At 53.5% G+C, this 61,821-nt stretch overlaps 1 protein-coding gene across 1 annotated transcript; it reads right to left on the minus strand.

The window, feature by feature from the left end:
• Positions 1-34,820: 34,820 nt before the first annotated feature.
• Cpz (carboxypeptidase Z) lies at positions 34,821-57,065 on the minus strand. Its single transcript, XM_059275030.1, has 11 exons — positions 56,925-57,065; positions 53,098-53,130; positions 50,044-50,418; positions 47,632-47,844; positions 45,217-45,413; positions 44,447-44,608; positions 43,710-43,868; positions 41,007-41,142; positions 39,512-39,651; positions 36,363-36,462; positions 34,821-35,313 (listed from the first exon to the last, which is right to left on the minus strand). The coding sequence occupies exons 1-11, from the start codon at positions 57,010-57,012 to the stop codon at positions 34,967-34,969; spliced, it is 1,950 nt and encodes a 649-aa protein (XP_059131013.1). The 5' UTR covers positions 57,013-57,065; the 3' UTR covers positions 34,821-34,966.
• Between the last annotated feature and the right edge of the window lie 4,756 nt (positions 57,066-61,821).

The following is a 61,821-nucleotide window of genomic DNA, read 5'->3' on the forward strand; positions in this document are numbered from 1 at the left end:
TTGCGCACATGAGCATGGGGGGGCACATCTGCACATGTGTCCATGAGCCTGTGTGCACACATATGTGCATGAGGGTTCATGAGTGCCACGTGTCCAGGTATCTGTGTAGTTCATGTGTGTTATGGAGACAGAGTACTCCAGGACATGGGGACTCACTACCCCTGGTCATTGCTCCTTTGTGTTCTGAGTTCTGTGCAGTGTGCCTGCCGGGTGTTAGGTGTACACAGCCTTCCACAGAGGGGAAGCCTTGCATCGGCTCCTCCCACAGCTTCTCACCCTCTCTGGCAAGTTGTATCTCTATTATGCCCCCTCACAGCTTCACTAAGAAGAAAGCCAGGGCCTGAGGAAGGCAGGTGACCCTGGTGTCCTGGGGCACAGGTGAAAGGTGGCTGGTGCCACAAGGCAGCAGATGCTGAGCTGAGCCCCACCCTGTCAATGTGCCCTTGGCCTCAGCCTCCCAACTCCAGCTGGGGGTCAGGCCAGCATCCCATGGGAGGGGCTCCCCAACCATCCTGCCTGCCCCATGCATTCCTGGGCTGGTCCTCCAAGCCTGGCCCCTTTGAAGTTGGCTCTTGAAATCTGAGGCGTCTGACCCACCTCTCCTCCCAGCCTCAGGCCTCTGCCTGCAGGGAAAGGCCCACAGCAGTCCAGTGCTGAGGGCAGAATCCTGGAATCCCAGAATCCCAGCGCTGTCTGCATCCATTCCAGTATGCTCAGGCCTCTGTTCCTTCTGAGTACCTGGCTCCTGGCAGGGCTGGGCTGTGGCTGCTGCTCCTGGTCCTTCCCGCACACCGGCACACACCATCACCACTTCCCTCTCAAATACCTCTACCATCACCTCAGCTGAAACTGCCCTTAGCCAGCACCTCTGCACCACTGGGAGCTCCATCCTGGGACACCCCTCTGGAAAACTTAGGTAGGGACCCCTCCTTCTTTGGAAACACCACCATGACCTGTCCGTTCCTCTCCAGCTGCTCCCGGCTCTTCCTCCTCCCTGCTGTGGTAGGTGGCAGCTCAGTGAGTCCCCTTTCTTCCTCCTCTCTCTGCTCTGCCCTGGCTCCTTGAGTGGCCCATTGGCCTCACGAGCTCAACACAACTAAAAGAGAAAGAGAATGTTGTAAGGGTCGAATGGCGCCAATCTTACAGAAAAGTAAGCATATTGCTGAAAGGTTGTGAAGGAGGGGGTCCTCCCGTGTGCCAGACAACCAAGACTGTCACAAAGGACCACCAAAGCCCCAGACTGCCCACAGGAGCCACCATGGCCCTGTGCAGTGACTCGCATCCAGGCAGGCTGCCTTGGGCCAATGCTCTCTCTTGTTGACCCCAGCCAGGATTATTTTTCTGAACAGCAAAGCACTTTACCTCATTTCTCTCTAGAAGCATCGCTGGTCTCAGCTTCCCAGGTGTGTTCCCCTGGAATGCCCATTCCTATGTCGCTATCCTTTCTCTTCAGGGATTCCACAGCAGCCTTAGTCTCCCGCTCCCTAGCTGGCATATCCAGTCTCATCCTGTCCCCACTCCTTCCCAGAGGTATTCAGACTCTGAGCTGCTTGTCTCTCCCAGACAGGCATTGCAGTTGGGGGCGAGCCCCACTTCAGTCCACTTTTGTGGGGTGTGCTCAAGGGAGGGATGGAGAAAAGAGGCTGCCGAAACCTGAGGGAGTTAGTGTCACTGTCCTGAAGAGACAACCTGAAGCTCAAGACCAGGGGCTCAGGAGACACCCTAGCCCACAGTCGGGGTGCCTGGAGAGATAGAGAACTTGGGTCCCTTGTTGTGTTGGGCCTGTGGCAAGGCAGGAGAATGAGGGAAGGAAAGCCACCTCCCTCATAACTGGGCAGGGAAACCGAGAAGAGACCAGGTTGTCACCCTCCCCACCAACGACCTAAAGACCTCCTTAAAGGTTCCATTACCACGGCAGTGCTGAGGACTGGGAGAAGGGTCTTTGGTGGGGAGCACTCACCAAACTACAGCACTGTTCTCTTTGAGTGCACGTGGAACCTGCCCTACAATTGGCAGTCGGTCCTCCAGCCATCAGGTGTGTGGTTCACAGGAGTGTGATCCCACCCACTCCCCTCCTGCTTAAAGCCTGCCTGCCTTTTTAAATGTGAGATGTGGTTTGAATGTGAAATGTCCCCACAGGCTCCTAACACTTGGTCCCCAGGTGGTGGTGCTGTTTCAGGGAAGGTTGTGGTGCCTTTAAGAGGTGGAGCCTTGGGGAGCAGTGGGGGTGGGTCTTAAGATCTTATAGTCCCACATTACTTCCTGTCCTCTCCGTTCCCTGGCTGCTGGTGCGTGTTCAGCCCACCCACAGTCTTGCTGCCGTGCTGTCCCTGCCCCAATCCTCAGACTGTGCATCAGTTAAACTCTTCTCCTTCTGACTGCTTTTTGCAGGTATTTGATCAGAGCAACGAGAAAAGTAACGAATAATCACAGGTATTCTGAGACACCTGTCACCGTCCAGGACCAGCTCTCCTCCCCTCTCCCTCCTATCCCTGTAATCCCGAACTGGCTCTCCCTGGCCAATCCCCAGGTAGGAACTACTGTGTAGGCTCCACTCTCTGACCATAGCTGCACACATCCAGCTATGTGTCAGGGACACTTGGCATCATCCAACCCAAGAGCCTTTGCTTCAGCGCAATACCTAGTTATTAGCACATGCCCTGACCCCATGCAAGTGGGTTGTAGGCTTCTTGGGAATCCATCTCTAGACCTTCCTCACTCCTGGAGTGAGGTGCTCACCCCAGCAGGGCACAGTTATCTTACCAAGGTGGAAAGCCTGCAAGGTGCACTGGGGACCATGGTCTCCAGGCCGCGGTGGTGTCATCCCCAGAGTGGACTTCCATCCAGAGTTCCTGCTTCTAAGACACTTCAATTTTTCATTCTGTGACTGCGAACATGAATATTGGGCTTATTCTCACCCTTAATGTCTGTCTGTCTGTCTCACTCCATAATCTATCCCAAACACTGACAACTAGCTAGAAACTGGGAATTAAGAGACGATGTCCAACCGGTGCAGATGTGCAGGTGTCCCGGTGAGAGGTTAGGCTGCCATGGACCCTGCAAGCTGAGAGAGAGGGTCATGACTCAGGGAGATCTCAGGAAGAGGAGCGATTACCTCTGCAGTGCCATAGGGAGGGCGTGCTCACAAAGCAGCTGCCGGTGGAGGTGACAAAGCTGGGGGCAGAGGAGAGGATGTCCATGGTTGGACGCTGACTTGGGCGCGGGAAGGGGGGGGATGGTGGCTCATCTCTACCATGGTCCTCTGACACCATGGTCAGCATACTACAGTTTACATCATTCCAGACCCCAGAACTGAAGAGAGATGCCTCATCTCATCTCATAGACAGGGTAACTAAAGCCTAAGGAAACTTTGGTTGAATATATGGTTGCACCGCTGGTCAGGATGGAATGGAACCCTTGAGGGAGGCTCCCCAGGAGATCAGCAGCCTGGTGGCCTCAGACCCAAATGCTTCCACTTCTCCGCATGTCCATAGCTTTGCCTGGCTCGGGGCCTTTGCTTTTATATTTCCCTTCCCTCATCTGTGCTGACTGTCATCTCCAACCCATCTAAGGCTTCCTTAGATGGCTAGGAAGCCTCCTTGGTTCCCTTGGGGGCTTCCTGGGCCACCTTGGACTGCCATCTGGATTCATCTGTCTGTCTCCTGCATGTCACCGTGAGCTCTTTGGAGGTGAGCCTGCCCACCCAGCACATAGTGGGTCTACAGCAAAGGTCTTTGATGAACAAGTCTTTATTGTTGTATTTGGATTGGATTTTTAATCCAGGCTGGTCTCTGACTCACTACATAGCTGAAGATGACCTTGAACTTTTGATCCTCCTGCCTCAGCCTTCAAAGTACTGAGATTACAGAAGCTCAGCACCACAGCCTGCTTGGATGAGCATGCTTTGGTCTTCCTTTGACTGTTCAGATAAGTGAAGGCTCCTCTCCCACCCTTTGCACACATGGGCACACTGTGCAGGCATGCAATCACACACCCCCTCTTGTGAGAAGTACCAGTGTTTCCTTTCTGATGGGACCAGTGGGTTTGAGTTCATCGCCCTTGGGTTCAACTGGGGGCCTGTTACCCTAAATCTGAGGCTGCAACAAAGGCAGCCCTTCCTTGTGGGAATGCCCAGGGAGGGTTTCCAGCCTCTGGCACACCTCTGGGGGGCTCAGACCAGGACAGAGACTTGCCCTGGGCCACAGAGTGTTGGAAATAAGCATCACTGTGCCCTAGACTTCTGCCAGTCCGGTGCCCTGCTGTAAACACTCGCTCATGTGGTGGTAAAGAGAGAGATGAATATTGGAACAGAAACACACACCTGCATCTGTAGTGGGTGATTTTCTATAGTTAATGATATTTTATTAGAGAAATTATGGACTGTTCTAGGAATGAGGCCTGGAGAGTCTATTCAGGGAAGGAAAAACCAGCTTGGATTTTCAGTCATGGCTCCTTCTCTCTGGGGGGGACGTGTGCCCCATGGTGGCCGAGAAGAGAAGTGCAACCCAGAAGTGTGGTGAGACCCCGGAGGGCAGGGGATTAACAGCCACTAAGAAGTCATGTGTGTCTGAGATGGTCTTGGAAATTCAGATATGCGTAGAGCAATTGTCTCCAACAGTTTTCCTCTCTCCCACTGGGTTCCTCCTGTGTTTCCATGAGTCACAGAAACACGTGTAAGCTGTCTATGAGCTGAGGAGAGTAGGGGTAGGGGGTGGAGCTGAGGCAGACTGTGTGGCTTTTCCTCCTCCCCAGCCTGGAGAGCCATTCAGTTTGGTCCCCAGTGTCCTTGGGAGATGACACAGTGAGAAGAGAATGACATTGGATCCCCAAGCCTGGCTTCTACCTCAGCAAGATGGGCAAGTCTCCACCTGTGAGCCTTCCTCAAGGGGCAGGGTGACAGCAGGTGTGGCACCGCGGGATGAGGTTGGGAGGGTTGACCCAGCGAGTGCAGGGATGCCTATAGTGACCACACACTGACCTTCCAGTGCAGAGATGCCCATAGTGACCCCACACTGCAACCTTCCAGTGCAGAGATGCCTATAGTGACCCCACACTGACCTTCCAGTGCAGAGATGCCTATAGTGACCTCACACTGACCTTCCAGTGCAGGGATGCCTATAGTGACCCCACACTGACCTTCCAGTGCAGAGATGCCTATAGTGACCTCATACTGACCTTCCAGTGCAGAGATGCCTATAGTGACCACACACTGACCTTCCAGTGCAGAGATGCCCATAGTGACCTCACACTGCAACCTTCCAGTGCAGAGATGCCTATAGTGACCACACACTGACCTTCCAGTGCAGGGATGCCTATAGTGACCCCACACTGACCTTCCAGTGCAGAGATGCCTATAGTGACCCCATACTGACCTTCCAGTGCAGGGATGCCTATAGTGACCACACACTGACTTTCCAGTGCAGGGATGCCTATAGTGACCACACACTGACCTTCCAGTGCAGAGATGCCCATAGTGACCCCACACTGCAACCTTCCAGTGCAGAGATGCCTATAGTGACCACACACTGACCTTCCAGTGCAGAGATGCCTATAGTGACCTCACACTGACCTTCCAGTGCAGAGATGCCTATAGTGACCACACACTGACCTTCCAGTGCAGAGATGCCTATAGTGACCCCACACTGACCTCACACTGACCTTCCAGTGCAGAGATGCCTATAGTGACCACACACTGACCTTCCAGTGCAGAGATGCCTATAGTGACCCCACACTGACCTTCCAGTGCAGAGATGCCTATAGTGACCACACACTGACCTTCCAGTGCAGGGATGCCTATAGTGACCACACACTGACCTTCCAGTGCAGGGATGCCTATAGTGACCCCACACTGGCCTTCCAGTGCAGAGATGCCTATAGTGACCCCACACTGACCTTCCAGTGCAGAGATGCCTATAGTGACCACACACTGACCTTCCAGTGCAGAGATGCCTATAGTGACCCCACACTGACCTTCCAGTGCAGAGATGCCTATAGTGACCTCACACTGACCTTCCAGTGCAGAGATGCCTATAGTGACCACACACTGACCTTCCAGTGCAGAGATGCCTATAGTGACCACACACTGCAACCTTCGATGGAAAGTCCCCGAATGACACTAAAGCTATTGTCCTGGCTGCTTTCAAAACTGTGGGGTGAAGGTCTAAGTTCTCACAGGTGGGAACTTTCACAGAACTAATTCACATACACTGCTGCCACCCAAACTGGACCACAGGAGCGAGGGGTGCCTGTACCTGCCTTGTTCCCCAACTTCATGAGCTATCCCCATGGGGAGAGAAGGGTGAGGCCTCTCAAATCACTCCCTACCTCTGTGTTATGCCCAGCAGGAGGTCAAAATGAAAATATAAAAAGCTACACGTGTCCAAATTGTAAATACCTGGCTAGTGCACAGCATCTGATTCCACACCCCAGTGCTTCCCCAGTAGACCTGAGTGCCAGGGCACCCACACTGCAAGGTGAACTACCTTATGATGGTGACTCACTTGTCCTCACTGGCATTTGTGGGAGTGTGGACCCTCAGACCCAGCAGACCTTCCATAGCTCTGTGCCTCTGTTTCCCAAGCTGACAGGGAAATCACACGACAGCCTCAAAATCTTCAAAGTGGTGTGGGGTGGGCTCAGCAGCAGGGTGCTTACTAGTATGCATGCAGCTCTGGGTTCCTTAGGGCCTATGGATCTCCCCGACAGAAGGACAGGACCCTCTGTCCGTTAGCAAGTATCCCCTGTCCTTTAATCCCGGCAGGATGCATGCAGCATGCCTGCATTAAACCCAGCAGGATGCATGCAGCATGCCTGCATGACCCCGAGTCTTGCTCTGTCCTTCATGTCTCTTTGGCAGATTCCCACATGCAAACCAAGGTCTTCAGCTCTCATGTCCAGCTGTTCCGCCTCATCTGGGGGTCTCACTTTCTGCATTTCACTCACATACTGTCACCCACAGTCTGTATAAATTAGACGGAAAATCCCAGAAAGAAACAATCGTAAGTTTTTGAGAAGTCACACACACACCCTTGCTCTCTCACTCTCCAATACCATCCTCCCAGACCACACCCAGATGAATGAAGAAGGTCTCCATGACAGGCTGTAAAGGTTTCAGCTAGCTGTGTAACCCAGATCGCTGCTCCTGTTTAGGACTCTGTAGGGATGCAGTTGGTCAGTCCCCAGGGGTCAGCCATGCTTGGCTTATGGCCGAGCTCAGCAAACTGCATCTACCATTCTCTTAGTTTGTAAATAAAGCTTTATCAAAACACAACCATGCCCATTCAATGAATCAGCTGCACTTACTTTCATGCTATAGCCTCATTATTGAGAGTTTGGTTCCCAAAGATGATATAATACTGCCAGAGGGAAGCTGCCCACTCTGGAACTAAGATGGAGCCAATCCATCTGGAAGAACCTGTGACCCAGTTCGAGGTAGTGAGATGGGGTTGAGGGGCTCTGAGAATTGCTTCTTAACCAATCAATGAATCAGGGTCCCTTGCCAACAGCAGCCATCACCCCTGCTTTCTGGATGGTCACTTCAGGTGATGGGGAGAAGGATGGAACAGGGATATCCATTGTGTCATCTACCTGGCCAAGCTAGAGTCCTGTGAAGTAAGAAGGCTTCACTTGTGGTCACTCCCATCATAGGGTGGGAGTGTTGAGACTGACTCCACACAACTTGGGGACCATGCAGCTGCCAGCAAGGCCTGTCCTTAGTGCATCAACGTCTGACAAGCCTTCTAGAAGAGTGGCTGAAGCTATGTCCCAGTGCTTTCTGATTTCTTTGTGAGACACTTGAGCTGGGGCCGACATAAGATATATCACAGATAAAGAGGTCACTGATATCCATTCGTACAGCTGAGGAGGACAGAAACCCGAGGCCAAGGCTTGGTTCCTGGTTTGCACTCCCTCTGGCTTGCAGAAGCTGCCTTCTCACTGTGGCCTGGCCTTAGCTCTTCCTCACAAGAAGTCCCACGCTGGGGGGGGGGGGGGGGGCTCAGCTCAGGACTACATAAAAAACCCAGGCCCTCCCACAGTCCAGCTTCAAAGACATCCCAGGGGGTTTCAGGCTTAAGTACAAGCATTTGGGGATAAAACTCAGTTTCCAAGTAAAGAAGGACCCTAGAAGACCGGGACCATCACCCATGAAGCTAGCATGCTACAGACTTACTCAAGTTCACAAAGTGCTTTGGCCAGGACCCTATCTCTGATCCTTGTTCCTGGTTTCTGTGACACCACATTGTTGCACTACATGACTCTCAGGTTATGACCTTGTTTCTCCCTAGAGAGGCAAGCCTTATCATCAGCCTTGAGAAGATGGGCCATCCTTGATTTAGAGCCAAAGAAGGTAGATTTCATCCATTCAACAACACCCCCTAGGTATCCTCCTAATCACCCTCCCATCCATCCTCTACCCATCCATATACCTACCCATCCATTCACCCATCCATCCATCCATCCATCCATCCATCCATCCATCCATCCAATCATCTATCCATTAACTTATATACCCACATACATATCATCCATCTGCTTATCCATCCACCCACCCATTCACCTATGTACTTATCCATTCACTTACTTGTCTCTCATACACCTATCTATCCATCCATTCACTTGCTCATCCACCTATCAATCTATCTATTCATCTCTCGTCCACTCACTCATCCACCTATCCATCCATTGTCTCACCTATCCATCAATTCTGTTCACCCATCAACCTATTTATCCACCCATCTATCTATCCGTTTGTCCATCCAACCATCTATGGATTTATTTAACACTTGAACAACCACCAAGGTCAAAATCCTTGCCTTCCTTTACCAGGTTCCCATTTTTAGAACTCTCATTTACTGAGAGTCAGGAGACCTCAGAGTTTTGACATTGGGTAACACAGTTTCCATGCAGAGGTGCCTTGGGAACCTCTCACCCTAAAGTACCACTCTCTCCACCCGACAAGATCCCACACCCTCCCAGGCCCTCTGCTTACTCCTGGAGACTGGAGATCCACAGAGAGGATCTTTTGCTTCCTGCCCACAGCTCTGTCTGCTGGGGCCTGAAAACCGATCTTCCATAAAGGACGGCCCAGCCAAACTCAAAATGGAAAACAGACTCTCAGCGGCTAGAGAGCGGCTGGCCCAGACAGCCTGGATCAAAGGCAGGCTGGGCTGTCCGGGGCCTCAGCACGGTGTCTGGTTATCAAATTTGCACTTGGCAGAGTCTCTGAAGCTCATTCTCCTGGAAGGAAGAAAGGTCCAGCCAAGTACAGGTAACCCAGTCCATCATGGAGGGCTGGAGACTTGACCTCACCTAACATGACACCTGCCATCTGTGCTGCTTTCTCTGTGGTAGTGCAGAGAGTCCCGTCTGCCCCACACTATACCTCCAGCTGGAGGTGTCTGCAGAGCACCCTGGCCAGCAGGTACAGGTAATAGTGCACTTCCGCCTAAAGATCCAGTGGACTGGCCTCAGAGCTGGCATGGGGAGAGCTGAACATAGTCCTCAGAGGCTGGCACCCTATTGGGTATTAGGTGCTGCTCTTTGTTGTAGCTTCTGGTGCTATGTGTTGGGAGCAGGCTAGATTCAAGAGACGATATTATTATAATCTGGGGCTCTGGGGATGAAAGGACCAGGACCCAAGTAGGTTTTTTTCCACCACAGAGAAACTGAGAAGGATCTAAAATGGATAGGCGGGCTGTCAGAGAAGTGCGAACAGCTGGCTCTGCATCAGGAAGCTTCTGCTGGCTAGGAGACCCTGTGGCACACAACAGCAATGGTTCATTGCTCACATTGTGTCCGCCTGGGGTTCTGCTGCCTGTGGTTGGCCTTTGTTGGGACAGCTGGGGGCATAGGCTCTGCATCATGTGGTTGTGATCCTCCAGCCAGTCAGCCTGGGCACATGCTCACAGGGAAAGCAGAAGGGGCATGCAAATTAACCCCCCACAACCCACCCACCCCAGCCTGACACCTGCAGAAGCATCTCTGTGTCACTCCTGCCTGAGCTGTTGGGGAACAGTCACAGTACGCACATGGAGAGGCAAGGGGGTGCCACCAGGACTCTGCAGAGGCTGGGGACAGAAGAATGAGCATCAGTCTAAACCTACAGAATTGTCCCATGCTCCAACCCCACTGCCCACTCTCCTGCAGGATCACTTGATGCCGTTCTCTACCTGCACAGGTGTCCTGGCAGTCATTTGCTCCCCGCTGTGGACACTGCCCTTACAGGGTAGGGTGGTCACTTGCCCTTCTGGCTCCTGGTGACTGGCCTTGCAGAGTCATGGGTCGGACCCTGTGGCCTGGTGGCCCAGCCCCCACGGCTGGCGGAGGCTCGGCGAGTATCTGCCGAACCAACTCAGTGACAGCTGCATCAGCAAGAGCGATGGCGGCGCCGGGGCTTTGCCCTCCCAGGGCTGGCCTCGTCCATTATCGGCTTCGGGCTCTTGTCATCACACGCCAGGCGCAAATCGGAATCAAATGTGGCGCCTGCGTGGCAAAGCCCTCCTCTTCGCCCTTGCACAAAAGCTGGGGGCTGGGGGCAAAGTCCTGCCAGGTCAACTTGAAAGGGAAGGAAAAGCGGCAAGGGAGGAGTGGGGCCTGATGCTTCTAGAAACTTTGGTTTTCATTTTCCCTCCCGGCTCCTTGGGTTCCAGGGGCGGACAGGGCCGAATCCCACAAGAAAGCTAGCTCCGGTCAGGCCTAAGCGAAGCCACGTGTCTTTGTAGCCCTTCAGACATTTTGAAATGGTTTCTAAGCATCCGTGGGCCCCCAAAATTCTTGAATATGTCAGTGGAGGGCTCCCCCCACTGGGTCCAGCAGTGTCAGTCTACACCCCAGCAGCTTCCTCATGCCTCTGATGAGGCCCATGCTCATTTGGACATCATAGGAATTGATGTTGCCTAGCAACCACCCACTTCTCCTTTCAGCCCCTTAAATACTATTGGTCACTAAGAGGACTGGAGGCTACTGTTCTGAAGAGGTGGCTAGGAGGCTTGACTCAGGGTCCTCCATGGCCTGGGCCCCACGGCAGGGCACTTGTGTTCATGCCCGGCTTCCAGTCAGGTTTCCTAACCCCATAACCTCTCTAGTCCTACTTGAACCTTGGGATAGGCTGCCTTTGGCTTACAGGACCCCATTCCGGGCATACAAAGATGAGCCGTCCTTCTTACCCACAGACCTAGGATCCCCCACTCCTCCAGGACTTATGTGGTCCAGGACAGCTTGAATCCCTAAGCTCTTCCTCCATGCCTTCTGCCTAAAGGAGATCTGTGTGAGCTGCATGGCTGGATGATGCCTGAGGCCTGCACCTTCCAGTCGGGGTTGGTCTATAGAGAGAGCCCCAGCGAAGGTGGGAGGAAGGGAGGAGCTAGGTCAGCATCCCCAGTGGTAGTCTTTCTCTTATTTCTCCATCTCTCATCGCGTCAAAACCAGATGGGCCAGGGCTACTAACCCATCCCTGGCCCACCCTGCTATACTCTCCACCACCCCATCTACTCTTTACTCCTCCATCATCTTGAGTGAGCATTTGGCCCTGTGGGTGGCTTGAGACACAGATGCCTGTTGCTGGTGGTATCTTCCATGGATCTTCACAGAATCAACAGTAGGAACCAAAGACCCCTGCTAAAGCTATCCTCTGGGATCTGGGGTGAGAAAATGCTGGGAACTGAGGCAGCTGGACCCTGCCTGTTACATAAGCAGAAAAAGAAGACCCCAGGAGGCAGGGTTCTGGTATCATTAGTCAGGGCCCAGCAGGCTGAGGAAAGAGGCACTCATATGAGGAAGCCAAGGCCACTAAACCTATCCAGGGCACCAAGGCAGGATCTGGGTAGGGACAGTGTCTCTGACTCACCAGAGAAGTGAGGGCTGGTCTTTGAATCTGGAATGTTCCCCAACATCCTGCATATGAAAGGTGTGGTCCCCAGCTGGATACTACTAGAAAGTGGCAATTCTTTCCCGTTTTCTTTTTCATGTATTCATTTTATTATATGTGTGAATGTTTTGTCTGCATGTATGTATGTGCACAATGTGCACAGCACCCTGAGCAGAGGGGGCAGAGAGAGCAGCTGTTGGAGCCAGGACTTGAATAGAACAGGCCTAGACTATGTTTTCCCCTGGATCTGGAGGGAGCCAATGGGTACTTAGCAATGGGGACATGGGACATCATCTGGCTTGAGTTATAGGAGAATTCCTTTGCCACTCCACAGAGTGGATGTGGAGGGTGAGGACAAGGGTAGGGAGGCATGGTGGAAGTATGTGGCAGTGGTCCCAGGAAGATCTCCACCAGGCAGAGGAGGAAGTAGGCTCACAGAGACTGGGCAGTGCCATCTGTAGTCGCCATGGAACCTCTGTTGGACAAATACTGTCTTCCCAGGGTCAAATCTAAGTTGACTGGAGATGTGACTGTCTGGGAGTCATTGCTAGGACCAGATCGAACTCCCAAGGAGGGGTGAGGAGCCTTACAGACAGCATGTGTGCTCACTACGATTTGTGGGGATCCAAAGGCACCCTGCTTTTCTGTGGTCCTTCCACACACAGACATGGCTGCTTCTCAGGATCAGCTACAGTTGGTGGTGGGGAAAGGCCTGTGGCCTGAGAGTGGCCAGACCCTAGAGTCACATTTTACGAAGTAGCCAGGGGCCAAGGAGAAGACTCAGTAGGTAAAGTGCTTGCTGTCTAAGCATAGGGACCAGAATTCGGATCCCCAGAACCCACATAAAAACCAGGCAGATGTGGTGGCTCCCTGTAATTCCAGTACTCTGGAGATAGATAGAGAACCCAGAGGACAAGCTGGCTAGCTAGATTGTGAAAGCTCTGGGTTTAGCAAGAGACTCTGTCTCAATAAATAAGAGTGGAAAACAACTGAGGAAGACATCTGACATTAACCTCAGGCCTCTACATACACACACATACACACACACACACACACACACACACACACACACCTGCATGTACATGTGCACCCACACACATTGGAATAAACATACACATGAGTGCAACACACACACACACACACACACACACACACAGCTGCATGTACATGTGCACCCACACACATTGGAATACACATACACATGAGTGCAACACACACACACACACACACACACACAGCTGCATGTACATGTGCACCCACACACATTGGAATACTCATACACATGAGTGCAACACACACACACACACACACACACACACACACCTGAATGTACATGTGCACCCACACACATTGGAATACTCATACACATGAGTGCAACACACACACACACATACACACACCACTAACAAAACAAAAGACAATAGTAGCCAGTCATGGTGGCACAAACCTGAAATCTCAGCACTTGGGAAGTTGAGGCAGGAGGATATTGCAAGTTCATGGTCAGCCTACCCACACATACCCACCCCCAAACAAATCCAGGTGTTGGCCAGTAAACCTTGCTCTCTAGTGGCCCAGTGGAAGGAGCTGCCCAAGACACAGTAGTTCACGGAAAGAGGATGAAGGGGGTAGAGTCAGGAGACCTTCACACCTGAGCTCTGAACTCTGCCCTAGTGGTGCCTGGTGACAGGAGTTCCTGAAAGGTGGGACAAAACTCATTAATTTCTACTCTTTATGCTCCCCATGGGCCACAGCAGTGGCTGCTATGCCAACAAGTGGGGGTGGCATCTGCAGCAGAGGGTGGAGCTGGCAGAGGCTTCACAAGAGCAAGGACCAGCAGAACAGGCAGGATAGGGCCTTGTGGAAGGAGGGACAGGTCTGGCTCAGCACCCAGGACAGCTCCCGTCCCTCCGCGGGAGACCATGGAGGCCCAAACTATGTACAATAGGAACTCTAGCTGAGACGTGCACAGGGACCCAGAGGTGACTCAGGGCCTGTGTGGGGGTGGGGGGTGGGGGGGAACCAGACCATGGTTTCTTCTCCTGGAGACCCAACTCCAGGAAGTCACACCATGTCTCCATGCAACCCTGGCTCGCTGCAGCAGTGGCCCGCCCAGTCACTTCTGCCTTCTTCCCCTGGCCAGCCACCTCCAGAAGCAGATGAGGACACCAGGATGGGGATGACAGGTTCTTCCTCTCTGAGCCAGGCTTACTCAGCCACAAACCCGGCCGGGTCACACTCAAGTCACCCTGACCCCATAAGGAGGCCTCAAGCTACTCTCTTCCCCTAAGTTCCTCTTGGCAGAAAAGGGACACCTACCTCCATCCTCCTTATGCACCCTAGCATGGGCCTCAGTATTTGTCCCCAAGGGTCTGGCCATGTGTCCTCAAGGAGTCTTGGCCTGAATCCTGTGCTCTTCACAGCCCCCTAACTGTCATGCTCTGTTCTTTTCCCAGAATAGCCTCTAGGTTTAAGCGATGCCTTTTCTCACTGACAGGCCAGGGACTGCCAGTAAGAGACATTCAGTGCAGGCGGTGAGCGCTCAGGTAGTAGCCAAGTGTGGTTGCTCGAGCCCCAAAGTCAATTGATCGCTAGCAAATCGTTCCTGGAATGGGAGGGCGGGTGTTCTTTTAAACTAGCTCCTTGTCTGTCCCGGCCCACAACCCATACAGTTAACTCCCTTTCTCACAAAGAGACCGAGTCCAAATCTCCCTCACAGTCCACCACCATCATGCAGGAACTATGGAGTCTGAAGCCTGTTTCTAGCCTGGCCACCCAGCTCCCAAGATGCCCCTTGCTTGCAAGGATAGCTTTTGTCTATGGGGCTTATGTCACATGACATTTTTATCACAACAAAGCCCTGGAAAGACACACTGTTGCTGCTGATACCACTGAGGCTCAAAGGGTGGAGTAAGGTCCCCTGGGCCACCGCTGCTGCGTCTGGCAGAGCCAGGCTCACCCAGGCCTGCTGAGTCCCAAGGCTGGAGCTTTTCTGCAGCACCGCTTGCTCTGTCTTTAGCAGGCATGGGCTGGGTCAGAGGCCTGTAGCACTCTCGGGGCTGCAGGGAGCAGTCAGAAGGGCCCACACAGGAGAGGCATGGATCCTGATAAGTAAATGAGCCTGTGCCTCTCCTTTTGCAACCACCATACTGCACGTTTCTTCGTGTCTTACCAAAGTGGTCAGTGTCTCTGGCTCAAGGTGAACGAGGTTGTGATGGCAGGCATCTGTCCTGACCTCATTTCAAAGGGATTTCATTGACAGTTCCTCGTTCTATGTGATGATTGCAAGCAGAACGTCTGCTCTGATTTGGTTTTATAAATGGTCCTCACTAGGTTATAAACATTTCATTTTAACCCTCATCGCCAATATGGTGGAATAAGGCTTAACTTTCACTGTCAACTTGACACCTGGCTAGAGTCTCAGTGGGGGATGGTCTACATTGGGTTGTCCTGTGGGTATATCTGTGTGTGGGGAGGGGCTGTCTCAATTAAGTTAATTCTATGGGAAGACCCAGACCACAGTGGGTGGTAGCATTTCCTAATCAAGGGGGCCCTCTACTGTATACGAGTGAAGCAATTGAGCTGAGCACAAGCAAGCGAGGGAACACACATGCATGCATGCATCTCCCCCGTCCCTTGGCTGTGGGTGTGTTGTGACCATCATCTCTCTCAAGCTCCTACCACCTTGCCTTTCCCGCAGTGATGGATTCTAACCTGGAATTGTGAGGCGAAATGAATCCTTTCTACCCCCACGTTGTTTGTTGTGGGGAAACTTCATCACAGCAATGGAGACAAAACTAGGTCACCCTGTCGTCACTTCCACTCCGCTGTCCCTGGGCGAGCTGCCCCGTTTGGCTGGTTTTCATATTTAAGACGGTCTGGATCAAGTCCCTGTTTTACTTGCCTCTCAAAACACTTTCAAAATATTGGAGTTGCTTGTTCTTCGAGTGTTTGGCTGGCCTTACCTTCAGGCACTGGCTCCTATTTCTGGAAGGAGCATACGTCATGATTCTGCACTGCCCATAGGACCATCGAGATTCCCACTGCATCCTCAACAGAGTGGCATTTGACAGTTCTCTAGAAACCCACACAGATTGCCCCTCCTTCCCAGTTTTGGGCCGCGTCACCCTCATCTGCACGACGCACTTCTTAGAGTTTGTTGTCCCCTTCTTTCCAGCTTCCTGCATGCTGCTCTCACGTGAAGTCTTTCTCCATCATTCTTTTCTGAGATTTTCTAAGTTTCCTAATACCTTGCCTGACTTCGGAGCTAATTATCAGCGCACGTCTGATGTTTTATTGATGTTAATTTACTTGCACTGTGGCTAGAGAGTGTGTGGTCTTGCTGATAGCCGCTCTTGACATTTGTTGAAGCTCATGTTATTTATGGCCTGGTATGACTTTTAATACAGGCTCCGTGGGTGTTTGAAAACCACGCGAGCCCTCTAGCTGTTGAGGGTAGCTCTCTCTGTTTGCTTCTTAGGCAAAGCTTGTTAATTGTATCGGGAATGTTCTCTGTGCCAGCAGGATAATTTTTTTTTGTCTCTGTCCTCCATCAGTCTCTACAAAATGTGTTTTTAAACATCGCTGCAGGAGAGGAGGTGCCCAGACTCCTTTGTGGTTCTCTTTGCAGCCTGAGAAAGTTTGCTTTATGGACTTTGAAATTGTTATTGGGTGTGAACAGTACAGCAGATGCTTCTGTTCCAATTTCTCGGCTCTTGGTCTATGGTCAAGCTTTCCCTCGAACTCCATTGGTCAAGGTCATCCCAGCAATGGAGTGTTGTTGGTTCTTTTGGTTTGGTTTTAGGCCAGTGTTTCCCAGGGTGTCCTTAGCATTCTCTCAAGACCTGTCCTCTCTGTCTTTGTTACAAACCTCTTTCAAAGACAATAGACATTGTGTTTAATCCAGTCTCTTCTTCATTCTTCAATCTGGGATCTTACACTGGCCCAGTCATTTCTGTCACACACCCCTCACAGCAGGCATGTCCCCCCTCCGCTTGCCCTGACTCCTCCCCCGCTGTGTTCTGGGTCACTGCTCTTGCTTGTGGCTCCTGTGAGACTTCTTCATGAAGTCTCCTCGTGAGACTTCCCACTTTTCACTGATTCTCTCTCTAGCGGCCTTCACTCTGCTGGCAAGTGCCTACTTTTGGATTCCACATTTTTCACATCTAGAATTTTGTTCTGGTTCTCAGATCACGTGGTCAATATTGATCGCTCCTTCTTGAGATTCCTGCGTCATCGTTTAATTCTCTAAGGCTGTAAGGTACATTCACTCATCACCAGGTGATTCCGCCACTGCCATCTTTGGAGTCTAATCCCAAGGCTGACTAGCGCTGGTGTAGTGACAGTTATGAGTTGCTGTGTGAGACGCTTTAAGGCCACTTTTTGCTATTGACTCAGTCTAACACTGTGACAAACACCATAACTAGAATCACCTTGGGGGTAAAGGGTTTATTTCATCTTACAGCTTATAGTCCATCATCCAGGGAAGTCAGGGCAGGAAGGAACTTGAGGCAGGAATCTAGAGGCAAGAACTGAATCAGGGGCCAGAGAGGAACACTGCCTACTGGCTTGCTGTCCATAGCTTGCTCAGCCTGCTTTCCTAAATACCCCAGGACCACCAATGAGCTGAGCTCTCCTACATCATCAGTCAAAATACTGTCCTACAGAATTGTCTACAGGCCAGTCCTCTGGAGGCATTTTCTTGATTTTGATCCCCCCTTCCCAGATGACCCTAGCTTGTGTCCAGTTGACATAAAAACTACCCAGCACACCTATGACCTCCAGCTGGACACACTTCCTCATAGGGCCATTTTGAGCCTAGCTGAGGTGCCTCTGCCCACTGGAGAACAAGCAAAGTCACCTTCTCTATGAGCTGCAGAGGCTGCCACATGCATATCAGTCTAAGGCTAAGGGAGCCAGGAAACCCACACCACCTCAGCCCCACTTCCGGTAGTCAAAGCCACCGGCTGCCATGAGGCCCTTGGCAGGGCTCCTGGGGGACTGTCTGCCTTAATCTTTGCAAGTGAAGCAAGGCCCCATGGCAGATTTATCCATCTGTCCTGAGAATGTGTGTGTTGCTGACTTTGAGGCCTTGAGTGGGAAGGTGTCTGTCTTCCCCAAAAGGGGAAAAGGACCATGGCTCTATGGTCCCTGAAAACTGAGTTGTTCACCAATTCCAGCCTTCTACTTAAAGTGATTTATGGCTCCTTGTTAAGAGTAGCTGTAAGTGGATAGGGCTAAAGTCATGGCCAACAGTTAAAAAGCCACCTCTGACCCCATTGAGCAGCAGGTGGGCAGTTTAGGCACTTGGGACTCATGGGACCTTACCCCTGCTTTTCTGGCAACAGTCTGGGACCAATACCGCAGGACCGATGCTCAGCCTGGAACGTCATTTGGACATGGAAGCATACAAGTGAGCAGAAAACAGGTTGCTGCTTCAGGGATTTGGGTACCAACCCAGTGCCAGCCTTGAGCAACCACTTGGAGTTGACCTTGAGCATGGGCTCCTGTCCTTGCTGCAGAAATGAGATCTCTGCTAGGGCTGGCTGGGGAGGCCGTGTGAGGTAATGTGTGTGCCCCAACCGCAGAGACCACCTGTATACATCCTGCTTATTGTTAGACTGATAGATAATGGTGGGCAAGTGCCCGGGAACCCAGAGCTGGCTGTGGTAAGGCTGCTACATCAGAGGCCTGGTGGTTACCGGCCACGATTAGTAGGACTGAGGCGGAAAGAGTCAAAGAACTGGGGCCTCCCTGCCTCCCACCAGCAGCTGCTGCAGGAGGGAGAGAAAGCCGATGGCCCCGTGGGCCGCCGGGGCCGGCTCCAGCTTAGTTAAACTGTTTTTATCTCCCATAAATCCTCATGAGCGGCTCTGAGGCTCGGCAGAACCCTGGATTGCCAGTTAAGTGTTTTCTCTGCACTGGCTGCCTCTGTTAAATTGCCTGGCGTTTATGTGTCTAGACTCCGCAGTTTGGGTATCGATTTGGACAGCGCCCGAGAAGCAAGGCCGCTGTCCTGGGCAACAACGGGCGTCTCTGTAACACAGGCTGCTGTCTTGTTTTCCAGTGTTGGGTCCCAGCGAAAAGTCACCTGGGGACCAGAGAGACTGCACCCCATCTTTCCCTTGTTTGCAGCCTACTAAGCTGGCCAGGTCCTTTCAAGCCTCTACAGTTTGTCAACGCTAACTCCCTGTTCCACGTTGTCCTCTTGCCTCTCTCTTTTTTTTTTTTTTTTTTTTGTTTTGTTTTTGGAGACAGGGTTTCTCTGTGTAGCTTTGGAGCCTGTCCTGGAACTCACACTGTAGCCCAGGCTGGCCTCGAACTCACAGAGATCTGCCTGCCTCTGCCTCCCAAGTGCTGGGATTAAAGGCGTGCGCCACAACCGCACAGCTCTTGCCTCTCTCTTACAACCTCCTACTCATCCCTCCAGACCCCAAGCAAACATTTCTTATGTCTTCCTCAGCCTTCCAATCATGATAGGAAGATGAAGACACCTGGGTGCTCTCAGAACCATTCTGAGAGGCAGCCCGACTGCACCTAGTCAGGATGTAGCCAAAAAGGGTCATGTGACCTACTCACGATCATCAGCGAGCATGAATTCTCATTGAGTGTATGAGGAGGATGTAGAGTTCCCAGGCCAACCTTTTCCCTCCTAGGTCCTCTACACCCTGGCTTACACCGCGGTGGTGGCAATTCAATGATTCCTGTTCCTGCTGTGGACACTGTCCCCACCACCTTCACCACCCCCACCCTAGGAGCTTGTGTCCAGAAACCTCTGATCCATACCAGAGACACTGAAGAGCCATAGCTGACAACCTGGTGAATCCTGGTCTGGGAGGGTGAGGGAAGCAGTGCCCCACCTTCCCCTTTGACTTTTGATCTCATCTGTACTGCCCCTTCCCCTCCTGTGAAAAAACACAAAAAAACAACAAAAAATTTCTAGGCATGAAAAAAGCACAGAGAAAAAAACAATGCACCCAGGGCGCTGGTTCCTGGAGTTCACACAATCATGTTTAGGAATGTTTCTGATGAAGGCAGCATGGTCACAGGCTCTACTGTTCTCCCGTTTGCCCCCTGAAGCCACACCTACCCCACAGGTGAGCCCCACAGTAGTCCCTCTCCCCGTCCACACACACTGTATTGTAAAGAACCCGTCATCCCACGATGTGTGTCTAAAATCTTGTGCAAAATGAAGTCACACCTCACTGGTGTGCTGGTGTCGCACTCTGTGAGAGTCCTCCCTTGACTCCGCCCGATAGACATATAGGTTGTTTCTGATTTCTGTCACACTCGGCACAGCTGCACCAGTCACGGTCTCTCAGCATGAGACTGTGTTGTCACCCCCGTGGGTGAGCAGGCAGCTGCTGGTTGTGGCTGAGGCCAGTGGAGGACCCACAGAGCAAGTGAAGTCTCCCTGCTCTCCCTGCTCCTTTAGTCTGCCCTTTCCCATTTCTGTGCCCCCTCTGCCCTTCCCAGTTAAGTCCTGCTTCTGTGCATCATACCTCCTCCATCCGGTCTCCTTCAGCTGCTTGTCTGGCCCTGAGCATCCTTCCCACAGTTTAAAGTGATGAATGGACTTCTGGTGATGCCTTCAGCAATTACTCCAAGTGTCTCAGCTCAATGTTTCAGAACTGGCTTTGGATTTTGTCTTCTTACGGATTCATTCTCTTCATGCAGAGCTTTGCTCTGTCTAGAAGTTTTCTAAAGCCCAAAACAGCTGCACACTCTTAGGCAAATCTTGGTTTCCCACAGTGGATGTTTTTGATCAGCTGCTAATTATTAACATGCTAATTATTCACCTAAGAGTTTATGTCTGTGCCAGGGATGGTAGGGCGCACCTGTAACCACAGCATCCACGAGGCAGAGGCAGGAGGCCCTGAGTTTAAGGCCAGTGTGGGCTACACGGTGAGACCCTGGCTAGAAACCAAAGCTTTGCATAGTGTCCATGCTGTCTCTCCCCACCCCCTGCTGCTGCACAGGTTTCCAGGGGGCACCTGAGAGCTCACGCCCTGCCTGCTCCCGGAAGGGGCTCCTCAGCCCCTCTTTCCTCTAGAGTAATGGCTCCGCTGACTGCGCACTGACCGTTCATACATGCGTCACCTTTCCCAGCTTTTCTACTCCTTCCTGACAAGAAGGGCTGAGGCAGAGCTCAGGAGTGGAGCACGTCTTAGCATATGCCAGGCCCTGGATTCAATGACCCAGTGCAGAAATATGTAATCAGTCGGGTGACACGTTTTTCCTAAAAATAAGCCAAACTTTGCCTCCGAATTTTCCAACAGTCACAGCATGGAGCTGTGGGTGGTTTCTTCCCCTTCCCGGGTGCTGTGGCATCCAGTGGCTTTCTATTTCCGGTGTCGTTCATCCTTACCTTTTCTCTCCTCTCAAGCAGTCTGCGTGGAGTTTGACTATTTTCAAAGAATTGGATCTGGATTTCTTTTGCTTTATTCTCATTGTGTTGTGACAGGGCAGACAGCAATGGCTGCTCCTTCCTGGCTTACAATGGCTGGGCTTAGGAGTTTAATTTTTACAACACACAAAAGTGACAGGGTATTCAGTAGAAACTGCACTCAGAGTCTGGAATCCTGACGTCTTCCCAGGCAGGAACACAAGGTAAGATACTTCCTTTCTTTCTTTTTGAAAAAGATGTATTTATTCTTGATTTATGTGTGTATTTTGCCTGCATGCATGCACATGTACCACATGTGTGTGCCTGATGCTTGTGGAGACTAGAAGAAGACATCAGATCCCTTGGAACTGGAGTTACAGACATGTGTGAGCCTCCATGTGGGTACTGGGAACTGAACCTGGGTCCTTTGCAAGAGCAGCCAGTGCTGTTAACTGCTGAGCCCTCTCTCCGGTCCAGTGTAATCTTATCTTTTGCTGCTGAGCACTAGGAAGAGGGTACCGAACAATGGGCTCCCTATGGTGGGATGGTCACCTTCCAGGGGGACTCCAAGGCACCTGCAACTGGTAACAGGTTTGTCAGGACCTAAGGGAACCTATAGTTAAAAACTGCTCTAGTGTGCGGCCTTTGGCAGACAACTTGACCTCTTTGTCCTAGTGAGAACATTCCCATTTCACAGATGACATCAATGTAGGCAGAGTTGCTGGCACTCCAAGCATTTAAACCAATGAGCCTAGGAGAGCATTTCTTTAGCCAACTACAAGAGTCCCCCAACCCTGGGCAAGCAGCATGCTAGAAGGTGACCTGTCTAAAGAAGTTTGCTTTTTGGCTCCAGGCACAGGCCAGAGTCCCTCCTCCTCAATCCTCCCAGATGAGCTTGGCAGGACCCAGTTGGCTCAGCATGAGAAAGGGAGGCTGTGAAGACCCAGAGAGAGACTTCAAGTTGCCCTTGTACCAAACTACAGAGCCATGTTGAGACAAGTGAGAGGTGAACGGATTACAACACTCCACCAGCAGATTCTCAAAAGCAGATCAGGGCAGGTGAGATGGCTGAGCAGGTAAAGGTGCTTGCTGCCAAGCCTAAGGACCTAGGTTCAATCCTCAGGACCCACATGGTGGATGACAAGAACCAACTCCCACGAGTTGTCATCTGACCTCCACACAAGGCTGAGATACATGCATTCTCCCTCCCAACATACATAGCAAATAAATAAATGTAATTTTAAAAAATAAAGACAAGCAGATTAAGCTTCGCAGACTGTAAATGTAATAGGCACATTGGCAACAGCAAAGTCAAAACATTCAGACATGAAACTCAAGATAGTCCCCATGGGAAAGGCCTGGGGAGCATAGCAGGCCCCAGGGACCCCAATAATCCTGGAAGGCAAGACTCCTGAGCGTAAAGATGTCTGTCCTCCTCAAATTGATGGATGGCTCCCTACATGTGCACCACACAATGCCTCCCTCCAGCTCTGTAACTTAATAAGACGATGAGGGGGCTGGGGATGTGGCTCAGGGATGAAGCCTACCACCAGACCCTCAGCCCAGCCCACCAGACCCTCAGCTCAACTGCCAGGATTGGAAAAAATAAAATTTAATGATGATTGTAAAATGTCAGAGAGGAGCAGACCCATGAGGGGCCCAGACACCCTTGAAGGTGCATTGGGATGGGACAGGGAGTGCTCCAGGCTGGCCTCACAGTGCAGAGGGTACCACGGAGGCTCTGAGATGGGGTGCTTTCTCTCAGTGGCAGCCTCTTGATGCCCTGTGCCTCAGTTTCTCAGCTTACCCAGCCCCTACTGTTGCCTAGGACATATGAGTGTGTCCCTGCAGGCAAGGACTTTTTCTATCAACCATACCCAGCCCTCCCCTGGCAGCCAGGGTCCCAAGCCCCTGCTGTGATCTCCATGGGGTGGGAATGGTGGAATGGAGTGACCCTGTGGGTGAAATTGACCCTGGACTTGTTCACCCTGATTTGGAAAAGGAGCCAGCACTGTCTGGTAGCACATGGAGCCTGCAGATTGACTCACCCAAGGTGTACTGCTGAGTGGTGTCCCTCATAGAAGAATCAGCTTCTGGAACCCTAAGGACCTCAAACTCAACCTCATGTGGCAGCAGATGGCCCTGCATGACGTGCTCACATCACACCAGCTGGAAGGCCTGGAGCTTGGGCAGCTGGGGACACCTCCTCCAGTCCTGCAGACTCCAGCTCATCCCTCCCCAACCCTCCCTAAGGTGCTCAGGATGTTTTCCCAGGACATAGTCTACCCAGCAGACTCCGACCCTGCTGGTCTGGGCCTCAGCAATAAATCTTTCCCACACCCATAAATCTCTCCCTGTAAATGCTTATTACGAGAGTGCAGGGAGACTCCGCTGGGTGGATCTCGTGTCTTCAGTCCATCGATCTCTTTGGCTAGAGTTGGTTGTGTATGTATTAAGCAGAAGGCCTGACTGGAGTGAGAGGTGAGAAGGTGTGTTAGGGTGAAAGTTGCCGGTGTGTGCAAGCGCAAACGGAAGGAAGGGCGAGCTGCTTGCTCCCAAATGCCGTGGCCACAGTGGAGAAGTGAACATCAATCCACACAGAAAGCTGGTGGATCTTGGCTAGAAATGTTTGTCGATGGGGCACTGAAAGATGTATAGAAGTTCATTAAATTACTGGTTTAGGAAGAAAGAAATGAACAGACAGGAGATGGCGTGGCTTCTCGTACAAGTTCCCATGGCCGCTGCCACAAACAGGCTCAAATAACGCAGATGCAGTGCAGTCTCTACAGTTCTGATCAGAGACCTGAAACGACTCTCATGGAGCGGAAATCGAAGAATCAGAAGAGCTGGCTCTTGATGGAGACTCTAGAGGCATCCATTCCTGCTCTTTCAGCTTCTCGGGGCTGCTGATTTCCATTGGCTTGTGGCTGCATCACTTAGCTCCCACCCTCTCCAGTTGCCCTAGAGGCCTTGTACAGTCAGAGGAAGGCACAACTAACTGTTGGAGAATATTATTTTAAGGTGTGTTACTTTTGCTAATGTTGTTACATTTGTTTAACTCTGTGAAGCTGTGTTACTGTGCCTGTCTAAAACACTTCATGGTCTTATAAAGAGCCGAACAGCCAATAGTGAGGCAGGAGAAAGGATAGGCGGGGCTGGCAGGCTAAAGAATTAATAGAAGGAGAAACCTGGGAGAGGAGAGGTCTGGGAGCAAGAGAAGGAGCAGGACATCAGGGGCCAGCCACCCAGCTATGCAACCAGCAACAGAGTAATTAAAAAAAAAAAGGTAAACAAAAATAGAGAAAGGTAAAAGCCCAGAGGAAAAAGACAAGTGGGCTAATTTAAAATCTAAAAAAAAAGCTGCAAGAAACAAGCCAAGCTAAGGCCAGGTATTCATAATAAAGAATAATCCTCCATTTGTGATTTATTTGGGAGCTGGGTGGCAGGTCTCCCAAAAGAGCAAAAACAAACAACTCACAAAGGTCATTGCCAGCCATGCTCCACATCCCACAGGGGCCCAAGAATCTGAAGGGTTTTTTTCTTGGGACTTTGGAGCCTGTACCTCACCATGCTGAGTATAATCAAGAGGGAGACAGAAGGAGGCTGACTGCAGAAGGGGAAAGCTCGTTCCTTCCCACCCCCAGCCTCTGTCCGGACAGCCTCCCTCCCCCAGATGCCTTTGTAGGAAAGGAACCAGACACTTCTCTGCCCCTGTCTCCGGGGGAGCAGCCTCTTTCTCCAACTTCTTGGGTTGGAGTCCCTGGTCTGGGAATGTGGAATCTGCTTCCCATTGGGCCTTATGAGAAGGGTCAGAAGCAAAGGGCCATTCTGGTCAGTGGGCAGGAGGTATTTGCTCAGCCCTACAGGCAGGTGCTTTGATGTGTCAGGGTAGGCATGAGGGCAGGCTCCAGCAGGGCAGGGACCCCAGGCCAGGATTCCAAGCATGGTCCTTAGAATGGACATCCAGCTGTGAAGCTTGCCTCCTGCCCTCACCAGCCTCGCCAGACTCCATGACTATGTTAGACAGACAGAGCCTGGCCTGTCTCCTGGGCCCACTACCTCACACTGGCCCTACTCCTAGATCCTCACACACCTTTTTCCCTGGGGAGCCTAGCTGGAGAAGCTGGGAGAGGCCAGTGCCTAGGACCCCCACAGGGCAGAGTCCAGCCCTTGGCCGGGATAGGCTGATATGGACACTGGTCTCTGATCTTGCTTTAGTCTCTCTGTGGGGAGGAGCATGGGGGCTGGATAATGAGGAACAAGGCATATGCCTGCTGTGCCTCTGAGGTGGATGACCAGCCTGAGCAGACACAAGAGGTGCAGCTTCTTGGGTTCCCTCGGGGAGGGGCTGGGCCAGGGGCTAGCTTTCTTCCTTCTCAGTGCCTCTCCAGTAACAATGTGCACCAGAAATGAACAAGATGACTAAGGGGCCATGTGTCCCAGGAACACACTTCCCCGACCTCCTCCCTTCCCTCCTGCCCTGGGTTCCTGCAGACCAGGGAAGGCTGACATTGCACACCCCTGTGCCAGCCTCACCAATGTGCCCCTGCCTCTTTCCCACTGCTTCCCAGGAAGAACTTGGGCAGAGCAGCAGCCACACAGCAAAGCTGACCCAGGAAGATGGGGACCAGTGCCCCGTGTTCCTACGAGGAAGGCTGGGAGCAGCCCTGGGGCTCCAGCTATAGCCCAGGCCCAATAGCAAAGTCAGGCCTTCCCCCAGCTCCAGCCTGCCTGCCCTGCCCTTCTTCATTGGCTTCCTGGCTGAGAAACAGGACCCCAAGACCTGGTCACATCGCTGGCCATAGAATGAGGATAGAGACCCAACCTGGGCCCAGCTCCTGTCCTGAATTGACAATACTCTAGTAAGAACTAAACCCCATCAAGCCATAATAGCTCATATATAGCTGAGGACCCCCAAAGTACCCTGGGAAGGGCACCTGTTCAAGATTGTGGCCCTGGGAACCCCAGTTCTCCTGCCCTACCATTCAACCCCTTACACTCTCCAGTGCCCCTGTCCCCTCCCCCAGGCCACAGCAGGTTGGGGGCTGGAGCTGCAGGGCCAGGGCAGGAGGAGGGGTATGCTGATGTTGATGGACTCAGGCAGCCGAGAGTGGCAGCTGATTTCCTGGCCTTTCCGAGTAATCAGTCTACCCCGGCTGCTCCCTGCCCCCACACAGCCAGGGACCTGCTGGGAGAGGCTCAGCCAGGCCTCTGTAGGCCAGTGTGGGCTGCAGACAACTGACCTTATCCATCTGAACCTTTTCTCACACCTCAGGAGTAGACCTCTGACCTGCCAGAGACTGTGATGCAGCCTGGGGGGCTCTGTTTATCTTGCACATTAATTCTGCAGCATGGGCTTGACCCTGAGACCCTGGCCTGGCTAGGGCATCTGCAATCGAAGGCTTTATGTACACAAAGGCTAAGTTTTGGGCTCGGAACTCTCTTTTCTCTGTCTACACCATCTTCTTGGGCTTAGCCTAATATCACACTTGTACTTGTCGACTGTAGGCAAGGTTAGGGATTCCCAGCTGGAGGAACCGGTGTCAGGCTTAGGACAGTGGATGAACATGAGCAACATGTGGACACAGAGTCTACCCACAGCTACACTTGCCCATCCACAGCCCACGTCCCCTATCCATAACCCACATCCCCTTATCCATAGCCTACATAATCCATCCATAGCCCACATCCCCTGTCCATAGCTTATACGATCCATCCATAGCCCATGTTTCCCCATCCATAGCCCACATCCCTTGCCTATAGCCTACATGTTCCATCCATAGCCCATGTTTCCCCATCCATAGCCCACATCCCTTGCCTATAGCCTACATGTTCCATCCATAGCCCATGTTTCCCCATCCATAGCCCACATCCCTTGCCTATAGCCTACATGTTCCATCCATAGCCTATGTCCACCATTCCCAGCCCATCTACAGCCTATTACCAGGCCCTGGTACACATCCTGAGGCAAATACAGTGCATTAGTGGGCACACACTATTTGCCAGGTACAGTGGTGAGGCGCCACTTGCCGCCTCCGCCTCTTCCCTGCCCAGGATAAGGGCATTGCCTTCCTGAGTGAGCAAGGCTCACCTCCTTCAGGCAGCAACTGTGCTACATCTACCACCCCTCGGTCTGAAGCTCAGCCCTCTCTCAAGCCTACATGGGGTTCTGACTGGTGATTTTGTGTGTTTTCCTCATCCTGACTTTATCTTGTTTTTTCTGTTCATATTTTCCCTTTGCCTAAATCCTCTCATTGATTAATTCTATCTGGCCTTGTCATGGTGTCCCTGTAAGCTGGCTCAAATTGTTGGGAATGTGGGCTCAGACATTCCTAAAAGCTCTTGAGTCCCTAGATCCCACTGATGGTAAACCTGGGGTAAGTGATAAAGAGATATGAAGCCAAAGCTGTGGAAGGGTGCCCTTTGCTGCCAGTGGGTGACACCAAAACCCACCTGGCATGGTCAAGGATGCTTCTGGGGTCCCACAAGTGAGCAGCCAACAGTAGTTGCCAGGTTTGAGGACCTATGCTATGCCAGGCATTCAAGTCATTTCTTCCAAATATTGGTTCCCGGGCTCATCTAAGGGCCAGAGGGCTAGATGTCACTTCTGCAGGGGATAAGAAAAGGAGAATGGGTCTAGGAGCCTCAGAACCTGGGAGCACCCCCACCCCGAGTCTGTTCCGGGCAAGCTGGCAGCTTGGTGGGTAGGAGGAGGGCAGAGCGTCCTTCCAGCCTCAGAGGCCAAGTGCCGGCGGCTCAATGGTGTGAGCATAATCTGTTTGCTTTGCAATTCTCTCCACTCAGTGGAGACAAATTGACTTAACTGTGGAAATGGGCTGCTGCTGAGAAGCGGCTGGCTCCTTAGAAGCAGCTTTGGGGGGGTTGGGGGGTTCACAACAGTGGTCCTAGCAGGCAGCACAGGCCACAGCCAGGCGGCTAAGACCCACCCCTGGGATCCTCTCCTGCAGAGGTGGTACAGCTTTTGGAGGTCTCCCTGAGCACTCCCCATTATGTACCTGGTGATGCTGCCTTGGGGAGGAGAAAGATGGGCCAGCAGCCTTGAGCAGTGGCCTCCTGTGCTCCCATGACGACACAGGGACACAGGAGCACACATCAGTCACCAAACAACAAGATATGGTAAAACAAACGAACAAACAAACCCTCTCGGTTTGGACCGCAAGGATGACACAGAACATGTGAACACGTAGCTCTTATCTAAGCCTCTGTCGCCGCTGCCTCCTCCCTGGGCTGTGAAGGTGGACATTATGTTTAGAGGATAATTTTTGTGGTGACAAGTGAGTCCTGGAATATAGAAGTTGTCACCATTAAAAAGAGATTGGCCAGGTGTGGTGGTGCACACCTTTAATCCCAGAATTTAGAACTTGGGAGGCAGAGGCAGGAGGATCTCTGTGAGTTTGAGGCCAGCCTCTACACAGTGAGTTCCAGGACAGTCAGGACTATGTAGAGAGACCCCAATCTCAACACCCACACACACACACCAAAAAAAAAAAAAAAAGTTGAATGATGGGCACCTGGTCACTCACCTTCCGGCTCAGCCCCAGGAAGGCCTGAGGCAGGAGATCCCAGCTCAGTTCTGCAGGTAAGGTCACATTCCAGAGTCCAGGGGCTAGAGAGTCAATCTAGTTTTCTAAGGACAGATCCCACCCTAGCAAAATCCATGGACCAGTGCAGTCTGCAGGGGAGTCTCTCAGGAGTCCTGCTCAAGTCACAGTGTGGGGTTCCGTGACCCTCACCTCCTCCACAGGAGTGAAGTGGCCGACCCGACCCCACAGTTCCTGCAGAAGGCCTGCCCAGAGCAGGAGAAAAGCATCCTGTGCCCATTTGCCGGTCTCAGGTTTTCTCCTCAGCTGCAGCCCAGGAGGACAAAGGAAACATGTCAGACACCCACAGAAGCAAAGGGCAGAGCGGCCTCTGGGCAGAACGAAATGGAAGCAGAGGCAGGGCAAGAGGGCCAGCCTTTCTTGGGCCTTACAGCACCTTCAGATTGTGGAGCTCAAAACTGAAGCTACAGCATCACAGAGTTCCGAAGAGGCTTCCTTTCTCGGGTCGGCTGTGGTCTCCAATGCCTAGAGTCTCTGTAGGCTGGAGGCTGTAGTCCAGGTCTGGGCAGACAGGGCACTTTCTAAGGCACATCTGAGGAACTAGGACCTACACAGTCCTGCCACCAGCTGATCACAGTCTCTGGGGGTCACAGAGCTGAGCTCAGGCAACTGTGGGGATAGGGTGTTACAAAGAGGCCTCCTTCTGCAAAGCCCGTGTGGAGGCAGCCGTAGGTTCTGGGATTTACCATGTGGCCACTCTAGGTTCTCTGGGGACACCTGCTAGTGTACTGTAGATGTCCCAGCCTGCCCTGCCCTCATGGGACAGGGGTTCTGCAGAGAAGGCCAGCACTAGATACTGCTCAGAGAGCCCTCAGCTCTCAGGATTCCAGGAGCCTCAGTCAATGGGCCACAGTCCCTGAGGGCTGCAGTCACTGAGGGCTATGGGTGGCAGCTGGAAAAAAGGACACCTGTGCCTCCTAGCACTGCTGGCTACACAAGGCCACAAGGCTGACAGGTTCTGTTCCCAACCAGACTTCATGATCTTCATCCTCAGGTGGTGGGGACAGAAAGGGCAGGTCCTCCAGTATATCATTTTATAAAACCCTAATCCCCTTGTGAAGGCCCCTATGACCTCATCTGGCCCCAGTCACCCCCCCCCCCCAAAAGCTCCATTTCTAAGTATCACAAGGTTAGGGTGTAGAAAAATGTGGAAGCTCTGCTGAGGCATGGTCACTCAGGCCCTGCAACACACCCACACCCATCCCTGCCTCCATCCAGTGAATGATTTAACAACCACCACCCATTTTTCATCTGCATGCTGGAGCCGTCACCTCCGTGAATTCGATGAGGGGCCTTGGTGAAATGGTTGTCTAGAAAAGGGCTTTTCTGAGTCTTTGCCTGCATGGAGGCACTGGAGCCAGCTTCCTGCAGGCTGGCTTCACAGAAAGGATGGATGGTGGACGAGAGCCCCCAGGTCTGATGGTGCATCAGCTGCAGAGTATCTCTCCTGCTCCAGGAAGGAAGAGAAGCCTCCAGTCCCCATCATGCCTTCCACCCCCACAATGCTTTTGTCAAACCAGGTACCTCACCTAGGGGGATCACAGTGCCCAGCCACCACAGCAGCCAGCCACCACAATGCCCGATCACCACACTGCCCAGCCACCACAACGCCCAGTCACCACACTGCTCAGCTGCCATAGCACCCAGCCACCATGGCACCCAGTCACCATGCTGCAGTTTGCAGGCAGGTCAGCAGAGAGAGGGATCCAGCCCAGGGGGCAGTAGCCTGTCCCTGCCCTGTGCAGAGAGGCCTTGCTAGAAATAAGTGAGTTGCTGCCATCTTGGAGAAACATCCTGGGTTTGCCTGAGCCAAGAGAGATGCAGACTGGACAAAGCCAGCTCTGATTCTCATTATTAAATTGGACGATATTGTATTTATGGAACTCAACTTTCTGATGACAAAAAAATTATCTGTACAACCAAATAAAGACAAACGGAGCTCAGAGCCAGCTCGGGAGGCAATTTCGGCCACTAATCCCCCTCACGGGCAGCTTATCGCACCCTGGGATGGTGTCATCGGTAGGGCTGGGACATAAAGTGCCCTTTTGGGTTTTTCTTAAGCTAACATTAGCAAATTGTATATAAATTCAATCTCAGCTAAAAAGCCAAGACAGTCCACAGCCAAGGGCAAGGCCACCCTCTGGGGGCAATTGCTGTGCTTTATGTCCAATCAGACACAGGCTAAGAGGGGAAATGTGGTTCTCTTGACTAATCAATTACATTTGAGTAATTGATCGTATATTATTATTGATGAAAGCCTGTAATATTGTGAGTTAGAATGAGTTAGAAGGGAGTGGGTTCTCGAAAGATTAGATTTGTATACGAAAATGGAAGGGGAAAAAATGACCTTCATAAAGTCTTTGGAGAGTGGTTTATGATCTCGTGCCCGGGTGGAGTAAGGTCTTGTGGCTGCTGTCCTCTGTCTGTACATCGTCTGTCTGAGGAACAGGGGACACGGACCTTTGCAGAGCACTGTGAGGTCACAGGATCAGCCCGGGATGGCAGGCTAGCCAGAGGGAGGGGAGAGGGCCAGCCAGGCCACCTTAGAGGAGGGCGCTCCACAGGTCTAAAGGAGCGAAGAAGCCTTGAAGGAAGTGTTTCTCACATGGAAAAGCACCCTACAACCAGTACATCACGGGAATAGCAAGAAACATGTGTAGCTTACAGCTGTGCAGAGTCTCTTCTGACACCCATTGCAGGGTAATCCACTTTGGCTTGCATGGGGAAACATCCCAGCATGCCTAGAACTCTTCATGTCAAATGTGAGGCATTATATTCCCTAAAAAGTCAGTAAAACATCATAAAACCAGAGGCTTGGGGCAGGAATAGAGCATGCCAGACAACAACAAAAGCTTCCCTGCAGGGGCATGACCTCCATTCCCATCCTTAGGTCATAAGCAGAGTTGGACCCGCTATCAGTGGGTAGGAGGGAAGACCGCAGTTAGAGGTGTCTATAAGTGACCTTCTAGGTGCTTCCAGAATCAATAGCCCAGGGTTCTCTCTAGCCCCCAAGTCAGCACTAAGGGCAGCCAGATGGGTAGTAAATAACAATGGGCAGCACCCATTACCACGGCAATGCCCATCATCCCAAACCCTCTTGCTATTGATGCGGCTCAGTCCCCACCCATTCCCAGGAGACACTGAAGGCCCGAAGGCCCCTCCTCCACTCCAGCAAAGGCTGCTTCTGCTCCACAAGCAAACTGACTGAGCGGCCATTAGGGGTTCATCCCACATCCCCTACCCTTCCTCCCATCTCTGGGGCTCTGCAGCATCCAGGGGACCTCCCTCCTCAAGCCTCTGCAGAGCAGACCCCTCCCTACAGTACTCTCATGATCCCACTTCCCCTTGGAATGCACTTGACTTCAGGTCACTCTGCAGCTGAGGATAATCTTGAAGTCCTGGCCCTCTGGGGTGCTGGGGTGTCACCCCAAGTGCTGATGTGACAGGCATGGCCCCACACTAGGCTTCACTTTTTCTTTCAAATGCTTCCTTACCATAGTCACGAATCCCTTGGTCTTCATGTCCATCATGTATTTGAGGCTTCCCGATTAAGATCCAGCTGTTGCTCAGACCACAAAACCTGCAGAAGCCTTTTCCTCTCCTAGGTACCGACAGGTGCCTTGTCTGTGAGTTCCTAGCTAACAGATCCCCAGGTTCCAGGACCTGTCACCTAGGAAGTGAGTTTACATCAAAGAAGGTATTGGTGGCCAACACCCCACCCCCTTTCCCTGCCTGCTGCCTGGGAATCAGCAAGCCTGGCTACAGGCATGTGTGTGAAACCGTTCTCAGAATGGACCCGAGGAACAGGCCCCACTTCTGCTGCATGGGCCCCGATTCCCTCTCTTCAGAGTCCTCCCCATGTTTCTGTCTCTGGGCCTAGGACCTGAACTCTCCCCAAAGCCCCACCACGCTGTTGCCTGTCTCTGTCCAACTACAGCATTAATAACTTCTAATAACTGCCTGCTCCCCAGTGACCCATCTCAGCGTCCTTGAACGCCCAGCAGGGACCTCTCAGGACTTTTCAGGCTAGCCTCTGAATTCAGTTCCTTTGAACCCTGTCCCACAAGGTCTGACTTTCCCTGAATCTCTTCCTCTTGTGTATTTGAAGTCCCAGGTTTTATTAGACCACCTCAGGCATTTTGTAGCTCACACAGAAGCTTTTTGCTTCTTCACCTGGGGGAATTCAATATGGATACACCCATGTATCATTCTTCAGTGTCCCTTCGGGAACTTCATGTCCTTTGGATCTGCAGCCTCTATACTCCAATGGCCCCCAGGTGCTTCCCTATAACCTGCCTGGCAACAAGGCCCAGGGTGGGGAGCAGCTTGGAAGCAAGGAGCCTACACACACGTAGTACTCATAAGACAGGGTACCAGAGGATAACAAGATGTCACTAAGGGTGGCCAGGATTCCATCAGTAGAACCAGGGGCTATGGAAGGGTATGGTAGAGTGATATGAACATCGATAAAGAAAGGGGGTTGGTCTAGGTGTTGCAGCCTCATCACCTCCGACTGGGCCACTGCCCAACCCTGCACAGCCTTGCTAAGGTTCCCTGATCATCTTCCATCGGGCCTCTCCTTGGGGATCCAACACTTGGACTCAGCCGTGACTGGGGCTGCCGATAATCTCAGCTCCACACTCCAAATGCATTGAGCTCTGCTCTTCCAGGCAGTGCGAACAGGACAGGAGAGTTGCAGGGGAGCTCCCTATACATACCCTGCCAGAAGGACCTGGCTGCCACCAACACATACCACAATCCTGGCAGTCTGGGCCAGCTCCCTCTGCTGCACCCACATGGTCTTCCATTGGGTCCCTGCTCCAGGGCGTACAGTGACATCAGCATGGTGTTCTGTATACAGTGAGGTCAAATAAAGGCTGACCTGTTGACCATCAGACACCTGGAGATGCAGGGCACAAGGACCCCAAACTTGACAAGATTCTCAACGAACACTCCAGATCATTCTTGGAGGCTCACATACCTCGCTCAGCAGCTGTGAATGTAGTGCTGGTGTGATGTTTTAATGGCTTTAGGCCCCACCACATATCAGTAGCCAGGGCAGGAAGCATGTAGACTGTGGCCTTGAAAACAAACAAAACCAAAACAAAAGCCAGGCAGTGGTGGCGCAGGCCTTTAATCCCAGCACTTGGGAGGTGGAGGCAGGTGATCTCTGTGAATTCGAGGACAGCCAGGGCTACACAGGGAAACCCTGTCTCCAAAAAACAAAAAGGAAAAGAGAGGAAGAAAACTTGGGTCAGGGTCTAGGCTGCCAAGAGGCCATGGAACAAATTAGTGCTGGTGACAGTCGTGTTGTCATGACCCCGTATGACACAGGGAGAAGAGAGAGACCTGCAAAGCAAGTGGAGAGAAGCCAGCCCTTCCAGGACCAGGCTGTGATAAACTTCTGTTGTTAAAAACCTCAATTTGACTTCGTTATACAGTGCGAGCTGGCTAGCACTTCTTTGTGAGCACTCTCTTAGGAAGCTACAGAACTCCCGGTTTGGTAAACCCGGAAAGGGCAAATCCCCCTATAGTATGAGAGATGGTCAAGAGGGCACCTATGGGGAGTGTGGGCCCGTGGAAGGTCCCTGGACCTGAGCCGGTGACAACATAAGGATAAAGGGAGGGCCAAGGAAGACTGGGCCCCAGAATCAGAACCCCATGGAGCCTGTGAGCCCCCAAAGGGAGATTTCAGCCAAGCTACAGGGATTCCAGTGCTAACCAACTCTTCTGCCTTTGAGGCCTTGAGCCTGCCTTGGAGTCACCTCTGTGTATCCCCAACTCTTCCCATCCAAGTGACTCCCTGCCATCCAACCTGCAGCAGCAGGATCCAGAGCTCAGCCTTCAAGGCCTCAGGGTCCTGCTACTGCGGACAGGGAGAGCACCACCCAGGGTCTTTTTGCCAGGACCGGTCCGAGCTGCCCTCAATAACAAGGACCCCATTGCTCCCTTCTCTGCACGGAGCCTTTCATCACAGTGGGTGAACATCTTTAATAAGCTGCAGAGGCCATGTGTGATGTCTGTGGCTGGGAGACTCCAGAACCAGAAGTCCAGAGGCCATGGAGGTGGACATCAAGGCAGGGCCCGAGAGGGGTGCTAGTACTTGAGCAGCCAGCGTGGCTTGTACGGGCTCAGCGATGTGAAGTAAGACCACCACCAGGGCTTGCCCCCACTGGCTGGCTGCCTACGCGCCCTAGGGGGCTCAAAATCCAGCTGTGTGGTCTCTCCCTGTGGATCTTGGGACCGGGGTAAAGCTCTTGCGGGTCCAGGAAGGAAGTTCTTAGGTCCTGTCCCCAGAGGCTGGAGGATGAAGTCCACACGGCCGGCCCTCCTCATGCGCAAGGGTATGGTGACTCTCTTCATCACCTTGGAGTAACCAGGGGCCTGAGCAATGACGATATGGGAACCCGGGGGAAGGAGTCTCCAGTAGTCACCATCAGGGGCTTCAAAGAGAATAGAAACGACCCTCAGAGGGCTTCAGCCCCAGGCTGAGGCAGAAGTGTGATAGTTGGGGGGAGGAGGCTTCGTGATAGATGGGGATACAAGGGCCTTCGCACAGTAGGATGGGCGTTTGCCTCCACCTAGAATGTCCTCTCCTGTCAGATCCCTATTCATCCCTCAAAGCCCTACTTAGGTGCTTCCTCGTCCTGGCAGGATTCACCCTGTCCCTAGCAACTTAATCAGCAAGTCTACCTTCCTCTGGACAGTGATGCTGTCAGGTCCCATGTTATAGGTATCTATTCTTTTACTGTTTTGTATGTGGATGAATCTTCTGCCTGCACGAATGTATTTGCACCACATGCAGGCATAGTGCCCACAGAGGTCAGAAGAGGACATCGAATCCTCTAGAACTGGAGTTACGGGTGACTATGAACCACCCACCATATATGCTGGAAACTGAACCTGGGTCCTCAGCAAGAGCCACAGACGGTCTTCCTGAGGCACCTCTCCAGCACCAGGACTATGATTTTTAACCAGCTGGGAAAGGCCTGAGGACAGCCAGAGCCAGTGTGAGACAAAACCAACTTTTCAGAGTGTTGTGGGTTCCATGCAGAGTGTCCCCCGTGTGCTCCTGTGTGTCCCGGGTTAGTGGTGGCATTTTGGAAGGTTGTGGAACCTTTAGGAGGTAGAGCCTGCTGCCAAATAAACCCTCTCTTCCTGAGGTTGCTTCTTGCCAGGCACTTCATCGTCGCAGCCACAAGCTACATAACTAAGTACCCTACACTCGGTGTCCCAGGGTGAACTTTGGGGCCCATATGCATAGGATCCTGGAGGGAGGTGGCTTCAGGCTGCCATCTCTGAGAAGGAACACAGCAGCCATAGCGGGACCACCTCTTCCCAGGCAAACAGCAGGAGACACAGCGCAGGGCAGACAGGGTCCCCACATGCCGCCACCCTCCCTAACCAAGCTGGCAGAGAATGGATGGAGCGCCTGGTGAAGTGGGAACCCTGCGCTGGCCTCACCCACAGAGGGGTGAGGGCTGTTGCTCACCTGTGGTGATGTCGTGGCGGATGCCCTTCACCAGAATTCGTGCGTTTTTGACTGGCTTTCCGTACTTGTCCGTCACCACACCCTTGATGCCCCGGTGCACCTGGAGGCACCCGAGAGAAGGTACAGAGGTGACACCTGCCTCCGAGGGTCACTTTCTCCAGTGCCCCACCCCCCAGGTTCCTCTGAGTCGGGGTTCTGCTTGTGTCATTGAGTAAGTCACTCTCTGGGCCTTATTTCCTATTTGGGGTATCTCTGGCAACCTGTTCTAGAACATTCTGTGTTTTTTGACTGACACTGCCTCTTTGCCTAGGGGTCCTGTTCACTTTCCTTCCTGACCTCAGACGTTGAAGACAACCTTCACTGTCTACCCTTAGGTGCTTCTGAGCTCCAATACCTTCCCAGCCTCCACAGGCATTCATGGTTCCCTCTGAGCAGAGGTTCTAGAAGGAAGCCTGGCGAAGACACAGACAGGGGCCTTGGGCCCGAACCCACCACTGACTCTTGCATGTATGTGTCTATGCACCAGACACTCTGCCCATATCTTCAGAGTAAAAACCCAGGAGTGGGTCTGGACCCACTCAGGCCAACTGTGAACAAGCCCTGTGGCTTCCCAGCCGCACCCTGAGCCTTCTGCACACAAAGAAAGGCTCCTGCCTCAGGGCCTCCTGATCCCAGCAAACCATTTGCTCCTTCACACCTAGCTTCCTCAGCTACAGAGTGGGTCTAAGCGGAGCCAAAGCTGCCAACAACACCCAGGGCTCACAGTATCTCTGAGATCAGCAAAGGCAGGAGCTTAATGATCCCTAGAGTCCCCTCTGCTCAAAGCCAAAGGCTCCCGGCAGCTGCCACCCTCTCTCCTGACCCTCAGTGGCATCAAGGGAGACATAACAATCAAGTCACTTCTCTCCTACATTTTAGTGAGAAACAGGGTTGAATGTTTGGGAAAGGAGGGCATGTAGAATGTGGGGCGAGCACAGGATAGGAGCTCGACTCTCCCGACATGAAAAAAGGACCTGGATGGGCCACCACCGCCTGGATGCTCCTAGGCATGGGTTGCTGTTCTGTGGAGCTGAACCCAAAAACAATATCCCGTGGAGCAAGAGGAGGGATTTCAAATGCAAAGCTTCCCCCACCGGGAGGTGTTGGGGGAAATGATGATGATGGTGCAGATGCCTCCATGTCCCCCAGCTCCTCCTTTGCTCCTCCTCACCCACAGAACGGCCTGAATCCTACGTGTGGCACCAGCTCAGCTGAGCTGGCTAAAGCTGGCCCTTGAGTCAGTGGTCACTGCTCAGTTCCGGCTCCCACCCATGTGTACCTCTGCCCTTCACCTTCACCCTCTTAGAAGGTTCTGGCCATCAGCCCCCACTGGCTCCTCCCACTTCCCCGACAGGCTCACTCCTCAGCCTCCAGGACGTCATTCCTGTTGGACCCCCTAGCCCCACCTTCTCTCTCCCTGCTGGGCCTTACTGAGTTGGCTCTTGTGTCTCCTCTGCTGCTCAAGGGAACAGGGCCTGTCCATGGGAGCTAGTCTCCAATCTGCACTTCAACTGGGGTCCTCTCCTGCCACCCCGGGGCCTGGAGCTGTGTGGCAGGAAGCAGAACTGGTTCTGTATCTCACCCCCACCCCGGGGCCTGCTTAGGATCACTGGGAAAGTGGCCTCAATTGGCCATGACAGACCTGATCCTTATCAGGACCCGCGCCTGCTTTCCTGGGGGTCATCCGTCTCGGAGAGGGCCAAGTGCTGTCCGCCTGGCCTCCACTTTGCTTGCCATTAAATCTTCATACACCGATACTTCATGAACAATATCCATGGAGCGATCCCAGCCCCATCAAAGGCTCCTTCTAACTCACTTTCCCCAGACAACTACAGATTGGCCTGTGCCCCAAGCTCTGTCCCGAGTCCTGTCCTATGGAGGAGACACACCCTGGCTGACAGACGAGCCAGCTACCACAGAAGAGACACCTGGCCACACGGCCACATTCTGTGCTACCTGGGGTTGGGTTCCTCCCATGGCTGCCGCTCTAACAAGACTCAGCTTGCTCTTACCTAGGGAAGGTTCCTGACCTCTCTAGAAAGGACAAGGCTCAAGGACAGAGCCTTGGGGACACCAAGTCTAGACCTAAACTCCAGGCAGCTGCCAGGCCATACTGCCCGGTCACTCCTTTTCCTCTGTTTCCTCCTCTGTCATAGTCATGTGCCCCTGTGGCCACAGTGGTCCTTCTCTCAAACCCCATCAGCTAAGGGTGGGGCTGCCCAGGGAAGGGCAAACCAGGGATGGGATCCACTGAGGGGTGGGATCCACTGAGGGGTGGGACCGACTGTGAAGCACTTTCATAGCCACCATGCACCTGAACGGGCTTGATTTCCTCAGGAGGTGTTATCTCCCTACAACCCGCCAAGCCGCATCATAGTTTTATAGCACTCGCGTGAGCCGTGCTGGGTGAATCACTGGGCTCAGGAGCCCATTTGCCCTTACTCAGCAGACCCTAGCTTAAGGATCCTGTGGGGGTTTCTGAGGGTGTATCTCCAGCCATCCCTCTCACGGCCTGACCACCTGTGTCCAGATGAACGCAATGCAGATAGGCAGTTACTCGCAGGAAGTCTTCAGTCTCGGGCCTGATATGTGAATAGACTATATCCAGAGCCATCATCTCTGAGACCCTCCCGCACATAATGCCCCCTTCGCTCCTACAACCACACCTCACTCCAGTCACAGGGAGGGACCCTGTAGGTCTCAAGTGCCTCATTGAGTCCCCCTCTTCTCAGAGAGTACCCTCTTCCTGTCTGGTTTCTCTTCTCTCAAGACTCAGCTTGATTCACCTGCCGCCTCCTGGTAATCCCCACAGCTTGGAGGCTGGCCAGCCACCTTGCCCCCCGGGTGCTAGCCCCTAAGCTCCCTTTGGCAATCATGCTTTGTCAGGTATGAGCTACTTACCCAAAGGGCATCTACCTGGCGTTCCCCACAGGGTATGTGGGAGAAGTGTTGGGAAGTGGGCCCTGATCCCGCCCATTCTGAATGGATGGTCAGAGAAGGCATAAACAGACACTTCCACAGAGCCCCAGACAGAGCCTGAGACAAGGAAGACTAAGGGCGGAGTTGGACCCCACCCCCACCATGGGAAGCTTCCAGTGGGCAGGGCTCACCATCTCCAGGAAGTTCAATAGCGGCTCCTTGTTATGTTGCCACAGACCATAGAGCGCCTCCTCTGGTGGGAACTTGACACAGCCCAGCTCCACTGTGATCTCAAAGCAGTTGGTGTGTAGGTAGTTGAAGTCAGACATACCTGTGAGATGGGCAGCTGAGTGTCAAGGGCAGAGACCCCCGGTCCAGCATTGCTTTGCACATAGGGATGACTTACCCTGGCACTGTGTTTCCATTCACATCCCTGAGGACATGAGTAAGAGGCCTTGGCAAGGCCACAGAGGCAAACTTGGATTCCAGACAAGTTGGTAGCAGAGTACATGGGATTAGAATCTTGCTCTCCCAGAGAAGCCAGTCAGGGTACCACAAGAGCCTCTGTGTCCCAGCTATCGGGCTGCAGCCCCAGGAAGTCTGACAATGGCCACAGCATCCAGAGTTTGCCCAGAGTTCCACCAGCAGCCCAGGGAAAGCTGATCATTTCCGTTTCCCAGGAGACTGAGCAGGAGGACTACAGTGGCTTCTCCCTGCTCTCTGCTCTAAGCACTTTTGAGTTTCTCAGCCCTGCTGTTGCAGCTATCACTGCCCACAGGCCTCCTGGCTGCCACTGTCCGTCTGTGGGCCCATCTGCCCCGTGGCCCTGCCAGCTGCAGGAAGGAAGCCTTCTGGCCTCTCCAGTCCGGCTCTTATAGGACATCGGCAAGCCTCAATAGTAATACCTTGTCTGGTATCTGGGGAACCAATGTACCTGAAGCCTTGGAGCAAGAGAAGCTGTCATGCCCCAAAAGGTGCCATGTGTCAGTCACTGGCAGCACGGAAGGGCCAGATAATAGCTTTGGAACACGTGAGAAGGGTAGCTTTCTGCCACCTGGGTAGGAATGGTGGGAGACAGAGTTGCAAGGTGAGCCCCAGCCTTGCTGACAAAGGCCTCGTGAGTCTGTCTCTTGCCCTCATCTGCAGAATGGCCCGTGTGGGAAGTGTGCTGGGTACAGCAGGAATCAGGTAAAGGGTGGTTGTAAAGGATGCATGTGGGCCCTTCAGTGGATGCCCCGGGATATGCATAGCATTTGTGCCCCACAGTGCACCTGTGATGCCTTCCCTCAGAACACAGCAGCCAGTGTACTCAGATACCCAGTGAATGCTGAGCTTGGGACAGCCCAGAAGCCTTAGCGTACAAGTGTCCCATGATCTTACATAGTAAATAATCCCAACCATCAGGACCTGTTACACAAGTCCTTCATTGTCCCTGAAATGTCAGCTCCTCTGGGGGCTCTGCCACTGTAAGTACCAGCCCTATTTGACCCTTACCAAGCAGCAAGGGCTTGGTCATGAGTGGAATCACCACACGGGTGATTATGAAATCAACTTCACAGTCGCTGCCAGTCACGGGACCAGCTCCTCCCAGTCCCGCCTCTCCTGGAAGGTGGTGACGAAAACTCAAGCCAGACCCTGGCTCTGTGGAGGAAGGCCCCACCCACCCACCCACCCGTGCAGGCGCACCTCCAGTGAAGCTGTACCAGTCCGCCCCGTTGATGATGCTCCCCTGCTTCAGAAAGTTGCCCCCACACCTATTCTCCGACCTGTCCATCATCATGGGGTGGACATCAGCGTAGGCTCTGGCCAGCAGCTTGAACATCTGGAGATGGAGATTGGGAAGGAAGGTGACATCTACCTAAACACACCTGGACTGTCTGACCCTCCTGCTCTTCTTCCCCATCCTCGCCTTGGGGCCGCCAACCTATGTTCCTCTCCTCTTGTCCGGTGGGGGGAGACCTGGAAGGAGGCTAAATCCTGGGCACAGGAACCTCAGGTCGAGCTTACAATAAGGATGGGGTGCAGTGGAGTGGCCTGTCTGCAGGCCATGTGGGGAGGTGGGACACAGACATGAGGACCACACATGAAACAAGGCAGCTAGAACCGGGCATGGTGGCGCACGCCTTGAATCCCAGCAGTCAGGAAGCAGAGACAGGCAGATCTCTGAGTTCGAGGGCAGCCTGGTCTACAGAGCAATTCAGGGCAGCTAGGGCCACATGGAGAAGCTGTGTTTGGAAAAAACAAAAAAGAAAGAAAGAAGCAAGGCAGCATGCTGGACAGAGTAGCCACACGCTGGGCAGGGTAGCCACAGAGACCCAGGAATGCAGGTCACTGGGCACAGCAACCTGCCCTCTCAACAGCTGCCTGAGCGAGTGCCATGGTGAGCTGCAGCTGTGCCAACTCCTAGGCCTGTGGCAAGTAGGAAGGGCTAAGGGCATGATCACGGCTCCCAGGGATGGCTCTCCCTGGCAGGACGGAACGCTGGCAAAGGTGTACCTAGGGACACCCAGCTGGCTCCTTTCCTCACCCCCCCAACCTCTCCTGAGACTGTGGTTTCCACAGAGCCTGCTGCCGGCTGCAGGCTGCATAGTTATTGATTGAGGATTGATGGCTGGGGAGCAGACTCATTTCTTCTGACTCTAGTGGGACCCATTGAGGTGAACCTCCCCCCTACGGACATCCCCAGATGCTGAGGCTGGGAGGCTGGCCTGACATGAAGGGGCTCCTGCTGCTCAGAGCACAGCGGCCCACCCAGGGGATACACTTGCTCTATGAAGGGACAAGATCTGAGACCCCACACTGAATGAGTATGCAAATGCGTGTGTGAGTGAGTGTAAATGAGTGAGTGAATGGATGAATGAGTGAAGGAGTGAGTGAGTGAGTGAAAGAGTGAGTGAGTGAATGAGTGAGTGGGTGAAGGAGTGAATGAATGAGTGAGTGAATGAATGATTGAATGAGTAAGTGAGCAAGTGAATGAATGAATGATTGAGCGAATGAATGAGCTGAGCTGATGGGCGGAAGTGGGACCCAGACGCCAGAGGACACAGGTTGCTGGCACAGCCCTTGCTGCCCACGAGCACGAGCTCATGGAGCATGGTCTGGCTGCACTGAGGTCTCTGACAGCCTGTGCCTGAAGCATCCTTCCACACTTGGGCATCTCCACCTCACCCCTGCTCTAGTGTTCCACCAGGAGAAGCCCCAACCTCAGGGAAGCCCTCTCTAAGTCTGGGCCAGGCTGGGGCTCCTCCCCACACCCATGTGAACACAAGCATGCACACATGCTCCCAAAGGCATGCAGACACAGACATGAATGCACCTGTGTTCACACATGTCTACAAACACTACGCCCACCTCCGGGACCCTTCATGGAGGCTGGGCTGTCCTGTCCTTGCTTGCTTGTTGTGGTTGTTTGTTGTTGTTTGGTTTGGGTTTTTGTTTTGTTTTGTTTTGTTTTTTGATTCCTCCATAGACAGAGGAATCTCTGTCTCCTCTGCCACTGTGGCCCAGGAACAGGGAAGAGACTGGGTAAGACCAGTTTGATGTATAAGTGTCCAGCAGGGGTAGGGGCAGCTGTTCCCCGGCCAGATGGCTCAGCGATCAGAGAGCCTGGTGTCTGGCCCTTGTCTGTCCTGCATGGTCCCTACCTGTAGATCCCTTCCCCTAAGTTTGCCATGGAAACTGCCCTGGAGGGTAGGCCAGGCTCCCTGCACCCATCTGACCCCCCAGGAGGCCTGACTAGAGACCAAGCTCAGACCTGCACAGGCCCTGCCTGAGGCAGGACCCTCCAGCCTCCAGTGACACAGGAGGGAATGGAGGGCTAGCCCCAGACCTGGGGACACCAGGAACAGACTCGCCCTCCCCTGCATTCTTTCTCATCCACACAAGGCAGGGGTTAGCTACCTGTCCCCTTGCAAGCACAGGGCTGGGTAGCGTAGCAAAGTGGCTTTACGGGGGAGAGTGCCCGGAAGGGTCCCAAAGTCACTTAGCCTCACCCACAGTGAGGAAAACAGGCCTCAGGAATCAGGGTCTTTACCCAAGGACCCCTGTGAGCAACAGCAGGGGGAGCCCCACCCCTAACCGCTGCACTCAGTTTAGAGCCCACTGGGCACCATGCATGTGGTAGCACTGCCCCCTGCTGGTATGGTCTGGAACCTCATGAGACACACCAACTCAGGGACTGGCCACAGCTTCTCCCTGAGGTTGGGGACATTGAGAAGGAAGAGCTGTCCTCTGCTCGACCGACTGGGCACTTCCTGGAGGTGGGGGCAGCAAGCAAAGAGGCTGCTGAGGTAAGGGTTCAACAACACCGACGTCTCCCTGAGCTAGAACAGAAGAGACTGTGCTGGCAGAGGACACCTGCTCAGGCTCATCACCGGGTCCATCTCTCACCTTCTCATCAGGCGTGGGGGAAAACATCTTTTCCTCATGCGGGTGCTTGGAGAAGTCGAAAGGGTAGGACACCACCAAGTCGCCCCCGTGCAGGCTGGCTGAGAGGACGAAGGGAATGGTCTGTATCCACTTCATGATGGCCTTGGTCTCGGGGGCCACCTGCCGGGGATGGAGGACTGCTTTCAGGATTATGCCGGCTCCACTGGCCACCCAACATCCATGCCTTTCCCACCCACCCCAGACCCAACAGGACTCCTGCCCAGCCACTGCGGTTCCCTCCAGACACCACGGAGTTCATGCTGAAGAGCTCCAGCCTGGAGCTCAGTTCGCTCCTCCTGGTCAGGTCACCTCTCTAGGCAACCGAGGAGCATCCCGCCTCTTCAGGTCCTGACTGCCCCATTCCTGCATTAAGTAGGCCCCACTAGCTTCAGAAGTTGCTCTTACATTAAGCAGATTCTACTGACTACAGAGGAGAAAACCCCTGTCAAGCTCGGCTCACACTTGAGGGGGAACTCAGGGACTCTGGGAAAGTGTCTGGGCCATGAGTGCTTCAGCAGGATGCAGACCTGTGTCAGCCCTGCCGGAGACCGGGGGCTTTCAATACATTGTTCCCTGGTCCATCAAGGCATGAGCCTACCTCACAGGCCAAGTACTGAGGCTCAGAGGGGTCAGTACCCTCGGGAGGGACACCTGGAGTCCCTAGCTCAGAGAGGGGGCCCTGGCCACACAGCTCCTACCTTACCCCACCAGTAGTACTGTGAGATGGGGATATGGTCTGTGCGCACACCACGAGTGGCGGCCAGCCGGTAGTACTCCGATGTCAGGTCAGGGAAATTGCGGTTTAGATCCAGGTTCTGTGCGTTCTGCCTCCCGCTGGTCCAGCCGTTGTAGCCGGCACCCTGAACACATGGGCCCAGCCAAGGATCAGCAACTCCCTCCCCACCTCTTCCAGCCCAGGCTTCAGCTGGACTGAGGGTCGAGCAGGACTGTGGCTTCTGTGGCTTCATGCGATGAGCTCAGGATGAATCACCCTTTGCCCTCTCGCCCTCCCTCCCGCCCTCCTTCCCCTCCACCCAGCCTTTCCCCCACCCCTCAGCATCATGGCCCTACACTATTCTCCCATGCCTGGATTCCCCTCAGCAGCCCATGCCACCAGCCCCTTACCTCCCTTGGCTCTCACCCATGTCCTTCTGTCCCTCCTTGTGAGCTTTCCTATCCCCCAGCAGCACACTTTCTTGTTGTGACCCTTTTCCTTATCTTGCATGTTTAGCAAGAACTCTACCCCTGAGCTACATCTTCAGCCCTGTCCTGAAACAATACACCACAGCTCTGCTCTGTCAGTACCCACCCTGCCCACCCATCAAGCAGAATGTCACAGAACTTTGACTGGCTCAGTCCTGGTCACCTGGAGAGGTGGCTGCAAAGAGACCCTTCGCAATGATGAAGCAAGTCAAAGGTTAAGAGTATTGGAGGAAGCAGCCCATCTCCAGGCAGCAGGAGCTCCCACCTCTGCAGCTGCCACCTCGTAGCCATCAGGGTTCATGGATGGCAGCAGGTGGATGCGGGTGGTGTTCACCAGGCGCTGGATGCGGGGGTTGCCCAGCAGGTACTCAGAGCACAGATACTGAGCCAGGTAGATGAGCATCTCCCGTCCCGCCACCTCGTTGCCATGGATGTTGCCAATGAGCTTCACTTCGGGCTCCACTGCAGGGAAAAACTGTGACGTGGGGTGCTGTCTCACAGACTGGGTTCAGCAAGGGTAGCCAGGTGTACCGAGGCTGACTCCTGTTTGTTTTGACTCAAGAGTCTCTGGGCATAATGAGGTATCTAGGCACTCATTTCTTGAGCTCATTTCTTATGTTTAACCACAATTATTAGCATAAGTAAAGGATGCTATAATCATATACGGTGCCATTGATTTGCGTGACTTTTATTGACATCCTTTGTCCATATTTGTGCAACAAGTCAAACACATCAGTGCTTAATAGATAAAACAGCTGGCCCTGGGAGGGAAGGATGAATAGATGCATGGATGAGCAGATGAGTGGCTAGACAAGTGGATGAGTGGATGGATGGATGGATGGATGGATGGATGGATGGATGATGGATGATGGATAATGGACAGATGGATAGTTGGATGGATGGATAAATGGATGGATGATGGATGGATGAATATATGGGTTGATGGTTAAATAGACAGATGGAAGAACAAATGAATAAACAGATAGATGAATGGGTGGTTGGATAAATGGACTGGTAGATGGGTTGGTGGATGGACGGAAAAATGGATGAGTGGGTGGATAGATGGATAGATGAACGAATAAATAATGAATGGTGGATAGAGGGATGAGGAGGTATGGGTGGGTGTGTAGATGTATGGACTGACAAATGTGTGAAAGAGAAGATGATAGCTGTATTGTAGAAACAGTAGACTAAGCCTGGCAGCCTTCTTCAGTGTGGCTGTGGGAAAGTCACCCCTCTTTGCTGAATCTAACGTTATTCATGTGGAAAATAGAATCTCCCACTCCACCTGTTTGGCCCAGGATCAGCTGTAGGTATAAATGCCCATGCCCAGGGTATAAATGACAGGGAACTTTCCATGTCTGTAGAAGTGGGGGTTAGGTTTGGTCTTGGAGGCCAAATGTGACTTGATGACCTCCAGCCCCTAAGACAGGGCTTTTGAGCTTATGATGTCCACACTGCTCAGTCCAACAAGACTAAAACTGGGTAGAGGTGGACAGCTCCACAGAGTCCTAAGTCCACAGACTCAAAGACTGCTGGGACTGGAAGAAAGGATGGTCCCTATTACATCATGATGGCTACAGGACAGCTAGGCTGGCGATGGAACCAAGGGAGGACTTAATGATGCTCTCAGTTCTGTGAGTAACTACTTTTAGGGTAACCATGGCCTATTCACACAGGAGATGGAGGCCCAAGCCAAATCTTCGTTAGAACATTCTAGAGCCCCAGATATAGTCAGCTTGGTGTCTCTTCTCCAGCTCAGAGCCACTAGTAGTTACTGTAACAAAGTCTGATTTCCTAATTTGCACCACAGAAAGGAAGCTTCAAAGGGCCTGAGTCATCTAGCATTTTCCACAACTCAGAACAGGCCTCCCCACCTGGTGTCACTGAACCTTGGTTTGGAAATGGAAAACCCACTGTGTTCACACCAACAGGTTAGCAAAACTGTGCTTCAGACACGCATAGCAGAGGGAAAGTGACCAGGACCCAGACCTGCACAGACCCAGGACTCTCAAGACTGCAGGGCAGCAGTGGTGGTGACAGAGACACTCTACATTAAGGCTCTAGAACCAAAGCTCTGGCAGCCATTGCTCACTGACCCTGCCTGACCCATTGTCCCCTCCAGGACCTGCCCTGGTCCCTGCAGTCGTCAACCTCTCAGAAAACTTTTCACCCACTTTCCCTGGAGACAAAGTATCAATACCGTCAATTGTGTGTGATTTATTATCTTGCTATTACTCAGTCTCCTCAGACCAGTGTCTCTGTTGGGATGAGACCAACTCATTTCCATTCCCATGTTCCCAAACTCACAAATGATATAGGTTTTCTGTAGAAATTATATATATTCTCTATGTAGTTCTGGCTGTCCTGGAACTCACTATGTAGACCAGGCTAGCCTCCAACTCACGGAGATCCTCCTGCCTTTGCTTCCCAAGTACTGGGATTAAAGGTGTGCACGACCGTGCCCAGCTTGGAGAAATCCTTTTTAATACTGTCCTTGTGGGCTGTGGTCACACACCAATCACAGCCCCCAAAGCATCACCATATCCAGGTGATCACGAGTGGGTAAGCGGATATAGACACCATATGGCCACTCCCAGCTTGTGCACCCCAAGGCTAAGTGGGTCTGCATTCTGTTCCCAGGGACAGAATCACACCCACGCCTCACATGGTCACTCACTCAGCTCGTGCTGGCCTGGGCGGCTTGAGAACTCGATGACTAGCAGGTCCTTGCCTTCAAAGCTGCGCCCAATGCTGTAGGTCTTGGCCACCTGGGAACAGCGGGCTGCTGTCCTCTTCAGGACCCGGGCCATCTGAGCATAGGAGTGGTGGGCAAAGCGAATGAAGGTGGGTGGCAGTCCCGAGGGCAGGGCCTCCTCGGCTTCCAGCTCTCCTGGGGAAGGAAGTGGAACCCGGGCTGGAGTGCACACTGCACATTTGCTCATGGCTCAGAGGGCTCGCTAGCTTCTCCCAGCTCCCTCATCCCCAACCCCATTATGCTGCTATTCAAGTGGGATGTGGAGATGACACGTAGGTGTCCTGGATGGCACCGCCACCAGACAGCCAGTGATGGTGCCCAGGAGATGCATATGGAACATGTCTCTAGTCCCAGTGTATAAACAACAGCAAGATGTGGGTGCTTGCCTAGGAGCTTTCAAATGTGAAAAGGAGATCTCAAGAGAGGGTGCCTTTGGTTACCTTCAACCCACAGAAATCACTGAGAGGCTGTCATCTGCCTCTAAGCCGTGGTTGTCTGTCATAACCCTGCTGCCGTGGGGGCCCTGACACAGCTCTGCATCCCGCTGTTCTGGCACCCTGGCCTACACGGTGTTAACACTGGCATGTGCCAGGCAGCGTGGCTCAGAGTGGCTCCCCACAGTCTGCAGTCTGCTGACATCGCTCCCAAATGCTTCCTCAGCAGGGAGAACTCCCACCGGGAAGAAGCTCCCACCAGAAAGAAGACAGGGCTGGGACAGTGACAGGTCACAGTGTGACCCCCACCATACCCGCCCCTCCCCATTTTCCTGTTCCTCTCCAGAGCGAAAGCCCAGCAGCTAGCAGCCCTGGGGACTCTCCTCAGCCCCGTTGGCTGCAGAAACTTGAGACAGGTCCCTGCAGACCACCCGGGCCACCAAGAGTTAATGTCAATCCCTTAGTGTCCCACTTGAGGTTTTCTTCCTGCTCAAAGTAATTGCTGAGGAGAAAGAACAGAGGAAACCAGCAATTTGGTGGTAGACATGCCCAAAATAATCCCTCTCCAGGAGGCAATGCCTGGGCTCTCTCGGGGCAAAAGGCTCAGCCAGAGTGGGTTGGCTTCCTTTCTGCTCACCAACCTTGCTTGCCACACTTCCACCTCTGAACCCTGCCTGCCAGCATAGCACTTTCCACCACCCGCTGCACCTGCCCTTGAACCCAGTCAGTCCTCCCCAGAGGAGTACCAGACTCCAAGAGCAGGCTCAGCGTGGTGCACCTCCTACCAGCTGCTCACACATCCTCCCCAAAGCCTCTGTGTCCACAGTAGGCACTCAATAGATGAGGATGGACAAACCAGCCCATCTACCAATGGTTGGCCAGGGTGACTCCAGTGGAAGTCCTTGTACTGTCTGCTTCCCTGGGCCTCTGTTCCCCAACTGCAGCAGAAGACTATGGGCTTGCAAACCAAGGCCACAGGATGCCAGGGCCCAAGCAGTCCAGCTGCTGCCCTTCACCAGCCCACACACAGGCCACGTGGGGCTGTTAAACTCATGACAGTGAAATAAGATTAAATTCACAGCTAGTGACTCCTGCCTTGGACAGTACGGAAGGACTTGTGTCTGTCTCACAGAAAGCTCCCTGGGCCAGTGTTGCGTGGTGGGTGCTGATCCCCGTGAGCCCTCTTTCTAACCACTGTGTACAGAGCAGACCCAGCTGGAAAGGTGCATATAGGGACAGGCATGGCTGTACTCACTAAAGCATTGTGCCAAGCAGACCTCTGGGACCTCCACACACATCATTCAGTATGGCCCATTCCTCTGCTACAGGCTGGCCCTGGAGACAACTACGCCCTTCTCTCTGCAGCCTTCATCATACCTCCCGCCATCCCACAGAGTCTGCCTGAGGAGACTGACATAGCCTGTGTCATCCTTCAGGCTCAGCTTTGGCCAGCAGGTCTGGTGAGAAGTTCCCTGCCCAAGCCAGCCCAGTGGCATGGCCAATGCAATGCAGTTTTCTGAAGGAAGCCAGAGCTGAGCACTCTGTCTGCCATGTCCATGTCCCATCTGTTTGCTGGGCAAAGGCTTCTCTGTGGGGAGCCTCCTTCCCAGCCCTGCCTGGGACACTTCCCTCTCTGGATAAGCGGCCCTTCACCCCCTCAATCTGAGTCCATAGATGCAGGAGCCTTTGGGAAATGGTTCCTTAGCAACGAGATAACCCTTCATATGACCCTACTGGTCCCCTTCTACAGAGGGCAAAGACAGCACCAGGATGTGGCTCCTCTCTCTTGTCTGTGCCATCCTTTGTCTCCTGGCCCTAGAGGACCCCTGACACCTGCCTGCCCACACAGTAACCCCTAGAGCTAATGTGAAGCCTGGAGCACCCCAAAGCCTTGGCTTACCCCGGAGCTGTTCCAGAGGATCATAGCAACCTTCCTCCTCTGATGCGAAGTATTGGGCACAGTCTAGGAAGTAGGGCCAGGCCATGTCGATGGCATCAAAGGCCGGCTGGCAGGCCTCCCGAAGGCTCTCACAGACACGCCGGCAGGGCCTTTGGGTGTGGCCTCCCTCACATCGGGGGACCAGCACAGAACACCCCAGCAGCCGCAGGTCAGGGTTGCACTGGCCCTCAAGGAGAAAGTGCAGAACACCCAGAAGCATGTATTCAGGGCTGGACTCCACCGCCTCCCATGACCGGTGCTCCAGGGGTGTGGGGAACGATGTCTGGTTGTAGGATGCATCGGTGCAGGTCCTGAGATGCAGGTCCACACAGGTGGCTGGAGAGAGTCAGCAGGTCACATGATGACCCATGCCCAAGTAGATACTACCTAAGACCAGGGCCTGCAATGATGGAGCACTCAGTCTGTGGGGAGAGGTAAGGATAGGGCTACTATAGAAAAAATAGGGTCTATGGGAGAGCACTGGGGGGTGGGGCTCCTGAACTGAATGCAACCAGCCACCTACTAGCAAATGGGCCAGGATGGCAAGGACACCAACAGAATGGGAGCAGGCAGCCTGCCCCGCCTGGGGATGCATGATGAGGCCAGTGGATCGGTAGAAGCATGAATGAGCCTCAAGACAGCCCCCAAGGAGAGATGTCCATGAGAACACATCACACATGGGATGTCCTGTCCTCTAGGGACAAGGTTAAGTCCCATCAGAAATGCACCCAGCAGACCTGGTTCTGTTATCCTCTTATTGTAAGTGCTGACCGAAGGATGCTAGTTCCTCCGATATTGGACACTGTGCTGGACCAGCACGGATAGCTCCAACTGTACCTCCTCCTGCACCCACCACTTGCCAGGCAGGACCTCCTAAACTTCTCCAGGAGCCCAGGAAGTGGCTGGGCACAAGGTTGTACCCTCATTCCAGTCTCTCCCTCTGCCACCTGTCACCTGTTCCTCCACCCCCGTCAGAGATATCATGTGGTACAGACCTAAGATCTTGCCACTTCACCAAGTCACGGTGTGCAAAGGGCACAGGTGTTCGAACTCAGCTTCTTTCTGCTCAAAGCATTTTAGATATGTTGATTTTTGTCTTATTTTCTGGCTTTAGGATTTTTTTTTTAAATTCATTTATTTATAGGTGGTTCATGCCACAGCAGGAGTGTAGAAGTCATAGGACAACTTGTAGAAGCCAGTTCTTTCTTTCTACCCCAGGGTAGGACCCCGGGGATTGAACTTAGGTGGTCAGTCTTGGCAGCAAGCACCTCTACCTACTGAGCCATATTGTCAGGCCAGTTTCTTGGGGTTTTTTTGAGACCCTTGACACCTGCCTGCCCACCAGGCTGACCTAGAACTTTTATGTAGCCCAAGTTGGCTCTAAATTCATGGTCATCCCCCTTCCTTTGCCTCCTAAATGCTGAGATGACAGGCATGAGCCACCAAGCTCAGCTGTGACACTGGATGTTCTGGGGGGAAATGTTCCATGGTTTTGCAAATCTTCTCCACATAGAATACACCAGATGCACACATCTAACATCAGAGAGGTTTGCCTCTTCCAAAAAAACAGCTGTGTCCTCAGGCCTGTCATGAGCATTTTAAATGCATAGTTTCATCGAGATGCTCTACTCCTCATCATCTCAGGAAGGATGAAACCAAACCTGGGGGTCGTGGGAAAAGACAAATCCAAGTTCACAAGCCCAGCTGGACCTGCAGAGCCAGAAGCCAAGGACGGCTTCTCTGTGCTGGGGTGTGGATCAGAACAGCCTGTGCTTTAACGTGCAGGAGGCTGTGGGCTCCATCCTGAGTAACACCCCTCCCCAAGAAGAGGAAAAGAATCTTATAGCGAGAGACAACAGCAGGGCTGGCCTTGGAGGGACCCCTAGCATGCCCCGTGGCAGAGCTGGGCAGGCAGGGTGGGCAGGGCAGGGCAGGGCAGGGTAGGCAGGGCAGGGCAGGCAGAGCAGGGCAAGAAGGGCAGGCAGGGCAGGGTGGGGCAGACAGGGCAGGGTGGGCAGGGCAGGGCAGGCAGGGCAGGGTGGGGCAGGGCAGGGTGGGCAAGGCAGGGCAGGGCGGGCAGGGCAGGGTGGGGCAGGGCAGGGTGGGCAAGGCAGGGCAGGGCGGGCAGGGCAGGGCAGGCAGGGCAGGGCAGGCAGGGCAGGGTGGGGCAGGGCAGGGTGGGCAGGCAGGGCAGGACAGGGCAGGGTGGGCAGGGCAGGGCAGGCAGAGCAGGGCAGGAAGGGCAGGCAGGGCAGGGCGGGGCAGACAGGGCAGGACAGGGCAGGGTGGGCAGGGCAGGACAGGGCAGGGCAGGGCGGGGCAGACAGGGCAGGACAGGGCAGGGTGGGCAGGGCAGGGCAGGCAGGGCAGGGTGGGGCAGGGCAGGGCAGGGTGGGCAGGGCAGGACAGGGCAGGGCAGGCAGGGCAGGGAGGGGCAGGGCAGGGCAGGGTGGGCAGGGCAGGGCAGGCAGGGCAGGGCAGAGCAGGGCAGGCAGGGCAGGGAGGGCAGAGCAGGGCAGGGTGGGCAGGGCAGGGCAGGGCGGGCAGGGCAGGGCAGGGCGGGCAGGGCGGGCAGGGCAGGGCAGGGCGGGCAGGGCAGGGCAGGGCGGGCAGGGCAGGGCAGGGCGGGCAGGGCAGGGCAGGGCAGGCAGGACGGTCAGGCAGGGAGGCAGGCAGGGCGGGCAGGGCAGGGCAGGGCGGGCAGGGCAGGGCAGGGCGGGCAGGGCAGGGCAGGGCAGGCAGGACGGTCAGGCAGGGAGGCAGGCAGGGCGGGCAGGGCAGGGCAGGGCGGGCAGGGCAGGGCAGGGCGGGCAGGGCAGGGCAGGGCAGGCAGGACGGTCAGGCAGGGAGGCAGGCAGGGCGGGCAGGCTACCCTTTTGTTTGGTCTAACTTTGCTGGATCTGCCGGGCCTGCTCTGCTACCCACACCGGAATCCAGCATCTCTGCTTTGACGGCATGGAGGTCAGGGGACTGTGGAGTTCCTACAAAGCAAAGCAGGGGTGGGGTGGTACCTACCACTGTGTGTGGAGGCCAGCCTCTGACATCTACCTGGGAAGAGAGACAACCCTGAGTTAGCAACAGACACACCATCTCTCCCTCCACAGCCTCTGCAGAGGACTCACTGGGCATTACTTCCATTCTCTGTCACCTTCGCCCCGCTGGTCTGCACTGTTGACATCTAACCTCGAAGCAGCAGGGGCACCTGTCTCCCAGGTTAGGAGCCCGAGTCTGACGAACTATAAGACTTGCCTGACAAAGCGGGTGCATTGGCATTGTTCTGACCCAGCCTGGAACCAACCTAGAGGGCCCTGCGGCCACATCCCCACGCCAGCCATGCATCGGCTCCCACAGTGACCTGAGCCATCAGTCCCAGACTGTGCCCATGGCTCCCACCACCACCGCACTCAGACGGAAAATCATTCAAAGAGCCATCCAAACAGACTTCCCAGTCCCAACGACACTGAAAGAGTGTGAGGTCTCAGAGCTGTGTGAGTTGAGGACCCCCTTTCTAGGAAAAAAAAAAATCGACACACAAAACTACCTTTGCAACTGTGGGGTCTCAAGGGCCTCCTAAGAGCCAGGCCTCGTGAACTCTGCAGTAAGAACCAGGAAGGGCCCTAAAACCCATTGGAACAGCCATGTTCGGCCAAGGGCTGGTTGGGCACCCTGTGCACAAGGAGAAGGTGCCAAGGAGGAAACTCTGCATCCTGTTTAAACTGGACTGGCCCTGAGGTAGGGCCAGGAAGGGCTTTGATGGCTTGTGTTGGGAAAGGCCAGAAGGGTGGTAGGTTGACCATGGCCAAAAGAGGAATCTGTCGGGAGCAGGTGTGCATGCGTGGGAGAAGAGAGGGACTCTGTGAGCATAGGAACTGTGGCAAATGCCTGGACTCTGTCCTGTTCAGGTGGAACCTGCCGTGACCAGGAGCCTGGCACAGCACCTTTAGGGTTCTCACAAGACCTAGAGTCATGCAGCAGGTGAACGCAGGAGTGAGTCCCCTGTGCCTGCTACCTACAGAGGAGGCCGCAAGGGGCTCACCCCCACTCCGGTTACCAGAACCACTGTGCTCGGTGTAGTGGGTAGCCATTCCAGCTTTGATCTGGAAGTTCCAGCCCCCATTGAGGCTTCGGTAACTGCCATGCCTACAAGGCAGGGCCAAGAGAGGACCCTGGAGACCCAAGATCTGGATGCGCCGGCTCTCTTGGTTCCTGGACCCTGGACACTAGAGGTAGACCGAGCAGAGTTCTCTAGAGAACACCGCCGGACTGTGCTATACCTTTTCCAGACCCTGTAAACTATCCACTTGTAAGTTACCCCACAAAATAAACCTCCCTTTTAACTATGTGGAGTTGCCTTAATAATTTCACCAATAGCTCAGTGTACCTACTGTGAGTCAGGCTGCCTCAATACTGATCCCACTCCCGGGCTGTTACAAGACAGGCAGCCTTTGAGACGCCATACCTCTGCCTGGCACTCAAGGGTAGCTGTGAGTTTGGGGATTGTTCTTGATAGTTTGGGACAGGGTCTCGTGTAGCCCAGATGGCCTTGTACTCTCCATCTGGCTACAGGTGGTCTCGAACCCGTCTCGAACCCCTGCCTCCCTCACACATGCTGGGATTACAGGAGTGCACACCATGCCCAATTTCTACTCTCTTAATCAACAGGGAGAACTCACAGGCTCTTTTATAGTGTGGATCTGGGAGGGTACCCAAGCCATAAGAAGGCCCTGGCACTCCAGGACAATACTCTCCTCCTCACACTAATCATACTGTAAAAACCCTGTACATGAACCAATGCAATGGAGAACAGAGAAAGGGTCCAGCCCCTGGCCTGGACGGCTCTGGGTTCATCTGCCCACGCAGTGGGAGCCTGGACAAGTCTCCCTTTACCGTTGGGCAGGTGGGCCTAGGATGTATAAGATCAAGCTGAGCAAGCCATGAGAGCAAGCCAGTGAGCAGCTCTCCTCGGTGGGCTCTGCATCAGCTCCTGCCGCCGGGTTCCAGGCCGCCTTGAGTTTGTGTCCTGACTTCCCTCAGGAGGTGTAAGCCAAAGAAACCCCAAGTTGCTTTTGGTCATGGCATTTGTCACAGCAATAGGAAGCAAACTAGAACATACTCCACTCATATTTTTATGCCAATGAAGGAATATTGAAGTCGCATTCCTGATTAATGAATTAAATTTTGTACTATTTAAAATCAGTCTCACCCGTTTCTTCCCATCTTTGCAGTCCACATGGCTGACCTACATCAACCACGAGGTGGCAGCATTTCTTCAAGTCCCACCTTCCCTCTTCAACTGCCCATCAGGCTCTTGGCTAGAGTCCCTCTAACAGAGCCCTCAGAATGCCCTGGGGTAGATCAGGGCAGCTGCCCGCACTCACACAGCCAAGGAAAGGAGTCAGAGTAGGAACCCAAACTTAGGCTCCGTGAAGAGCCAGAGTCCTCTGTCAATGAAAAGACCTCGCAGAGAGGTGTATGTCAGGCTTGCTCCAAGCCCCTGGGACATGGGGACGGGGTGGGTGGGGGGTGGAGTTGTGGCCATCCTTAGGTGTGAAACCTGGGCTGAAACCGTCAGGCAGACCCAGAAGCTTCCACGATCTGAAAGCCTACTAAACTTCCATGCCTGTCCCCAGGGAGGGAGACTGGACCTGAAGAAGTTACTCCCTCCTGAAATACTCCTAGACCTGTTGTGATGATGCTCAGCCCAGCCAGGGACAGAGTTCACCTGCGTGCCCTGCCCCAGTGAGGAAGCAGGTGTCTGTAAAGCAGCCTTGGTCTGGGGTCTGGGGGGTAGTGCTCCTGGCATGGGGCAGGCCAAGAAAGGCTTCCTGTAGCAGTGGTTCCAAACAAGCTTTTAACTCTATGCATTTTCTGAGACACCAGGAGTTCAGAGAAGGGCCCTCCTATGCAAGTTTTAGCGGTGTGAGGCAGGCACGGGCTGCACACTGGTCCACACAGACTTGCACACGTACACACTTGCCCAATCGGCCTGCACTGTCCATTCTGCAGCGGGATGGATCGAGGGCCAGGGGAGACCGGGGGGGGGGGGGGGAACCCCAGGCTGCGGGCAAAGAAAAGGGACATTGTGTTCCCAACATCCACCTGGCTAGAGCAAGCAGGCTCTCAGGTGACTATAAAAATCCTGGCTCTTAAAATCCTACATCTGATATCATGGACTCTTAAGACCCTGGGGGCTCCAGCTAGACTCAGGGGGTCGCTGTTGAAAGACCCCGAGAATGTGAACTAGATGCACCCCCAAGTAAGAGGGAAACTGAAGCCCAATTTCTGGAGGGGCAGTGGCACCGGAAAGGAGTCCAGGACTCCAGACCCATCCTCAGGGTCCTCAGTTGAGATCCCTGGGTGTTCCTGGTCCCTCCCTTATCCCTGCCCTATCCCTGCAGAAACATTCCACCCTTCTCTGGGCCACTTCCAAAGACAAGTTATCCACAGTGCAGCCAGGAGTTTCGAAGGAAGGGTCAGGAATCCACTGTAGCCAGCACCTCCCTATTCCTGGAAGGACAGGGGACTCAGACCGCCTTGTACTGAAGTCCTGGCACCTGCTCACGCTGATCTATTCGCAGATCCCACCAGTCCAGGTGCCTGCTCTGCACTGGCCGGTACTGTGTCCCTCCGAGCTCTGCTGTCTCCCTAGGGTCTCTGGCTCGTCTGCGGAGAAAACCTGGTGCCCCAGCAAAGTTCTCTTTACTGCCTAAGGGTCACACAAGGTGGCACCCTTTGGACATTATACCCAGATGGTAGTTTTGAGACCCACAGGGAGAGAAAAGATCCCAGGTGGGCTGAGGGGGGTTGTCTGCATCTACCCAGAGGGGCAGCTGGGACCTTACCGGAGGGATCGCGTTCAGGTGAGCAGCTGGGGTTCGCTGCAGCGGCCAGCGTGGCCAGGGCAGCCAGGAGCAGCGGCGGTGTAGGCATGGTGGGCGCGCAGATGCGCTGGAGGGTGCAGTGATGTGGCACTCACGGGTGGCGCTGCTGGGCCAGGCGGCTTGGGGGTGGGAGGGGGCGAGGAGCCGGAGCTGGAGTCGGGTTACAACCGGCAGCGCCAGACACTGGAGAAGGGATGCTGGGGAGGAGGAGGAAAGACAGATAAAAGCCAACCTGCCCCCTACCCCTCCGGGAGCCCCGCCTCCTCCAGAAAGGGACTTGCTTTCCTGTGGGAGGCTCTGGGGAGCTGATCATCAAATCCCTGCTTATTTGGCCTGAAAACCTTGATTTGTGAGTGGGTGGAGACTACACCAGAAGTGGAGATGGGTCCTGGCCCAGAGTTGACCCCAGCTGGAAGTGAGCCAGGCCCTTGGTCAAGAGCCAGTGAAATGAGGTCGGTCAGGCCTCTGGTGCCAATGCCCTGTGTAGATTCTCTCCCAGGGAAGCTGTTTGTGGAGCAAAGGTGGTGGTACCATGGCACCCCTGCCTGGGCGCTGGCACCGCTCCGATCCTCTGTGTGGGGCTGTGGTCCAGACAAGTTGCCCGGACTTTGAGTCCTGCCCTTGCAGGGCCCAGCAAGGACCTAACTCAAGGACCCTCCTGAAGGATTGTTTATCTACCTCCCCCCCCCCCCCGAAGGTAACCTGAAGGCAATGTCATGAGACAGGGAGGCAGCCCACTGGTGACCAAACTCCAGGTTATTATCTGGGGGAATGGTAGCATCCTTCCTATACACCTGGTCCCCTGGCCCTTGCCTTCCCTACCTGTAGCTTCCTGGGTAGATCCCCAGGGCTGCCAGCACACAAGTAAAAAAAAAAAAAAAAAAAAAAAGATGGCCTAGAGTTCCATAAGCTCTCCTTCTGGGCCTCACCATTTGGTTCAGGACAGACCCAGCTTTATCTATATACACATCTACCTGCCAGCCACTTATCACTGCCCCACTGCTGTGGTCCAGTCAGTGTGCACATGTCACAAGCTTGGGGACAGCACCTGTGAGACACCAAGGTAACATTTAGCTCTGCCCCCAGCTGAAGTATTTGGCCCAGATGACTTTTAGGGGCCATATGCCTTCATGGACATCCTCTACCAACCGTCCTGGACAGCTGGAGGCTTGGACGAGCCACTTAGCCTTGGATGAGAGGTTATAGTCCCTCTATGGAGCAGACCCACCCCCAGGGAGCATGGACCACTTCCACAGCTGGTCAAGTCGGAGCCCTGCAAGGCAGCCTGAGTGTCCATCTGGGCTCAGCCTTGCCTTCCAAGGGCACTCAGGTCTGCCCACCAGCCTCCTGAAAACCCACCTTTGGCCTTCCCTTTGGAGGCTCCTGGCTCAGCCTCTTGTCTCTGAGTCCAGCTGGCAGCGTGCAGGCTAAATGCCACGGGAACTGTGGGTCTGCTTCTGTCCTGTTCTGCCGGTGGGTTTGAATCTCATGCACACAAAGCATGCAGCTATGGGACCTGGCTGTGCAGCCCTCAGTGGGGGCTTATTCTTTATCCTCAGTCATTCATAGGAACCCACGCAGCTTAGAGTCCACAGCCATTCAGACTTGATGAAATAAGTTCCATTGGGCTACCACTACTCTTCCGACCCCAGTTGTCCTGGGGCCAGACTCTCCCCTCTAATCCAACCTTGGCTCATCAGCAGGAGACAGCCCAGTCCTCCACTAGGTGATTCTTCCTGGGGAAGTCACAGACAGGGCTGCACCTTTCCAATGGGGAAGAAGCTGCCTCCTCTCCATCTGCCAGAAGTCCTGGACCAGACCAGGCAGCCACAACAGAGGCCTCAAGGCACAAAGCTGCATCACCAGGATTGAGCTGAGTAGCCAGATGCTACACAAGACTCAAAGCCTGGAGCAGGGAGTTAGATCCCACAGAGAACATTGCCACTGATCTCCCAGCTTAGTCATACCCCAGTGAAGGGACCCGCAGTCTTGCGTGGCCAGCCTGGGCACTGTCCACTGACAGTGGCATCTGTGGCCTTCTCTGACTTAAAGTGACAGGCACAGGAGCTAGTAGGAGCACATAGGTGGGGTGTGTCACTTCCTGGCCCCCAATGATGTGGATGTGTGGCCTCCAGAGTGCTCATACCAGGGCCGGTACCAAACAAAGCCCTGGGGGGCAGAAAGCCCTTAGACAACAGCCACTAGGTGGCAAGGGAGGTTGTTTGGGTATAGGTGCCCATGAGAATTGCCTGATACCTAGGTTGGGGGCTCTGAGCATGGCCAGCTGGGAAGGCGCTTGGTACACACAGGAAGGAGGTGGCTCCTTCCAAGAAGGCCAGAGTCAGAGCCCCTGGAGAGGACCGAAAACCCTAAGCACAAAAGCTTTAGAGAAGGACCAGGTGAACAGGAATGGGGGGGGGGGGGAAACTGTCCATACACAACGCAGCTCTCTCCCCAAAAGCAACAAGTGCGGGACTACACTTGAGCCACACTTGAGTGATCATAACCCAGACAGCACATCTGACTAGAAACAGTCCATGATGTTTTTGAAATTACAGAAAGTCACTAATCAAGGTACTTGCCGCATGCCTTGACAGTAAGTGGGGAAGTCTCTGCTGTGGGTCTCAGATGCTGTCTGATGACATTATTAACCCTATTAGTCTGTGGGCTGGAGGAAGCTAGTGGTCTGTTAATACATTCTAGAAGGTTTCACTGGTAGTCAGTCACAAAGTTGCTGGGTCAGACACAATCGGGCTACCAATAGCCAATAAAGGAGCTAAAAATAGTCCAAGACAATTGGGCTCGGCACCTGCAATAGTCCAACTCTCCAAAATCAGTAAATTTTAATCAGTAAATCATCCTCTAACCTTTAACACAGGTGTGGCTTTTCCCCCTGGGAACTTTAGTTCGCTGGATGGAGAGGAAGGGCTGGGCGATAGAGTGGGGCCAGAACTAGGATCTTGAAGGTCTCCAGATCAGTTTGCATTAGCTGAGTATCTGTGGAGGATGTGACCATCCATGGGAACCAAGGAGGGCTGGAGTGAGGCGCGCCAGGAGACAGGGTGAGATGTGCTTGCTATAGGGCCTGGGTAGCACTGGAGACTTGGAGATGGGGACTGACATTCTCAGAAGGCTGAGACAGTCTGCATGGGAAGAGTGTGCCTCTGCTTCTCGATCCTTCTGCCCCTGACAAGGAGATTCAGTGACAATACCTGACCCCCAAATAACTGAGCACAGATTCTGTGAGGCCTGTGGGTCTCTGCTTCCTGCTGTCAGCAGTGATAGGAAGGAGACCCAGCTCTGTTGCCCTCAGCAGCCTGAGGAGAGTTCCCTTGGTCTTTCAGGGACCTCAATTCAGGTAAAACTGGATCTTTGGGTTTGGCACAGAAAATAGTTTCAGCTTAAACCAATGTGAAGCAATCTGGGGGTTATTAAAAGTGGGAAAGCTGGAGAATGGCTCAGAGGTTAAAAGCACTGGCTGCTCTTGCAGAGGACCAGGGTTTGGTTCCCAGCATCCACATGATGGCTCATAGCCATCTGTGAACTCCAGTTCTAGGGGATCCAGCACCCTCTTCTGGCCTCTGAGAGCCCATAAGTTCCTGTGTCATTCAGCCCTGTCTCACTGCCACACGTGGGAGCCTCTGACACACCCAGCCCCACGGAGTCAGAACAACCAATGAGAGCCAGCCTGCCTGGGCCACGTGGCTTGGAAGCCAGTGGAGCCAGCATGAGAGGCAGTGAGCCGAACAGAATGGTCAGCTGCAGGCTGATGTGGAGGCGCCTTGGCCCCCGCTTTGGGAAAGGAGGGACCTTCTGAATGAACACTGCTGTGCAATGCACACAGGTACTGTTCTAGTCGGTGCTTTGCTGTTTTGTTTTTTCTTGTTTTTTCCTTGTTTGTTTTTGTCAACTTTACACAAGCTAGAGTTATATGAGAAGAGAGAACCACAATTGAGAAAATGCATCTGCAAGATTGGCCTATAGGCCAGCATGTGGGGCCCTTTCTTGATTGATGTGGCCCAGCTCACAGTGGGCGGGTTGACATGGGATTCTATAAGAAAGCAGGCTGAACAAGCCATTAGGAGCAAGCCAGTAAGCAGCACTCCTCTGTGACCTCTGCATCAGCTCCTGCCTCCAGCTTCCTGCCTGGAGTTCCAGCCCAGGCTCCCCTCTGTGATGCTACTTGTAAGTTGTAAGATGAAATAAACCCTTTCCTCCCCAACTTGCTTTCGAACATGGTGTTTCAGCAGCAGAGACCCTCACTAAGACATCATCTTTTGATGACGTTGATAATATGGAAGGGTAAGTGAAATAAACCCTTTCCTTCTGAAGTTGCTTTTGGTCACGATATTTATCACAGCAACAGAAACCCTGGCTACAACAAATGTGCGTGAAAAGGGGTTTTCAGGTTAAAAGAAGAGCCAGCCCGAGAGAAGGCCTTGTCAGGTTCCATGTGAGGAACATGCTTGCCCATGATCTGTGAACTTTGCTCATGATCCTAAGCCTGGTGAATTCTGATTGTAAAGAATTCAGAGGGAGCCTGAGAGAGGAGATCCTGACATGTTAGGGATCCCCACAGGAGACACGTGTCCCCTCCCAGCCATAGGTAACACATCAGTGTCCTAGGGAGACAGTACCATCCTGAATTCAACAATCTCAAGAGAACCCTGCATGAAGACACCTTGGAGCCTGCCTGGTGCCATGTCCTGGGTGTGAGGTAAATGGGGCTGAGTCCTGTGACACCTTCCTCTTGAGGCACATCAACCCAGCTCCATGGGCTGAGGCCTGCCAGCTTTCCCAGGAGCAGCTTCCACTAGGTAGCCTTCTGCTGTGGCCAGATGTGAGGGAAACCACAAAG

The sequence above is a fragment of the Peromyscus eremicus genome, chromosome 10 (assembly GCF_949786415.1).
Source record: "Peromyscus eremicus chromosome 10, PerEre_H2_v1, whole genome shotgun sequence".
Taxonomy (NCBI): domain Eukaryota; kingdom Metazoa; phylum Chordata; class Mammalia; order Rodentia; family Cricetidae; genus Peromyscus; species Peromyscus eremicus.

What these genes read in the sequence shown, in the direction of transcription:
- Cpz (XM_059275030.1), bottom strand. Translation starts at nt 57,012, where the DNA reads ATGCCTACACCGCCGCTGCTCCTGGCTGCCCTGGCCACGCTGGCCGCT. An exon ending in TCCTCTGGAACAGCTCCGGG is followed by an intron (nt 47,845 to 50,043) that starts GTAAGCCAAGGC and finishes TTCCTTCCCCAG; the next exon opens with GAGAGCTGGAAGCCGAGGAG. An exon ending in CCCAGGCCAGCACGAGCTGA is followed by an intron (nt 45,414 to 47,631) that starts GTGAGTGACCAT and finishes TTTTCCCTGCAG; the next exon opens with TGGAGCCCGAAGTGAAGCTC.